Source organism: Microcaecilia unicolor, chromosome 14, assembly GCF_901765095.1.
Source record: "Microcaecilia unicolor chromosome 14, aMicUni1.1, whole genome shotgun sequence".
In the NCBI taxonomy this organism is placed as follows: Eukaryota; Metazoa; Chordata; class Amphibia; order Gymnophiona; family Siphonopidae; genus Microcaecilia; species Microcaecilia unicolor.
Genome location: NC_044044.1, coordinates 15,153,033 through 15,224,553, shown reverse-complemented (window position 1 = coordinate 15,224,553; position 71,521 = coordinate 15,153,033). Strand labels below are relative to the sequence as shown.

The following is a 71,521-nucleotide window of genomic DNA, read 5'->3' as shown; positions in this document are numbered from 1 at the left end:
GCACTTGTCGCCATTAGATCCATCACGGGCTTGCCCCATTTGGCACAGATCTGCAGGAATACTTCGTCTGCCAGATTCCATTCTGCTGGATCGATCTGATGCCTGCTCAGATAATCGGCCTGCACATAGCTCTGACCTGCAATAAGAGCTGCCGACAGACACTGAAGATGCAGCTCGGCCCAGTGGCAAATCAGTTCGGCCTGCGCGGCTAGTGCTCTGCACCTTGTTCCGCCTTATCGATTTATATAGGCCACCGTTGTCATGTTGTCCGACATCACTCTGACAGCCAATCCTTCCAGGGTCACTTGAAAGGCCAGAAGCACCTGAAACACCGCTTTCAACTCTAGGCGGTGATGGACCACTCCGACTCCTCGGGTGTCCATAGACCCTGGGCATGCTTCTCCTTGCAATGTGCACCCCAGCCCTTCAGGCTGGCATCCGTTACCACTAGGCACCAAACGGGGAGCGTCAGCGGCATTCCTCGCCGCAGCATTCTGTCCGAGAGCCACCACTCCATGCTGAGTCGGGCCGCAGGGAGCCAAGTAAGTCTGCATTGGTAATCCTGAGAAATAGGAGACCATCTCCGGAGTAGGGAATACTGTAGAGGTCTCAGGTGCGCTCTCGCCCAGGGTACCCATTCCATCGTGGCTGTCATTGATTCCCAGCAGCTGGACAATGTCCCAAGCTCGCGGACGGGGCATCCTCAGGAGCAGACGTACCTGATTCTTAAGCTTGCACCGCCTTAGCTCGGTAGGAACACATAGCCCGAGACTGTGTCGAACCTGGCCCCCCAAAATTCTAGAGATTGTGAAGGGGTCAGGGTGACTTTTGGCCATATTGACGACCCAGCCTAGAGATTGCAGTACTGAGACCACTCTGGCTGTAGCATGTAAGCTCTCTGTTGCAGAGTCTGCTCTGATGAGCCAGTCGTCTAGGTACGGGTGAACCCTGATACCCTCTCGCCTGAGAAAAGCAGCTACTACCACCATTACCTTCGAAAAGGTTCGGGGAGCTGTGGCGAGGCCAAAGGCAAGGCCCTGAACTGGAAATGCTTTCCCAGCACTGCAAACCTCAGAAACTTCTGGTGCGGGGGCCAAATCGGTATGTGCAAGTAAGCTTCTTTCAGGTCTAGAGACGTGAGAAACTCTCCTGGCTGTACCGCCGCAATAACGGAGCGCAGGGATTCCATGTGGAAATGCCGCACTCTCAAGGACTTGTTCACTTCTTTTAAGTCCAGAATAGGGCGAAAGGACCCACCTTTTCGCGGCACCACAAAGTAGATGGAGTATCGGCCGCAGCCTTGCTCGGCGGGAGGCACCGGGGTCACAGCCCCTAACTGAATCAGACCTTTAAGTCTCCTCCACCACCGCCCGTTTTGACGCAGAACTGCATCGGGACTCCACAAACACGTCTCTTACTGGGGCGTTGAATTCTATTCTGTATCCATCTCTGATCAGGTCCCAGAACCCACTGATCTGAGGAAATCTTGGCCCACTCCTCGACAAAGAGGGAAAGCCGTCCTCCGATGACAGGCATCGAGGAGAGGGCCGGCGCACCATCATTGAGAGGGTCGCCCCTGAACTCCTGGTCTTGAGCCACCGGCTGCGGAACGCTTGTCCGAGCGAAAGGAGTTCCTCTGCTGACCACGGGCACGTGAAGTGAACCAGCAGAACGCCCCGGGCGGTACCTTCTAGCTTCACGGAAGCGAAGTCTGTACGAGGAGTGGACCGCCTGGCCCTTAGAGGAAGGCCTCTGCCTATCTTCGGGCAAGCGCTGGGGTTTTGGATCACCCAGGCCTTTCACAATTTTCTCCAACTCCTCACCAAATAGGAGAAGTCCTTGAAAAGGCAACTTTCACCAACCTTTGCTTAGAGGCCATGTCCGCTGCCCAGTGTCGTAGCCACTGCTACTGCCATTTGTTTTAGCCGAAGCTCTGACAAGGTCATAAAGGGCATCAGCCAGAAAGGACAAGGCCACCTCCATCCGTGGAGCCACATCCAAGAAGGGCTCCGCTCCATCTCCGGGCTGAGCCACTGCCTGTTGCAGCCAAGCTAGGCAGGCTCGAACAGCATAACAGCTGCATGCAGACGCCCGAACAGTGAGACCTGCAATTTCAAAGGACCGTTTCAATGCTGTTTCCAGCCTACAGTCTTGAACATCCTTCAGGGCAACACCTCCTTCAACAGGGAGGGTAGTTCTCTTTGTCACCGCAGTGACTAGGGCATCCACTGTAGCATTTGAAAACGAGCCAAATGTCCCTCACGCAGAGGGTATAACTGCCCCATAGCCCTGGAAACTCTCAAAGGTCCCTCGGGGTCAGCCCACTGAGCCAAAACAAGCTCTAGGATGGAGTCATGCAAAGGGAAGGCCCGAGCAGCTTTCTTGGTACTAGCCATCCTGGGATTACCCGAGGAGGCCATGCCACTGTCAGGATCTTCAATCGAGAGGGCCTGCAGGGTATCTGAAATAAGCGCTGGCAGCTCATCACGGTGGAAAATCCTCACCCGCGGAGGATCATCCAGATCCTGTGGTAAATCCGCACCTGACCTCTGGTTCCTCAGACCAAGAACGTCTGTCAGAGTTCTCCGAATCCTCACACCCTGACCACGGGGGGGGGGGGGGGGGGGGGGGGGGGGGGGGGGGAGGTGCACCACAATCTGAAGGGGAATTAACCCTTCTGCGCTTATCTTTAGGCCAAGCATCCGGGAAAAAAACCTCACTGGGCAGTCCCAGGCTAGAATCCATCGGGGGGGGGGGGGGGGGAATCAGAGAAGCCTCAGGCGACCCTGAGGAAGGGCTCTTTTCATCATGTATGCTTTATGCAGCAAAAGCACAAAATCCGGGGAGAAAATCTCACCCTGGGCACCCAAATCCTGTCCGGTGCCAGCCACTCCTGAAATAACCTCATCTCGAGGTGCCCCACCCGGCTCAGGTCCTCTCCGTGTCCACGGAGGCCGCGCCATGCGGTGTAAGCAAAATGGCGCCCGCTGCCAGCTCAGAGCGGGAAGAAACATCGCTCGCCATGCTCGGGCCGGCTCCTACGCCAGTACAGCACGATTTACAGAGCCCTGCTGCTGATTTGCGCTTGCCACAAGTGGAACAGCGCTTTACATTGTCCGCAGCCATCGCCGAAAAACGGCGGTAAAATCCAAAATGGCGGTTTCGCGCCAAAATCGCCCCGATCGCGGGCCCACCCTGGAGGAGTTGGAAAACACTCTTACCTCAAAGGACCTAGTGTACAACTACGATCCTGCTGAAAATCAGGTCAAAAACCTCTGTTCCAGCGTCTCTGCGTTTAAAAACGCGACGCGACTTTCTTATTTTTTTTTTTTTTAAAGCTGTGAGGAAAGCAGAGGTATTGAAGACTCCGGAGGCTCAGATGAGTGGGAAAGGCAGGGAAAGGGCGAACCTATATGCCTGCATCCACTGTTGGTGAGTAAGGACAGGGAAAGCAAGGCAATATGTCCACATCCACAGAGGTATGGGTAAGGCAGGGAAAGGGCTAACCTATGTGCCTTTAAAGTGAAGCTGCTATAGCCTCCAACACCCCGGTTAACAACTGGCAAGCCAGGAACCACCTCCCGGCAGATGTTTCTGGAGCTCGAACAAGCTGCAGCCACCCTGCTAGGAGAGATAGAGAATACTGAAGAGGCAGTGGAGCTAGCTGGCCAAGAGGGCACTGTGAAAGTTTGAGTGCTCTCTATCTCCCCTGCTGATTGATGGACATAACCCATACGTAATGGCTTCATCTGCTTGATGACAAGGAAATGATCATTTCCATATCCTGATTATCAATAGAAATCAACAAAATAAAACATGGAAAAGAAAATAAGATGATACCTTTTTATTGGACATAACTTAATACATTTCTTGATTAGCTTTCGAAGGCTGCCCTTCTTCCTCAGATCGGAAATAAGCAAATGTGCTAGCTGACAGTGTATATAAGTGAAAACATTCAAGCATTACTATGACAGTCTGACAGGGTGGGAGGATGGGGGTGGGTCGGAGGTATGCATGGGGACATCAAAGCATATCATTGATATTCTAACAGGATGGGTGTGGATAGGTGAGGGGTGGGGTGATCAACAGAGACATACAGCTTTATGGTTTATAATGGGCTAGGAACCCCAGATCCTTGTTAAGTCCTTTCTGTTGGGTGTTAAAATATTCAATCATTCTGACTTCAAAGGTCTTACGTTCTTGTATGGTTTTAAAGTTACCTTTGAGGATTCTCACTGTGAAGTCACTGGTGCTGTCCCACCGGGGTGGGGGCCCTACTGCTGTATTGTTCATGTGATTTAAACCTAATGGGGATACAGAACTTAATTCATAGGTCAACCTCTGCTCCAACAGTAAGAGTGCTTTACTGAGGTCTCCATCTCTTCAATTGTTTTAGTATTAAACACAAAGAACTGAAGATTTTCAACACTATGTTGTTTTTCAGTGTTCAACTAACAGAGCTGCACACAATACTCAAGCTGTGGTAGCACCACGGAGCGATACAAGCACATTATAATATTCTTTGTCTTACTTTCTATCCCTTTCCTAATAATTCCTAGCATCCTGTTTTTGGGCCGCTGCCACCATACCCTGGGCAGATGTCAGCATGTTGTCCCATGATGACACCTAGATCATTTTCTGGGGTGCTGTTTTATAGTACCTTCATTTAGAATTATTCAATTGGACACCACTGTACGTACAAAATTAACATTACGAGCCCTTTACTATGGCATGCTCTCCCACTGCACCTCCTAGTTAGAGCATTCCTTCCAGAAATTCAAAACTGGGCTATGATATATTCCTATTTCAGCATGCATTTAGCCTATTAACTCTTCATTTACTTACACTGCACTCCTCTTGTCATCGTTTGGTAGGTGCGATGTGTTTGCCAGACTGGTTACAGAACACAAAGAAGAGAAAGAAAAAAATATCCTCCATGAATGGAACAAACCAAAGATGGAAGAGTGGCATCAACAACCTCATATAGGAACCGGATGATTCTTTATTGCCAGCGTCAACTATATTTGAAGAACCCGACACAGCTGTGTTTTGGCATAAAAATGTCTGTGTCAGGAGTCAAAAGAATATCTAATCGGACAGTGGAATCAATTATTGTTCTGAATGGATATTACAGTCCTGGAAGAGCGACATACAAGTAGACCTACAGGTGAAGGCGCTACACCGCTGAAACGGAATGCCGCGTTCACAGACTGGTCGCATAATTACTTTTTACCTTTCCCTGTCCTTTTATGCCGATTGTAATTTCTATTTCCTTTATTAGAATTTTTAGTTCCATGTATGTAAACTAATTAGAAGGGTATCCATTGGGCCATATATCAATGTTTATTGAAGGCACTGAGGGTTGAGGGGGATTGAGGGATGACTTAAAGGGATAAGAAGATGATGTTCATTTGCCTGAGAAGAATTAAAGCAGGTTCGATCTGTGTGCTCCTATTTTTATGAGGATCAATTTGTTCTGTAGACTCAAATGCTGATATGTGACTGCCTCTGGGAAAACATGACCATGGTGAGAACGGCTGATTTTCATTTCAGGGATCTAAAAGAAGTCACGTTTGAACTTCTATAACCTTTATTTTGTTCCCACATAGAAGGATGAGGTCTAGACTGTGTATTACAAATTATTTGTTATACTAGGATTTATCAATGCCTCATTTTGTTTTTGCTTCTGGTGACTTCAGTCATGTTTTCTCAAAAACTGTCACATATTGTCTCAGTTGGATTATTTTTTTTATTATTGATTTAATGAAGAACAAAAATCCATCCAATATTAGATAAATAAAGTAACAAATACTATCATCTCATTAGTCCCCAATTATGGGATTCCCCCCCAAGAAACAGTAGCAGAGAGAAATGGATTTGGGAATTTCTATAAATTTCACAAAAATAACTCAGCAGCTAGAATGATTTTTAGGTTAAAGAAACACAATAGATCACCCCTTTGATCTTCCTTCACTGGCTTCCTGTTCAAGCTCGTGTTATGTTGAAAGTGGCTTGCTTGATATTTAAGATCTTACAAGGACAAGATTCTGTACAGCTAATTAACTTGGTTGATCCATCGACATCGAACCACACCTGTCACCTCTCTCTGATCGCTACCTATTACCTTTCCCATCTGTTAAGCGTACATGATTTAAACACATTTTGGACAGTTTTTACTTTTCAATCAGCACAAATTTGGAAGTCTTCCTCTGAATATTAAATATCTTGCTTTTCCTAAAACAGCTATATAAATATTTAACTCAGATCACAATATGCCACCTTGTAATCAGTTGCTCTTTTTTTTGTTTTAAAGTACACACAGTCTTTTTCCTCTTTTAGTTATTTAATCTTTTAGACTTCAGATTTCACCGGTGTGTCTATTACATATCATAAACTACACCTCACCGCTAAGTTTAAAAATAAACTGCGGGAATCCTCATTAGTCTTAAATGTTCTTAATTTTTTTACTTCTTTTTTACATGTTTTATAACCCTTAAACGTAGCACTTATCTTGTTTTCCGGTTTTTTCTACTGGTTCCTAAGACGCTCTACAGTGCGCTTCTGTTTCGTCAATCCTTCATCTGGAGCGATAACTTTAGTGTGCCAGTTCTTATGCCAGTTAGGTCTTCAAGCTGCTTAGTTTTTCGGTCTTTTTTTATATATATAAATAAAAAATATATATATATAAAAAAAGACCGAAAAACTAAGCAGCTTGAAGACCTAACTGGCATAAGAACTGGCACACTAAAGTTATCGCTCCAGATGAAGGATTGACGAAACAGAAGCGCACTGTAGAGCGTCTTAGGAACCAGTAGAAAAAACCGGAAAACAAGATAAGTGCTACGTTTAAGGGTTATAAAACATGTAAAAAAGAAGTAAAAATATTAAGAACATTTAAGACTAATGAGGATTCCCGCAGTTTATTTTTAAACTTAGCGGTGAGGTGTAGTTTATGATATGTAATAGACACACCGGTGAAATCTGAAGTCTAAAAGATTAAATAACTAAAAGAGGAAAAAGACTGTGTGAACACGATTTACGTGCAGAGAATACATTTATTATTATTAATTATAGAGAGCACGAACGCAATAGTATTATTGTTTTAAAGTACAACAGTTTATTACCAGTGTTTTGACTGGTTAATCTTATTGTAAACCGCTTAGGAATGAACCGGTTACAACTCCTGTTTGAGGTTAGATTAGTTTAGAGCTCACATCATACACTAAGAAGTTTAAAAAGATAGCTGTATTGAGCTACCTATGAACAGGAAGGTTAAAGAGGATCCATATGAAGAAAGAATACCTGGAATGTTATGAGTACAACAGCTATCTTGTTTATTGAATTACTAGCCGTTGAGCCCGTTAAACGGGCTGGTGGGTCGCCGCCCCCCCCCCCCCCCGAGTTCGCAGCCCCCGCCGCCCCTCCACCCGGCCCGTCTCTTCGCTATTCAACTTACATCTCCGCAGCAGGAAGAGATCAGCTGAGCTCCCGTCGGCCTTCCTTCTCTGTGTCCCGCCCTCGTGTGACATAACGTCAGCGAGGGCAGGACACAGGCAGGGAAGGAAGGCCAACGGCAGCTCAGCTGATCTGCCTGCTGCGGAGATGTAAGTTGAATAACGAAGAGACGGCCAGGTGGAGGGGTGGCGGCAGCAGCGGCGACTCCGGGGGGGGGGTAGCGGTGGCAACCTCGGTGGTTCCCTCCCCTTCGCGCAGTTTCCCTCTCTGTCCCGCCCCCCCCCCCCCCGTCATCACGTATTGACGCGGGGGCAGGACAGACAGGGAAGTCTCTACTGCGCATTTGCGAGTGAGTACGGTCACTCGCCGTTTATATGTTTGATATGCAATGATTTTCTCTTTATTGCTACCCACTAGAACTAACATTTGGCCGTGTGGTTTACAGAATATACATTTAAAAAAGTCTCAATTAGTTAATAAAATACCTGATGCCGTTAAAGCAAGTGAAATGCAAAAGGACACAGGGAAGAGAGGCACCGTGGGCCATCTTGGAAAAACAAGATGGGTACGCTCATTTAGACCTCCTGCACAAGCCCAAGACAAAGTCAGAAAGGCGCACAGTTGTTTCATTACATTACTGCAATTCTTATAATCTGCTACATCCTTATCAGGTTCAGTGTGGATTACACACAAAGCAGCCAGGACAATACCAGGTACATAGGGATGCTATATGCACATATTAATCCCTTATCCCAATGCCAATTAAAATCCTTACTTGTACGCACTTACGAAATACAAAAAGTCTTTACAGCTTTTCTGGAACAGGGGAAAGCAATAAGTTCCAGATCCCGACCCCTCGGTATGATATAAAGAAAAAAAGGTTTATTGGATTTAATTTTTGACAAACTAGGATAACTTAACATCATTTGAATTTGAAGACTATTTATTGACTCCTGATCATACTTGCATCATGGACTTCATGTATTCTGAGACAACACCATACAAAACTTTTTAAATATAATCATGCTGATTTTAAATTCCAAAGGACTAATACTATCATACCTATGAGCTGAAAATATTAATCTGGCAGCCATATTTTGTATAGTTTGCAATTTCTTAAAAATGAACCTACAACATTCCAAATAAATTATATTACAATCAAATTTGTGAAAGCAAACGTGACCAAACTATAACCCTGAAGATATTAAATTCAAAATATTTTCTAATTAGTTTCCTTAACAATATGCATGCAGATTTCACTACTTTATTTACTTGCAGAATCATGGACATCTTATAGTGGACAGCATGAATGCTAAAAAATTGAGAATACCAAACATTTTCTGACAAATAAATTATGTTTTATCTAGATTTAATTTTAATTTATGTGATGTTGCCCAATTGTCTATTAAATCTAAATGTTCTTTTATCTTAGCCAGTGTATTTTCATAATCTCGAGGGAGGGAAAATATAATTTGAGATATCTGCACAGATATGAATATCAACCCCCTCTACTCAGAGAGTGCAATAAAATATTGAACATTATAGGAGACAGTGGGGATCCCTGAGGGACCCCACAATTAGTTTGTCATGGTGAAGAATAAATTCTTTGCATCCTTACCCTATAAGTTCTATATGAGAAAAAGCCAAAATGCAGAAAGTGTGTTGCCAGAATCAGAAGAGGAGAAATTGTGGACTAGAAAACAGATCTTGAAAGCTGTCCTCAGGGAGGGTCTAATACTGGGCCTGATATATGCAAATGAGAAAAAGGGTTCTGACATCCAGGCAGATGGTCACTTGAGCTCCAGCTTTAAGAGCAAAGAGAGAGAAAAACAAGCAATTACTGCAAAAGTGTAAAAAGACCAAGACCAGAACCAGCGGCTGAAAAAGGTAAAGATTATCATTCACAAACCACAAGAGTTCTCAACAAGGGATGGACAGGGAACAATATCTAGAAAAACTGAGGAGGAATGAAGGGCAACAAAGGCATAAGCAGAGAAAGTGACAGCTAACGACGTCAATAAGGTGATTGACTTTTTCAAGAAAAGAAGTACTAAATACTTTTCTTCAGTGTTCAATGGGACACCTGTAGGAAGACTGCTGGAATTTGGTAAGGGTACATTTTGGACTTAAATCTTTTTAGTAACAGTTAAAAGCATGTTACATTCAGGTACAGTAGGGGCAAGTACTTAATATGGTGTACCTGGAATTAGTTTTTACTGTGCTTAATGTTTTTTTTGATTCTTTTACATCTCAATAAGTTGCTAATATACATCTTAACTCCAGAAGGAAAGCACTGTTTGGCATACGAATACTGGCAATAAACTTGAGACCCAGACCATGGCTTAGGACTAAGATTTCATTATGGCCATGATAAGCACAAAACTAACTTACCTGGACACGCTACACAGAGAACGTCCTCAGACGATCATAATCTGATTTCAAAGTCGTAAAACAACATAACAAAGTGACCAGAGCTAGATGAATGCTAGAATATAGAGACCAAGAAGTATTGCATCCAATCAGATATTGTGGCAAATGGACCGCTAAGCAGCCTTGAGAAGCCCTAGGTACATATTTTACGCTTGCTTACATTGTGCTGCTCAGTAACTTTGCAATACTATCGAATGCCACAAGCTCACTGGTCAGATAAGTGGGTTGCTAAAAGTAGAGGGACTGATGTTTTTTCAACACAACGTAGTTGCTGCCCTTCTCATGGATGAGAGGATGATGCATGCGAACTTCTCAAAGAATTTGCTCGTATTTCTTCAATACTATTGAACGGCACAATCGAACTGGTTAGATAGGCAAGCTATTGCAGATTTGGGAGGTGGCGGCGTGATGTTAAAAAAAAAAAAAGTAGTTGCTGATCTCCTCCTGGATGAGAATGATCCATACAAAAATTTGCTCGCTGGATATGCTAAATTGAACCCAGATGCACAAAACCTAATGAGCCAGCAATGGTTCTAGCAAGTTTAGCAAGCACGGAGTTGTGAGCTCTTTTCCTGTCACAGTAGCAGCTAACGAAAATTTTATGCAAAGCTATCATAATGAGCTAATTATTATACAAATGTGTATGCAAAGCGATGCACAGCCAATTTCCCAATGATGCACAGAAGCAGCCCCTACATTTACCGTGGAAACTTTAACGGGAGGTCTGGAGCTGTCGGTCCTGACAGTTCTTGTCTTTACGTGCCAGATATGACTCCCAGAGCTGGCAACATGTCTCGAGCAATAGCGATGTATTAATTTCCTCCACTCCACGGAGCACAGCCGGTTCTCTCCCTTCACGGCAGAAGGACCCCCCCTCGAAGGCAGCGAAACTTAACTGCCAAAAAGAAGTCATCAGCTGTAGCAGAAACATTTGTTCACTCTCACCCTCTCCAGCAGAAGGAAAACTGAGAAAGTGCCACATATACATGTAAAAGAACCAGATGATGTCAGATATTGCTGGGTTCTGACAACAGGACACATTGTAGTGTAACTTATATAGAATGGTATGCATAAGTCCTTCATCACCTGTGTAAATTACAGCTTTTTGACATTTGTCATGTACATCTATAGCTTGAGGAAATGATAGTTATATATCACCCTGCCTACATTCTTTTAAAGGCACCATCTTCAACTGTTTGAATGGACTTGTAGATAACTGTATGATGTTAATGGCAAATATGGGATTGTGCCAAATATAAGGATTGAAATCAACCAATCAGTATTTAGTGTAGTAAATTTAAAACAAATCGGAGAAACATTTTCTTCACCCAACGCATAATTAAACTCTGGAATTCGTTGCCGGAGAACATGGTGAAGGCGGTTAGCTTAGCAGAGTTTAAAAAGGGGTTAGCCGGTTTCCTAAAGAACAAGTCCATAAACCACTACTAAATGGACTTGGGAAAAAGCCACAATTCCAGGAATAACATGTATAGAATGTTTGTACATTTGGGAAGCTTGCCAGGTGCCCTTGGGCCTGAATTGGCCTCTGTCGTGGACAGGATGCTGGGCGCGATGGACCCTTGGTCTTTTCCCAGTGTGGCATTACTTATGTAATGTATTTAACCAATCAGAATAATAGCCAATCGCTTTTAAACTTTAGCTTGACACCACAGCAACTATATATTTCCCGTGATATCAGACGCTGGCACACTTTCATACTTGGTAGCCAGCATAACTAAAAGTTATATATTTCCTGAAGAGGTAGGTCTTTAGGTCTTTTCTGAACTAGAGGTAGTTCATGATGCTTCTTATAACTATGGGAATTGAGTTCCACCATTTTGAGCCCAGGTAGCTAAATCCAGCCGTGTAGGTGCACTTGTATAGTACGTTTTTGCAGCTGGGAATGTGAAGTAGTAGATAACCTCAGGTTTCTGGGTTTGTATTTCTTGGTGATAGTTTGATCATGTCTAACATGGTAGTCTGGTGACATGGAAGACGGTTAGGGCTCTTCAGCTTGGAGAACAGGCGGCTGAGGGGTGATATGATAGAAGTCTACAAGATAATGAGTGGAATGGAGCGGACAGACACAAAGCGTTTGTTTACACTTTCTAACAATAATAGAACCAGGGGACATAAGATGAAGCTAGAATGTGGTAGATTTAAAACAAATAGGAGAAAGTTTTTCTTTACTCAGCGCGTAGTTAGACTCTGGAACTCGTTGCCAGAGAAAGTAGTGATAGCAGTTGGCCTTGCTGAGTTTAAAGGGGGTTTGGACAGATTCCTGAAGGAAAAGTCCATTGAACATTATTAATTTAAATTTTTGTTTTGTTTTTGGGCTTTTGCCGGGTTCTTGAGGCCTGGATTGGCCACTGTCGGAGACAGGATGCTGGGCTTGATGGACCCTTGGTCTTTTCCCAGTATGGCAGTGCTTATGTTCAAACAGTATTCTGAAAATGATTGTGCTGGTTTTCAAAAATACTCTGACCTTGATCGGGAGCCAATGTACCATTATGAGTAGTGGGGTTGCTCTATCATATTTCGACGTTTTGAATATCAATCTCGCTGCTGTGTTTTGGACGGTCTGCAATGATCGTAGTAGGTTTTCTTTGCAGCCTACATATGCTGCATTACAAAAGTTTAGTTGGGACAATATCAGCGTCTGTACTATAAGACGGAATGACTGTATGGGGATATAGTCTCCAATTCTTCTCAGTTTTCATAGTGTTTTGAAGCTTTGACATGATTGCAGCAACTTGGTCTTCAAGGGTCAGATGTTTGTAGAGAATAATTCCCAGTATTTTTATTTGTGTTTCGATTGTGTAAGATTGTTGATCTATATACTGATACAATATAAACCAGAAAGCAGACAGTACCTGCCAAAACAATGAAAAAAACACCATTATTCTACTGTACTTAAATCCAAAATGAATAATAAAGAAGGAAATAGGCCTCTGTGGGTCAACAGCATTTAGCCCAAGGTCAATAATGTGTGAATCCAGAACCTCATTTGTAATCACTGGTCAAAAAACCTCCTGTGTATGTGACTCATGCAAATGTCTTAATCCCAATTTACAAAATATTATTGGCCTTGGTCTAAATGCTGTTGACCCACTGAGGTCGTTTTTCCTCCTTTATTATACAACTTTGCATTTAAGTACAGTAGAATTAATAAGCTTTTTTTTTTTTTTCATTTTTTGGCAAGTATTGTCCACTTTTTGATTTATATTGTATTAATGCAACTTTTGGGATTACTGGACACTTTCTACTTAATTTTATTTCAACATGTAACCAAAAGCCATGAAATCCAAATTTTTAGTTCTTTTTTTCAGGAGTACAGAGAATAGCCATTTTGTTTCACACAAGAAAGGGAACTGGAGAAGAAAAAGGTATGTTGTGGCAGGAATTATTGTTTAAAGTTGAATTTAACTATATTGTAAGCATAAGGTGATAGTAACTCATGGATTGTTAATTTCAGTGAGCCTCTGTCCTGAAGAAGTTTCGAAACCTGGCCAAGTTAGCTGAGGTTCTCAATGGGGGAACTACACCTTCCATGACCAGCTGCCAGTTAAATAATAAAAGAGACATGTTGGAAATTGTAACAAATGGATACAAGATAGAATGAAGAAGTAAAAGATTGGAACGATGTGAAGAAATAGATGTTTAAAATAAAAGTAAAATAAGATCAAAACAAAAGTAAAAAATTGAAAAATATTGAAGAAAATATATTTATCTAAATGATGGAAGAACTTCAAGAGGATCAATGAGGATTTTTTTTAATTTTTATTACATTTGTAACCCGCGCTTTCCCACTCATGGCAGGCTCAATGCGGCAGGCAATGGAGGGTTAAGTGACTTGCCCAGAGTCACAAGGAGCTGCCTGTGCCAGGAATCGAACTCAGTTCCTCAGTTCCCCAGGACCAAAGTCCACCACCCTAACCACTCCTCCACTGCATCTAACTACATAAAAATCATACGATCTAGTAGTTGAGATATATTAGGTCTGAAGTTCCTCCACAATACACTTTGTTGTATAATGTCCCAGATCATTAAATTATAAATGTGCTTGGAACTGTTTTAAAAAAAAATTTGTATACATTGATCCCTGCACTACATTAAGTACAGTGCAGGTCAAGCAAGGTGTTTGACCTAAAGTGAAGCATCTGGAGTTGTAGAGCAACAACTGGTGTTAGAAGGCTACATATTATGGAAGATATGATGAATGCAAAAAAATATGTGGAATTCTTACAGAAATACAATTTCTAGAGAACAAATGCTCAGGTGATGGCAACATATCTTCCAGGACAACAGTGCTCCTTGTCATAGGTCCAAGACAATTGTTGTCACCTTTTTCTTCTTTTGTTCAACAACTGACTGGCCTGCTCAAGCCTTGGATCTTAATCCTGTTGAGGATCTATGGCACAAATGACAGCCAGTGACAAAGCATGAGCTGATAGTCACTGATTGCAGCCAGCTTCGTTAAGGATATAGACTTCCCTGAATCTATTTAAATTAAAATCTTATTTTATTTATTTATTTATTTACACAAGCCTGTGATAGTGTGGGCTATCCTGGGGGGGGGGGGGGGGGCACTGCAGATGACCTGAGGAACAGGTACTTAGTTTGTTGGAACAGATGTAGGTTGGAAATTTCTTCTTGTATGGATGATGTGAATTTTTTTATTGATTGGTGTTCTTTTCTATACTTTTTTTTTTTTTTAATTGTAAACCACTCTGGCCCTTTGAAGAGTGGTATATCAAGTGATGTAAACTATTAAACTATTCTTGACCATCTCTATCCTTCCAAAGAAGATTATAGCCTGTCTGAAGTTTTGTATATACTTGTGTATACCAGGGGTCCCAAGGGCATCATAGATCCATCATTACTTGTATGCAGTCCTGGAGAAAGCATAACCAGTACAATTCACTGAGACTTAGTCTAAGGTCAATTGGGTTTGCAATGTAAGCCATGGAGACAGCATTAACAGTTGTAGCCTTGAGGTCTAGCATTCTCAATATGGATTGAATCAGCTTCTGCTGACCCTGAATTCTCTCCCCTGCTGAGGCTACAACAACCCGGCATCTCATCAGAGAGAGAGAGAGGTCTTAGCCTGATTCACGCCTAGCAGAGCCTTAATTCTAACGAAGGTGTCAGTCTCAGGTGGAGTGGGGAACGTTGACGACAAACCTTGACAACTGGCAACTCATGTGTCATGATGAGGAAAATCTAAAGCAAATTATTATTATTTGTTGCATTTGTATCCCACATTTTCCCACCTCTTTGCAGGCTCAATGTGGCTTACAATACATCATGAGTAGTGGAAGAATGCTAGAAAATAAACATTTAGTATCACAGAAGGATCTTGGTCAACATGATGATAATAAGACATAGTAATAGTATACAAGCAGATATGATACAGTTCTGAATATAAATGGGCGACTTGTGCATATTCACATTGGTTGATCTTTGTGGTACGCTTTATTAAAGAGATGGGTCTTCAGTAGTATGCGGAAGTTCGTTCTTTCGTAGATCGATTTCAATAAGGGGGGGGGGACTGATTAAAGATTAAGCAATAAAAAAAAAAGGCTAGTGGGTTTCCAATAAATCAGGACTGCCGTGCTACCAGAGGCCCCAAGCCTACCTAAAGTTGGCAGGCTTTAGGGATCCCCTACTAAATTTCTATTCTGGGCCCCGGCATATTCAACAGTGGGAAAACTAACACATAGCAACTATGCACACTCAATGTGTCACAGAAATATCCTCCACAGCAACACAAGACAGTTATGCGATTCATACATGGTTCTGCTGCACCTGCTTGCCAAAGAAACTCTTCCAATACAATTAAAAATAGGTAGAACAGAGAAGTGTACAGAAACTTTTTCTTGTTTTCTTCTGTTATTCTGCCTGGTTCCTTTAGCCTATAAACAGAGAATCCCGAAATGGTGAGAGCACAGAAACCAACGAGTACTTCAGCTCAAACTAGCACGAAATTACTCTTTTCTGTGAAACCATTGTGGGACATAACTCTAACCATCACACAGAGCATTCTAGATGAACCATTTTGGTCTTTACTAATTGCTCTCATTTACCACATTACTATGTAATTAGAGCACTGTATTCTCATTCATTAAGAATACAGAATCACAAAAGCCTAGGACCACATATCACAACCAAGACACATTCATAATATGCATACCACCAGATGAAACAAAATTGGTAAACAGCCTGATTAGACTGTAAAAAATGCAAATATATCCCTGAATTGTAACAAGATAAAAACTATTCTCTCTCTTCTAAACACAATTACATGAATCCAAATGAAGAAAAACTGAAATGAAAGCAGATTGTTCGTAGAAGAGTAACAAAAGAGAAAGCATGTGCAAGGGAGGGGGGAGAGAGAGCAAGGCCAAGAGTCAGCAACTCTAGCCATCTATTTCTGGAAGAAACAGGAGAGCACTTGTAGATGGGATGAGGACAGGTTGGCAAAAAAAAAAAAAAAAAAAAAAAAGGCAAGCCTACACAGCACATGGTCGGCAGAGGACCATGGAGACTGCAGAGACAGCTGAGTTACTGCACACACCCACAAAGAGACCATTAAAATCAGAAACATTTAGTGGTAAAAAAGTTGGAAAGCAACAGGCAGTGAAGAAATGACCATGTAACAGCAGAGAAAGATAGACATCACATTTACTGTAAAGGGGGAAAACATGCTTAGACAGATACACAAAAAAAGTAAGACACTGGATAGCAGCAGGTGTACAAACTACAGAGGCTAGGGCAGACGGAACGAAACTGGATAGTGAACAAAAGGTTATGTTCTTATGTAGCACAGTAGGAACCGGGGCAATGGAAGGGCAAGAAACAACAACAGAATACCAATGGGATAGATTAAAGGAAAAATCTGTGATAGGACAAAAGAAGTCAAAACACTTACAGAGAAAAGGAAAAAGGCACAAACTATGAGGCAAAGAAAACGATGAGGTAGTGGAAAGAAAGAACAAACAGGGCAGTGGAATGGAGTCAGGTCAACACTAAAGTATAAAAAATAGGTGGGCAGTGTAGGAGAGCGAGTTACAAGAGAAAGCAGAAAAATGAGGCAGAATAGGACCAGAGAGTTAGGAAAGATGAAAAAAAGAAAAGAAGGGAAACAGATTACAGTAATGGAAATGATGATGCAAAGCATGAAGAACTAACAAACAGTGGATAGAAGTAAGAGAAAAGAATGAGGAGACTCTTGAGAGTCAGAGGAAATCAAAAAGATGAAGACAAAAACATCTAAATATTCCTAAGGTATAACAGAAGTTGTCCCTGGACAGCAGGATAAGTCAGCCACATATAGGTGACATCATCCAACTTGCTCCCAGATGATATCACCTGTATGTGGCTGAAGCATCTAACTTGTCCTAGGAGAAAAATGGGTTTCTTTCAATGAGCGATCATGAGTGCAAAAGGGTAAGTTTGGCCCAGTATTATGAGAGTGCAATCCAGGTAACAGCCCAGGGGCCTCCAAGCCCATCTAAAGCTTAACAAAATGCAGCTTGTGTGGTGAGCTTTGGGGACCCCCTACTAAATTTCTGCCCTGGGCCCCACCATATTTAACAGAGGATCAAGAATAATCTAAAGCAATATATCTCTACAAAAGACAGCAACAGATGCATGAACAGCCTCCTATGGGAGAAAGAGAAAAATGAAGACAGAGACCATATGGTCCATCCAGTCTGCCCATCCATGCCATCTACTATCCCTTCCTCTCCCTTAAAGATCCTATGTACTTGGGAGATGGAAGTGAGAACTATACTTGAATTCAAGACAGCATAAGGCAAACAGATTCTCTAAAGGAGAGAAAAGCACAGCACAGCTAAATAATGGAATGCTCAGATTGCATAAGCCCTGTTGTCTTTGATAACATTTTCTCTGTCTCAACGCAAAGAGGCATTAGCTGGGTACCAGAGAGGGACCTGACCTAAAGTTTATTATTATTATTTGTTACATTTGTACCCCACATTTTCCCACCTATTTGCAAGGCTCAATGTGGCTTACATAGTACCTTAGAGGCTGTTGCCAATTCGGTTACTAACAGATAGATACAGTTTAGAGGGTGCGGGGACTCGCATAGGAGCCAACTTTTCAAAATTATTGGGGGGGGGGGGGGGGGGTGCTAAGGCCAGTGAAAATAATCCTTCCTTGGTTGCATACAAGGAGTATTCTCAAGATTGGGGGTGCATTATTGGGGGGGGGGGGGGTGCTAAGGCCAGTGAAAATAATCCTTCCTTGGTTGCATACAAGGAGTATTCTCAAGATTGGGGGTGCATTATTGGGGGGGGGGGTGCTAAGGCCAGTGAAAATAATCCTTCCTTGGTTGCATACAAGGAGTATTCTCAAGATTGGGGGTGCATTATTGGGGGGGGGGGGTGCTAAGGCCAGTGAAAATAATCCTTCCTTGGTTGCATACAAGGAGTATTCTCAAGATTGGGGGTGCATTATTGGGGGGGTGCTAAGGCCAGTGGAAATAATCCTTCCTTGGTTGCATACAAGGAGTATTCTCAAGATTGGGAGTGCATTATTGGGGGGGGGGGGGGGGGTGCTAAGGCCAGTGAAAATAATCCTTCCTTGGTTGCATACAAGGAGTATTCTCAAGATTGGGGGTGCATTATTGGGGGGGGGGGGGTGCTAAGGCCAGTGAAAATAATCCTTCCTTGGTTGCATACAAGGAGTATTCTCAAGATTGGGGGTGCATTATTGGGGGGGGGGGGTGCTAAGGCCAGTGAAAATAATCCTTCCTTGGTTGCATACAAGGAGTATTCTCAAGATTGGGGGTGCATTATTGGGGGGGTGCTAAGGCCAGTGAAAATAATCCTTCCTTGGTTGCACACAAGGAGTATTCTCAAGATTGGGGGTGCATTATTGGGGTGGGGGGTGCTAAGGCCAGTGAAAATAATCCTTCTTTGGTTGCATACAAGGAGTATTCTCAAGATTGGGGGTGCATTATTGGGGGGGTGCTAAGGCCAGTGAAAATAATCCTTCCTTGGTTGCATACAAGGAGTATTCTCAAGATTGGGGGTGCATTATTGGGGTGGGGGGGTGCTAAGGCCAGTGAAAATAATCCTTCCTTGGTTGCATACAAGGAGTATTCTCAAGATTGGGGGTGCATTATTGGGGGGGGGGGTGCTAAGGCCAGTGAAAATAATCCTTCCTTGGTTGCATACAAGGAGTATTCTCAAGATTGGGGGTGCATTATTGGGGGGGGTGCTAAGGCCAGTGGAAATAATCCTTCCTTGGTTGCATACAAGGAGTATTCTCAAGATTGGGAGTGCATTATTGGGGGGGGGGGGGGGGGTGCTAAGGCCAGTGAAAATAATCCTTCCTTGGTTGCATACAAGGAGTATTCTCAAGATTGGGGGTGCATTATTGGGGGGGGGGGGGTGCTAAGGCCAGTGAAAATAATCCTTCCTTGGTTGCATACAAGGAGTATTCTCAAGATGGGGGTGCATTATTGGGGGGGGGGGGTGCTAAGGCCAGTGAAAATAATCCTTCCTTGGTTGCATACAAGGAGTATTCTCAAGATTGGGGGTGCATTATTGGGGGGGTGCTAAGGCCAGTGAAAATAATCCTTCCTTGGTTGCACACAAGGAGTATTCTCAAGATTGGGGGTGCATTATTGGGGTGGGGGGTGCTAAGGCCAGTGAAAATAATCCTTCTTTGGTTGCATACAAGGAGTATTCTCAAGATTGGGGGTGCATTATTGGGGGGGTGCTAAGGCCAGTGAAAATAATCCTTCCTTGGTTGCATACAAGGAGTATTCTCAAGATTGGGGGTGCATTATTGGGGTGGGGGGGTGCTAAGGCCAGTGAAAATAATCCTTCCTTGGTTGCATACAAGGAGTATTCTCAAGATTGGGGGTGCATTATTGGGGGGGTGCTAAGGCCAGTGAAAATAATCCTTCCTTGGTTGCATACAAGGAGTATTCTCAAGATTGGGGGTGCATTATTGGGGTGGGGGGGTGCTAAGGCCAGTGGAAATAATCCTTCCTTGGTTGCATACAAGGAGTATTCTCAAGATTGGGGGTGCATTATTGGGGGGGGGGGTGCTAAGGCCAGTGAAATAATCCTTCCTTGGTTACATACAAGGAGTATTCTCAAGATTGGGGGTGCATTATTGGGGGGGTGCTAAGGCCAGTGGAAATAATCCTTCCTTGGTTGCATACAAGGAGTATTCTCAAGATTGGGGGTGCATTATTGGGGTGGGGGGTGCTAAGGCCAGTGAAAATAATCCTTCCTTGGTTGCATACAAGGAGTATTCTCAAGAATGGGGGTGCATTATTGGGGGGGGGGGGTGCTAAGGCCAGTGAAAATAATCCTTCCTTGGTTGCATACAAGAAGTATTCTCAAGATTGGGGGTGCATTATTGGGGGGGGGGTGCTAAGGCCAGTGAAAATAATCCTTCCTTGGTTACATACAAGGAGTATTCTCAAGATTGGGGGTGCATTATTGGGGGGGGGGGGTGCTCAGGCCAGTGAAAATAATCCTTCCTTGGTTGCATACAAGGAGTATTCTCAAGATTGGGGGTGCTCAAGCACCCACAGAGTCGGCTCCTACATACACCCCCAATGTTGCAGGTGCTAATGCTATATTAGCCTCCTCCCCCCCCCCGTTAGCAACATAGTTTCTTATTCCACAACCCCCCAAAGGAGTAAGTAAGCTACACTGATGGTGGGAGGCAAAGGGGTGCAGTGAAATAGACAAAGAAGACAGAAGTAACCTACTGACACACAGTGAAGTCAAGAGAGTAATCAGCAAGGCCTGCCCCGTTATTCAGTCAGCACCATGTGGATCGCCGGGGCGGCAGCAGCAGCAGCGATGGCTGTCCTCCCCTCAAGTCCAGGTCAACAGACACCCCTCCCCCTCCAACCCCGGCCACAACGGAGAAAGCAACGCCCCGGGGCCCAGCTTTACCTTATAGAAGGCCCCGTTGGAGCCGCGCACCTCCACCGCCAACGAGTTCATGTTGGGCGGCAGCTCCTTTCCTGCTACCCCTTATCCCGGAAGAGACAAAGAAAGCGCCGCGGCCACGGAGGTGAAGAAAGACCGCCCGTCCGGCGGCGCCGCCGCAGCCGCCCGCTCCAAGCCTCGCAACCGCGGCTGCGCCTGCGCGGGGAGAGGCGGGGCTCGTGCCGCCGCGGCTCCACCCACTCCTCCTCCGCCTCGCTCTGTGCGGGAGCTGCCTTGGCGCCTGCGCAAAGCTCGCAACGCCCTCCTCACCAAGGAGGTCCTCAATCTAACCTCCTCGCGCCCCTCCCCGTCCCATACGCTGCAGAGCGCAGCAGACGTTATTAGGGCGTGCCTAGTCGTACGCGCTTAGCCAATCGACAAAAAGTCGCAGCCAGTTACGTCAGCCCTCCCCCCCCCCCGCCAAGAAAAGAATAGAAAAAAAAAGGGGTTTGGTTGAGGAAGGAAGGCTGTAATAAGATAAGAAAGAAGCGCTATTTCTCCCCTCTGGGTTTTGTTTTACCAGAGTTTTAGCTCACCTGCACTTCTATTAGTGTTGTAAAGTAAGTCAAGCCTACTTTCTCCCCAGCTCAGGTTACCTTCCTTCGGGTTCCGCCTACCAGCCAATCAGAGAGCCCTCTCCGGTACCTTCAACGAAGTTTTATTTTTCCGATTGGACCAAAGCGATACTTTTGATGTACTACGTCTCTGGCCCCCGCCTCCGCTTGCATTGGTTGGTGCAAAATGGTTGTCTATCATCGACCTTCCCGTGAGTGACAGGGGAATTGACGTCAAGGCTCTGGCAATTGAAGGGCGCGTTCTTTGACTCTTTATCCAAGGAGGTTAGATTGAGAACAGGAGACGGACGGTATGGTCCGTCTAGCCCGTTATATGGGTTGAAGCCAGTAGGTGGAACTTGGTGGTAGTAGGCGGAGTCACTGGTTCACCCCAAACAATAGCAAACCAAATGCTATTGAAAGCAATAGTAAAAGACTATTAGAAGTAATGGACTGCCTATGAGTGGTCAGGGCCATCTGTAAAAAGTCAAAAGCTGTTCCAGTTGGATAGGCAGTGCCTTAAAAGATGGAGACGAAGATTTTTAAAAACTTGACACCTTTTTAATTTATTTGAAAAGTTTCCATATGTAGATATATCATAAAATATTTATTTATTTATTTATTGCATTTGTATCCCACATTGTCCCACCTCTTTGCAGGCTCAATGTGGCTTACAATCAGTGGTGTACTGGAGCAGGCTCTCACAGGCTCGCAAGAGCCGGTTGTTAAGTTTTTAAGAATTTTGGGAGCCGGTTGTTAAAGTAGGGCCCTCTATGGCTACTTTAACAACTGACTCCCAAAATGTGGGCTGGGCCCCCTGCTGAATTCTCTTTTACTTTGGTGGTGGGGATGCTGAGCCCTGCCAGCCAAGTAAATAGACTACTGGTGCTCCCCGCTCCTTATTTCCAGCTCTGGGCAGCTGGCTGGGACTTCTCGAGCATGTGAGAACTTCCAGCATGGCTGCTCAGAGCAAGACGTTGGGAGTGGTGGCAGTCCATTTATTGGCTGCCAGCAAATGTATGCCTAGTGTGCCCGCACGAAGGGAGGGAGGAGAGAGAGGCAACTGTTGCTCCCCACCCCCACCCCCCGGCCACCCCTGGCCCTTCCAACTGCAGAGCTGGCTACGTCCGGAGAAAGAGCTTGTTAAAAATTTACCAGCACACCCCTGCTTACAATGCATCATGAATAGTGGAGACATATAAGAAAATATACATTTAGCATTACAGAAAGATCTTGGGTAACATGATAATGATGAAACATACTAGTAGTTAGCAAGCAAATAATGTAAGGCAGTTCTGGATGCTTGTAGAGGAGTTCATATTTGTTGGTCTTTGTTATAAGCCTTCTTAAAGAGATGGGTCTTTAGTAGTTTGCGGAAGTTAGTTCAATAAAAACTGACCATCACTAAAACAGCTTCAAAAATAATTGTAGCTGGTGGAAACAGCACACATAAAGGCTGTGTTTTGTGCTCATTTTTCTACACTATTCTATACAATACAGTAATACATGGCCAAATTTCAGTGAGGATATCCTGATATCTGGCTTGGGAAGCCTGGTGTTATAAAGACTGGAAGTAAAATTAGACTCTCCTTTCATTGGGGCACATGGAATCACATCACCTCATCTCTTTTGTACAAATGGATTATTCTGTTTTGAGCATGTTTCAGGGACAAGTGGTTTTCATAAATCAAAATTATAGAAATAAATATTTCTTTCAAGCAGATCTATCATTTGTCTAAATATAACTAAATGGGCTATAAGCCCCTAATGCAGTCCATTGGTTTTCTTATATTTTGTCCTTGTCACAACTTATACTGTGCCAAAACTGGAAATACGAGACTGAAAAACAGAAGTCAGTAACATGTAAAACTTATTAACATTATAATTGTGTTTACATTTGGGTAATAACTGAGAAAATACTGTTGAAAACGACTTGAAGAAGAAATATATATATATCACGGAACTGGAAAATGTTGGTACGTTTTGACTCTGGACTTCTGCATGAAGGTAGCTTTGCCCTCATTATTGAATATCTTTCTTTTAAATAGTAGTAGTAATAATATTAAATGCATTTTTACAATATACCACTTCATTCCACAAAACAAAAGGAGCAAGTTCCCAAAGACCATCTTTCTTCTTTGATCTAGGCACAGGTAAGATTTTAAATGCGCCCAGGTTTCAACCAAATTCATGTTTGATGTGGGATATAAATGTCATAAATAAGTAAATAAATAGAAACTCTAAATGTTGAGCACCTGATTTACATGATGTCTGTTTTAGTGGTGGTTTACCAGGACAAAAAACATGTCTGCATGAATACAACACGTGCTTGGGAATCTTTTTATTATTCGTTATGTTAAAGCTCAAGGCCCATTATTTGTATTTGGCCAAATATTTCTCATTATTCCTATTCGGCTAAATATTAAAATAGGCTATTAGGTTCAGCGCTAGAGTAAATACAACTAATGTCAAATACATTACTGCATTCATTAAGCTCCCCAATCTAAACGCCCATCTCAGTTCCAAGTAAACATCAAAATCCTGATGTGAATTAATATGTTGAGCTGTATGCTCCGTGTTCAAGGGAATTTAATCTATTGATATTTAATAACTATCAGCATTCAGGTTTCTGAATCGTTTGAGTCTGTCTCTAAATAATTGCTGCGCAGATGCTGGTGTCTAAAATTTAAAAACAAGAAAAGAATATGGCACCAATTAATAGTAATAAACCAATCAGAAACATTCAAAACCTATTCTTTATTCAGTCTTTTTGTTGTGTAACATTGGCTATTTCATCAGCCTTTGATACAGTAAATATTGAAATATTGTTGGAAAAGCTGGCATGAGACTGGTGGGGCTGTATATGATTAGTTTGCATCGTATTTAAGCAATAGAAGTATGCAAATTAGGATTGCTAGGGTACTTTTGCAGGTACCACAGATCAGCATTATTGGCCCTCTTCTTATTGAACAAATACAACAGCAAAAAATGAATCCGCTGTTTACAAATAGAACTGAGCAACAGAATAAACATCATTTTTATATAAACCTTACAAACATAATACCCATTCTACACCCCCCCCCCCTCCCGATCCCCTATACATCTACTCACAAAATACCAGCAAGACAGCCACAGAGGGTCTGTACTCTTATGACCCTGTGAGCCAAAATCACTAGAAAAAAAAGAGACACCTCACCCTCAGTGGGTGGTACAGAAGAACAAAACTGCAAACCCTTACAAGAGCTGGACAGAGCGTAGAATTATAGACTGTTAATGATCAACCCTCCACCCCTTGAGTGGAGAGTTTGCAAGTAAGGCTCCCAGATTGGCAAAAAGAGGGTTTTTTTTTTTTTTAAAGCTTGGGAGAGCCCTTTGCATGTCTAGCCTCCCAGGTGACCAATTAATGTAATTGATTTCTCCAGCACCAAAAATTCTGGGATTCAGAAGATATCCAATATTGTAGAATGCATTAATGCACCACCAAACATCTTATGAAATAACATGGTGTGACCCCTTTGCCAACCTCGATGGGCCTCCCACTTGTCTAATAAAAACTGTTTCACTGTGCCCGATACCCCCAATAAATTTTATGTACCTGGTAACGTTTGCCCAAAAAGCCTTGTACCTTGGGACAAAACCAAAATGAGTGATAAAGGAGTTGGCATCCCACCCACATTTTGGACATAGCAAGACCTGTGTTCTCCCTATATGAAATAGATGTAATTGAGCAAAATAAGCTCGGCTGAGAAATCTAAAACAACATTCTCTAAGTCTTGCATCAGTAGAGAGACCTGGGATACTGCATAAAGTTTAAGATCTCAGTGATGTTGCAGACCCTCTAAATTCTTGGGCGGGGGGGGGGGGCTCCCTTTGAATCAAATCCTGATGCAGGCTCAAAATTGATACCTCAGTTTCAAATAGGTCATTTAAAAATCCATGATTATTGTCATCTATAATTTAAGAGCCCGCTGTCCAAGAAGGTGAAGTAGTGTTTGATCTGACAATAGGCAAATCTAATCCCCCAGGTGCTCCTTTTTAAATTTATATTATATGTCTTCACTGGGTCAAGAGTTTCAAATGTTAGGAGTTATTGGATGTACAGCAATGAAGTACAATTTTTTTCCCCAATTGTGGATGATCTGGATAAGACGTCAGTAAAGTTGAAATGGGTTGGCATTGAATATGAGTAAAACCGAGGTGATAGTAGGGAGAGAGTTACAGTTGTTGCCCCTGTTGGTTTGTAAGGTAGATGGTATGATGTTGATTATTAACAGGTGCGATTTTAGATACACATTTGTCAATTCAGTTTCAAAATTGGACAGGTGGTAAGATCACCTTTTTTTTCCCCCCAATGAGATTACTTAGTAGGTTGAAACCATGTTGACCGAGTATGATTTTGAATAGTACAACAAAGTTTGACAAAGCATATCTCTAAGAATTGCTAAAACGCGAAGTGAGGCCTTGCAGGTTACACAGAATTCTGCAGCGAGACTGATCTTGGGTTGTGGAAAGTTTGAGCATTATCACGCCTGGATTGAAACAACTTCACTGGTTGCCAGTGGAATTTAGTATTTTTTTTTTAATTAAAGTTCTGAACTTGTGTACAAAGCGATGTGTTCAACTGTACCTTTTTCTTTATCAGAGGTAGTGCAGTTGTATAAATGAGCAAGATCATTAAGACCCAATAGTTTACAACAACTTACTCTACCATTTGTTAATAGAAGTTCACGATAGAGACAAGGGACACTGTTTTCAATCAGTGGACCAATGTTATGGAATAAACCAGTGGCGTAGCCAAGGGTAGGCCTAGGCGGGCCCAGGCCCACCTACTTTGGGCTCAGGCCTACCCAGTAGCAGCACACCTATGAAGTGTCTGGCAGGGATTCCCAAGCCCCACCAGCCAAAAATTCCTGTCCTTCCTGCATACCAGCCTTCCCTCTGATGTATTCCCGCCTATGTGGAAACAGGAAGTTGCATCAGAGGGAACGCTATGGAGCCAACATGACCAGTGTGCATTATTTGCTGCTTGCTGACAGTGAAAATCTGCTATTTAAAAGGTATGGGGGAGGGGGATGTTTGAGAGACCATATGGCATGCAGGCAAGAGAGGGAGAGACCAAATCACTTGTGGGACAGGGCGGAGTTCTTCTGCCCACCCATCTTGGGCCCAGGCCCACCCAAAATTGGGTGTCTGGCTACACCCCTGGAATAAACTACCTGCTTATTTATGTCAGAGTACAACATTGCAGCAATTTAAGAAAGCATTGAAAATGCACTTTGTACAGGCCTTCCTTAGTGGGGAGGGGTTATTTTTTTAATGGTTTGAAAAGATATGTAGAGTAAAAGTTGACACTCCTAGGTTATGTGATTGTTTATTTTTATGTCTGTTTTATATTGTGAACTGCTTAGGTGTAAGTAGGTATAAATCTTTTAAATAAAATAAATCAAAGCCATTCACTCTGGTTGATCTGTTTCTAATTTCCCCAATGATTAGGCCTGAATCTATTTGCATGCACCAACTCCATTGTATGCAAATTATGCAGAAGTCATTAGGAAAAGCCAACTGGATTGCAGCCCTACAAGACCAAAGTTGCCCATCCTTGTCCTACTGTCTGCTCACTCCACATTCATACCCTTCACTATTAAGCATCAATTACATCTTCTGAGTACAGTCAGCACCTAGCTTCTTGCTATATTCAAATCTAGTCTTTATTAAATACCTCAAGGCTTTAAGAAACCTGCCCATGGCCTTTCCTTGTCCCTCAAATGGGTTCTAGTTGCAACACAAGCCCTTCTGCCATTTAAGGCTTTGCATCAGGCAGCTTCAAACACAGGAACCAAGTTATGTAAAACCCTAGGGCAGGGGTTCCTAAACCTGGAAGCAGGCCTAGTCAGTCAGGTTTTCAGGATACACACGCAGTGGAGGCAGTGCATGCAAATCTAATTTTGAATATTTAGTGTGGATTATCCTGAAAACCTGACTGGCTGAGCTGCCTCCAGGACCAGTTTTGGAAAATCTCTGCCCTATGAGCACACAGTATTTATAAAAGAGCAGCCAGCTCTTAGTACAAGCTCAGCTGTTCAGTGAGCTAACTAAGCCAGGTTTGCTCTCGGTCTGTAAGATTTATTAAACTGTAGTGCAGTCAAGCATTGGGACTAGCTCTGAGTTTAGATCCAAGCTAACCCTACTTTTCTACTAGAGGGATTGATCCGAACATGAAAAAGGTTCATCTCTGCCTACCACATTACATTTATTCCGCACAAGGTCTCTCCATTGCTGTCTAGACAGGCTCTGCTTTCAACTTCACCATCCTTAAGGGTGCTAGCTGTCCTTCCATCTATATCAATAGTGGCAGGCAGGGTAGCTATGACCTACCTAATCAACTTAAGGATGAAGTCTATTCTAGCAAAAGATTTTGCCTATGTTAGCTAATGTACAGGTGGAAGACAGTGCTATTGGAGGAAGATCAGACTGTTGGCTTGTTTTAAGTATCCTACAAGTTTAATGCTGTTGAATAAGATTATTATTGTTGTTGTTGTTGTTGAGTGGGCATCAACAGGCAACATCGATGGGGAGGGAGGGCAGCTGGACACTTGTTCAGGAAATGCCAGTTACTGTTAGAGACCCAAAATTAGTTTGGTTTCATACCTCAATGTTGTATTATGACATAAGAACAGATTGCCTAAAAACCTTGTTTTAACTCCGGCTAAAGAAAATTCATCCTGTAACCATTACTTCTCATAACCCTTAATTCCTTTCACACAAGGCTCAGTTACCAAGAGATGAATGTGAGATTTTATTGTAAAACTTAGCATCCAGACATGACTATCCTGTGCTACTGGACCTCTATCAAGGTTATAAAATATACATATTTAAGCAAAGCATTCTAGAATTCTCCCTTTGTGGCCAATTTCATCCAGGTATGAATAATTGTAGATGAGGCTTTTGCTTTGAGTAATTTTATTCTCTATACCTCCTTGAAGAATGCATATGGAGCATTGGGTTTTTTTTTTTTGCAGGCTTCAACCTCATTCTTGGTAATCATACCTCATGCACAAGACTTCACTAGTGTAAGGATGAGTTAAGTGAATAAATATTTCCTCCTATTTGTTTTAAAAGCATTTCCATGTAACTTCGAGTGTCCCCTAGTCTTTGTACTTTTGGAACAAAAAAAATATATATATACTTCTACTCATTCTACACCACTCAGGATTTTGTAGACCTCAATCATGTCTCCCCTCGGCTGTCTGTTTTCTAGGCTGAAGGGCCCTGGCCTCTTTAGCCTTTCCTCATATGAGAGGAGTTCCATCCCCATTTTAGTCTCTTCTAATTCCACTATCTCGTTTTGAGATACGGAGACCAGAGCTGAATGCAATACTGAAGGGTCTAGCAGAGGATAAGGGAGAAATGAAAAGTCTGTATCAGTCAAATGAAGGAAGTTTGATTTTCTAAGGCTGAAAACAATGGCCTTGAAGATTATGGACCTGATTTTCAAAACACGGGAGGCAGCCACATAAGTGCCAATTGGCGCTGACCCCTAGATATTGTCTCTTTCCAACGTTTCAATGTTGATGTCCCATTGTTATATTCTTAATGATACTTCGATGGTTTCACAAAACTTGTACAATGTAACCTATAACCAAGTTGTAACAAATGTATTTCCATTATTCATATCTTATTGTAAGCCACACTGAGCCCACAAAGAGGTGGGAAAATGTGGGATACAAATGCAATAGAGTGTACAGATGAATTTACCCAAAATGGTTCCAAACTGTAAAAGGAAGGAGCACCGCAAAAGCAGAGGACTATATTTCCACTACAATCAACAAAAACCAGAGAAAGGCGTAGTGTGACTAGCAGGGCTTTATACTTCAGGACAATAAGTGTACCCCCCCCCTCAAAAAAAGAAAAGAAAAGTTAAAATCTAGGGGAAACAGAAGTAAAGTGGCCATATTTTTCTGGCCCAATGGTACTATGCAGCTAATCAGAAGCAGCGTTTTTCATCTTCTTACCCTATAAACAGGGGCGTAGCCAGACAACAGATTTTGGGTGGGCACCAAGTGTTCTCCCCCCCCCCCCTCCAAAAAAAAATCTCAGCTGGTGGGAAAACGCTTCTTTCCACCTTGGCAGCAGGCATGCACTGAAAACTGAGCGTGCGCAGGCGCCGGTGTTGTGGCGAGTAGCGTTTTCGGTACCATCAGGGGAAAATCTTCAGCTGGCGGAGCTTGGGATTCCCACCAGTTACCACTAAACGTGTGCTACTGTTGGGTGGGCCTGAGCCATAAATGGGTGGGCCCTGGCCCACCCGTGGCTACTCCACTGCCTATAAATAATCCAAATGCAAGAAGAGTATTACCTTATATTAAGACTGCTTGAAAAATCAGTTTTCCACTTTGAGACTACTACACACAGGTATTCCAATTGCTGGCTGGCTGCTTTTACAATAATAGAACAGGATTTCAGACCCACAACTGTTCTTTGCAGTGTATGCGCAATAGCTACCCTGTTTAAAGGCATCTTCCTCAAGAGAAAGATTTCAAATGAGATGTGTTGGATGTTTTTTTTTTTACCTAGCATGGGGAAAAAAGTTGTACTTTCACCTATGCCAGTACGAGGGCTCAAGATGCGACTGAAAAGGTTCCTTTAAGGTCAACACATCAGTATGTTATTTCTTCAAGTTTTACACTTCTCATTTTGTCTTTAGAAGTCTGTATATCATTGAGACTTACTGTCTTGTAAGAGAAAGACCCAAGGTTTGGCTATACTATAGTCTCATTATCCAGCCTTTATTGATCTGGCATATCCAACATCACCCCTGAGGTATCATATTGCCATTAAGGTTTGTTCTGTTCTCCTCCTGTTTTCTGGCTTCACACACTGCTGGTTAGCATTAAACCAATACTGTATTTTAAAGAGAATAGAGAATAGGCAAGGCATGAGGATTTTTTTGTAAGGGGGGTTACCATTGTTTTCCATATTCACTTATGAGAAAACAAAAACTAGTTATGGGGCAGACAGGGATTCTGCTCTGTCTTGTCGTCCAATCTGGAGGGACTATTTGCACTAAACTGAACACTAGACATAGTCCTAGCTCTAGGCCTACCTAGTGGTCCAGCTTATGTAGTCTAGGTAATTACACTTGGATTAAGGCGAAATAGAGACAGTACATGAAGTTTGACATTTATTCTTTTGAAGATCACATCATGTAGAGGCCGAGACCACCTTCCTTCTTTGGCACAGAAATAAAGATCCCACAAAAGCCATACAAGATAATACGCCAACCACGGCCATTAGCACCAGCTCTGCTACCCCTCCAGCACCTGAAGCTTGGTCTTTACTCATAGCTGGAGGTCTGGCCCCATCCAGGATAAGGAGCGGTCCCATCACAACATCTTCCAGCTGGGCTTCAAAAGGCAAATTCAAATCTGCAAATATGACCAGTGAGATATTTAGACTAGGAGGCACCTCAAACTTATGCACTTTGACTGCTGGAGCATGCCAGCGAGACATCACATGCTTCGAGTTGGTGGGGTGAGACTATCACCCTTTGTCTAGCGATAGAGTGCTAGCCTTTGTGCCCCTTGCAGTAGGGCCAGATATCTAAGGAGCCATTGCTGGCATGCCTCCAGATCTCTTACTGTGAGTTAAGCAGTGGTGGGTAATATGCCTAAAGGTTTGGTATTTATTTTTTTGTTACATTTGTACCCCGCGCTTTCCCACTCATGGCAGGCTCAATGCGGCTTACATGGGGCAATGGAGGGTTAAGTGACTTGCCCAGAGTCACAAGGAGCTGCCTGTGCCTGAAGTGGGAATCAAACTCAGTTCCTCAGCACCAACCACCACCCTAACCACTAGGCCACTCCTCCACTGTTGCTACTATTTGAGATTCTATTCCACTAGAAGTCGGCCCTTGCAGATCACCAATGTGGCCGCGCAGGCTTCTGCTTCTGTGAGTCTGACGTCCTGCACATACGTGCAGGACGTCAGACTCACAGAAACAGAAGCCTGCGCAGCCTTCTACATGGAATGTTGCTAGAGGAATAGCAACATTCCATGTAGAATCTCAATAGTAGCAACATTCCATGCAGAATCTCCAATAGTATCTATTTTATTTTTGTTACATTTGTACCCTGCGCTTTCCCACTCATGGCAGGCTCAATGCGGCTTACATGGGGCAATGGAGGGTTAAGTGACTTGACCCAGAGTCACAAGGAGCTGCCTGTGCCTGAAGTGGGAATCGAACTCAGTTCGTCAGGACCAAAGTCCACCACAGCTGTGTACTTTTAACTTTACCACTCAAAAATAAAAGTACCATACTAAAAACCACCACATTAAAGCATAAATTTTGTACTGTTTTACATGAAATACCTAAAAGAGGATAGTTAATTTCTAGAAGCTATAGAATCTGCTACATTGCAGGTTTAGAATAAAAGGTTATCCAGGTCAGTGAACTAGCTGTCTGGATCCTGTTGTGGTGACTGCAGTCAGTTTACACCTTTGAGCCTGTCTGTCCTATTGTGGGTCTTGACCTGTGGTCTTCCTAACCTGTTGAGTGTATGCATAATTTGCATTGTCTGTGCTGTTACAGCCTCCATTGATAGCTATTTTAAGCCCCGCCACAACCTCCCTCGTCTTGTCCAGCTTTAAGCTTGCACACTGCCAAATTAAAATAAAACAATTTCAGATCCAACAGCACCAAAGTTGTAACATTGTTAGGCCTTTTACTCAAACCAGGATACAGAGGTACCAGATCTTCCACCCAGGTCATTTGCACTTTGTATTTGTTAGGTGAAGGCAGCTAAGGAGGTGAATGTTGCTTAAACCAGGCTCCAAGGGCAAGAAGTCTCCAACTTAGTGGACTGCATGAGCATGTAATGTTTCTATGCCAGGGCCGATAGTCCATGCTATCAAGATAAGTTAGTGCTTGTTAAAGCACAGACAAGGGGGTACTTAGGTTATGACACCTACCAGAGGCCGATGGTGCTGCTCTTCCAACCCTTCTAGGAACTGGAAAGAAAGGTCTTAGCCTCCTGGTTAGATCTTCAGGATTACCACAGTTCTCAATATCACAGCAGCTGCAGATATTACGAGGACCTTCTACTGGAAACCAGCTAGAAAGAGACGAGAATGGCATTGACTATTTTAAAAAGCTCTGGCCACCTGCTTAGGGCTTAACTTTTAGTTACTCACACGCTGTTGACTTTGCTGAACGAGCAAGCCTTGTGTAATGGATCTGGGGCCTGATCAATTGCAACAGCCCTCAAGCTACAGGTAATGTAGATCTGAAAAAGAATGTGAAGTTAAAGTCCTTAACAGTACTGCAGATATTCAGAGCTTTTTTTTTTTTTGGGGGGGGGGGGGGGGGGGGGGGGGGAGAGATCATAGCAATACCTAGGTTACAGATAGAGGAGATGCTGAATGGCAATGTGAGAGGAAAAAGCTAGTGAAAGACTGGGGAATAAGAGAAAGGAGAATGTGAGGGCCAGAGTGAGGAAAAGAGATGAAAAGCTGTAGGTAGATGCAGAAAAAACCAGAACCGGTGGTGGGAGGTGGAGATAGTGCTGGGCAGACTTATACGGTCTGTGCCCTGAAAAGGACAGGTAAAAATCAAGGTAAGGTATACACAAAAAGTAGCACATATGAGTTTATCTTGTTGGGCAGACTGGATGGACAGTGCAGGTCTTTCTGCAGTCATCTACTATGTTACAGATATGACTAGCAAGATGTCTATTCTATGGCAATACTGCTCCCACCTTTTCAGTTTAAGCACCAAACAAGTGGAGAAAGCTATAAGTTGTGTGGATGAACCAAGCAGATACCTAGATTTCAAAGCCTTTTTTGTGGGCACTAATGCCTGTTCAGGTTGTTAGTTGCCAGGTGTGGGGCTATTGTAGGTAGAGGTAGTGTTTACAGCAGTCTTTGCATAGGCAAGGGAGGGTCTATACCATAGAGTTTGAAAGGGGCCAGTATACATTGTCTAGCATGTCACTTTAATGACCACACTTCTGCAAGTATCAAAGTCCAACTTGGAAACCAGGACTTTTGATAGATGCAACTTTTGCAGTTTTTGTACCTTTTCTAATGGGCCAGTTAAAGAGGTTATGCCCTCTGCTCTTAGTATGTCCTCCAAGCCCCTGATACTTTGCTGCTGTTCCTATAACCCATTGTAGCCAGTTCAGGATATCCAGTATTGATGTTCTGGAAGCATGACGAGTCTAGACCTGTTTATGAAGCCTTGGTATTTAAGATGGAGGGATCCCTTCCAACTTGCCCAAGTAGTCAGTCCAGTGTTTTTTCAACTGGCTGGTTCTGTGAAGTTATATAGTTGGGCTTACTCCTTGGAAGGATCCTGTATTGTGTAGTGTGTATAGGTCCCTTAGACTGGGTGACCAGAACTAGTTGCATTGGCCATGCTACCTTGTAGCTAGATAGGCCTCGAAATCTACTCCATTGCAGGGGATTCAAGTAAAGGAATATCAATATGTTCAGGTAACAGCCAAGATATTGCTCTTGTAGCAGTCCAGTTGGCAAATCCAGAGCAGCTGTATTCTGATGGAGTAAGCCAAGGTCTCATTTGGGGAGAGGGTGCTTGGGGAATTCTGTATCTGAGGTCACAGTTTGTTTTGCCCTTATCCCAGTTGCATTAAGGACAATAGACTTTCTCCAGGAGTAATATGCATACCCAATTTAAATCCCCTGCTGCTAGTGAATGTCTAACTTTGTTGCTTTTTACTTAATGCAAATTAAAGTTTTCCATATGGATGAATTTACTACAGTCTTACCAAAGACTTTGTATCTCCAGCAAATCTGAAGGCATCAACCGTGAACTGGATCTTCTCAGACTGCATCCGTGGGGACCTGAAGGCAGAGAAAGAGTCCTCCTGCTTTCCATCCACCAGGCATCTAAGAACATAATAGCCATTGCTAACTGGTATATAGTTGGGAGCATTTTTACAAACGTTCATGACATGGTGCAGGGTCTTACCCATAGAAGTCAACAATGTTGTATCTGGGGTTGGAATCCTTGTCTGGAGATACTGTAGCCACACAGTTGTCAACAAGGATGGTCATAGGTATGTGGTCTCCAGCATTGACTGAAGCCTCAATGTGGAGTTCTTCACCCAGGTAGAACACAGTGGAAGTTCTCTCAGCACTCCAGTCATCTACAAGTTCAGATCTGAAGATGAGCACGAGCAGGAAACTGCCTGCAAAAAAAAAAATCAGTATCTACTTCCTTACTAACCGTTCATCAGACGCAAGGTGAAGGCCAGCCTTTCTTCTGTAGAGATTGTAGAGCTGAAAGGTGCCCATGTAGGCTTGATGGCCTTACTGCTGACATTGCCAGTTCTACAAAAGGAAGAAAACCCAGGGTTGAAGTCAGTCATGTGTTTAGTAGCCATGACAAGAGGATGGAACATTAATGGCTCGTTTCCTCACCTTGGATAAGTACAGTGAATAGGAACCACAGCTGGATTGCTCCTGACAATAACTTGGCTATCTGAAGGCTTTGGCTTGTAGGACAGGTGTGTACTGTATGTCAACAAGTCCTGTGTCATCTGGAAAGATTAAGAGAAACTTGTTTTATCATCACCTCCCCTACAGCACAAGGGTATTGTTAACAGTTCACCATTTGTAGCTATCCTGCCCATACATAAAGGATGTTAGTGGCACTAAAGGCTAGCCAGGTACTTATGGCAGATCAGTTAAAGCTTAACTCCTCTATTCCTGAGACCATCTACCCCCTGAAAGTAAGCTCTAGTTTAAGGAAACCCGTGCAAATGGAGACATGTTAGCCGTGTGTACACATTTTGTAGTTATAACAAAGACTCAGTTCATTCCCAGCACTTCAAGCGCTCCCAGATTAGTAGGCCCTGGGATGCTGCATTTCTAGCTTGAAGGGTCCTATAATAATATTTAGCTCAGAACAGGCTTATCCAGGTTCAAGTGCTGGAGACAGACCAGGTTTTCAGGATATCCCTAATAGGCCCAAGATCCGCATACAATGGATGTAGTTGGCAAGCATTTTTCATTAGGGATATCCTGAAAACCTGGTCCGTTTGCAGCCCTCAATGACTGAGCAAGGACTTTCTAGAGACCAATGCTTCCCTCAAGTCCAGTCCTGAATATCCCTTGCCAGTCAGGTTTTCAAGATGGCCACAAGCCACAATGAATATGCGCAAACTTGGTTTACATACTCTTCCTCCATTATATGCAAGTCTTTCATGCATATTCATTGTGGATATCCTGAAAACCTGACTGGCAAGGGGTATTCAGGACTGGACTTGGGAAACACCATTGTAGACCAGGCTTGGCCATCCATTGTCTTTGAAGTTGCTTCCTATTTAGTGGATGTTTTTGTATCCACAGGCTTGAAACACTAGAAATGTTATGCCCAAGTGTTGAAGAGAAACTACCTTAGGTGCAGCATAGAACTGCAAAAATAGAGATAGCACCAACATTACCATCGTGGACATAGTATTCGATTATGCTGCAAAATCTTAGAAATTTTAAGAACTGTCAGCATCTGTTCATCAGCAGCAGGTTTAAGTGATTCTTGACCATCTACCCAAAATACCTTTGCTTGTTCCTGGTACAGAATGTGCCGTTTCACTTATTTCTGCTGAAATCTACCAAAAATTTGACAGTTTCCTCTGCTCAACCAGGTTGGAGGACATCTAGTACCATGAGCTTCCCTCATCCTTGGATTTATTCTGTAACTGCTTCCTTCTCGTGTTCAGCCTGTTATCAAGAGCATCCCAACACTAACGCCATGTTTCACCAAGCCCATTAGCAAATGAGCAGCATGAAGACCCAATGCATGGTCAGAACCAGATTATTAGCTATATGTGGTAGTCAACTAGAGTGACCAACAGCAGCTGCAGTGAAAACAATGAATCGCAAGTCATCAAGGTACCATCAAGCACATTAAGTAAATGGTGTATTGTATGCATAGATCTGTTAAGTTAGATGCCATGTGAAGACACACAAGTCATACCTACATGACTTAAGTCCATGCATTTTGTACCTTTGCTAGTACATGTAAGCACTTGCATCTTGTACACACTTGGAGTGCATGTTAAGTACACAATCCATGCTTTACTCAAACTCATGATACACATGGCTTCATAAGAGCAAGTGTTTTTAGATCTTACCACCAAGTGGCTACTAATTCCTTCTACATGCCTAAAAAAAGTAAAAAGTTGTGTTTACATGACAATAAGTCATGATCAACCTTAAGAACATGAGTAGCCATACTGGGTCAGACCAATGGGCCATCTAGCCCATTATCCTGTTCCCAACGGTGGCTAACCTGGCAGAAACCCAAATCCCTGGGCAAGCAGTTGCTTCCCCTTGTCTGTCTCAATAGCAGACTATGGACTTTTCCTCCAGGAACCGTCCCAAACTTTTTAAAACCAGATATGCTTAACTGCCATTACTACATCCTCTGGCAAGTTCCAGAGCTTAAGTATTCTCATACTGGGGCAGACCAAAGGTCCATCAAGCCTGGCATCCCGTTTCCAAAGTGGCCAATCCAGGTCACAACTACCTGGCAAAATCCCAAAACAGTACAATTAATTGCATGCTGCTTATCTTAGAAATAAGCAGTGGATTTCTCCCCCCCCCCCCCCCCCCAAGTCATTTTAATAATGTCTTATGGACTTTAGGAAACTATTGAAACCTTTTTAAACTAACTGCTTTTACCACATTCTCTGGCAACAAATCCCAGAGTTTAATTACACATTGAGTGAAGAATTTTCTCCAATTTGTTTTCAAATTTACTACTGTGCTTTTGTTACATGGTATACCATAGTGATGCCATTGTAAGTGTTAAGTCTTAAAGATCCTCCCTTCCTCCACAAGTCATGATACATGAGAGATACTGGGTGCTTTGAACCCTTAAGCTGCAAGGAGCAGTCTTACCCAGTTCTGAACACTACAAGATCCAGCACAATCAAGAATGCTGCCATCTAGTGCTCAGCTCTGCACTATGGACTTCATAGTTCCCGGTAGCAGGGGACCCATGCCTGTGAAGGGTGCACATCGTGGCCAGAGACGGCTACCCCTGTTCATCCTAAATAGCCTGGTGAAGAGACTACTGGCTTGATTCTGTGTTCATAATTGGAAGGAATCCCAGAAGGTCTAAACCAAAGGGGGAAATCCCTTTGTAGATGGGTGCTCATGGTGCCAGTTCCAGTTTGGAGAGCTAACTGGAATGAGCATGCAATATGTAACATCACCACTAGGTGTCACTATATGCCACTATTAAGAGCAACCACCAACTTGAAAGCAGATTAATTCTTCCTACTCTTCAATCAGCACCTTTCTTCATAAAAGATCAATCTACAGTCTTGAGAGAAACTGGTCCTTGCAGAATATAAACACCATAGTGTTGATTTATTTTAACCCCCTGGCTAGAATCAGGTATACTAAGCAGTTCTGCTGTCTAAATTAGTGGACCAACACACTGAAATCTGTTATCGGAGCCAGAATTTCAAAATGCTTGGGGGATATTAAACTCAAGGTTACTCCTCCTGGGACAAAAATGAAGACCTTAATGTTAGGTGTGCTGATGGCTACCAGGAGCATGAACTTGGAGAGAGATGTTGCAGATTTGTTTTGAATTTCTCACACACACACACACACGAGTCATTCATGTGCAGTAGGTCAGGGGCGTAGCCAGACACCCAATTTTGGGTGGGCAGAAGAACTCTGCCTTGTCCCACAAGTGATTTGGTCTTTCCCTCTCTTGTCTGCATACCATATGGTCTCTCAAACACCCCCCCCCCCCCCCGCATACCTTTTAAATAGCAGATTTTCACCGGCAGCAAGCAGCAACTAATACACACTGCTCATGTTGGCCCCACAACACGTATCAGTCACTGCTTGCTGCAGGCGAAGATCTGCTATTTACAAGATATGAAGGAGGGACAGTTGTTGGGAGTTTTCGGCTGGTGGGACTTGGGAAGAATTCCTGCCAGCCACATCATAGGTGTGCTGCTACTGGGTGGGCCTGGGCCCACCCTTGGCTACACAACTGCAGTAGGTATTTCCCCATTCCTTAGGTTTGTACCCGAGGCAACACAGGGTTGAGCAACTTGACCACGAAGCAGCAGTGGTATTTTGAACTGTTTTCCTAATTGTGGGTCTGGTGCTCTGTGCTGGACAACTCAACAGCAGCCTCTGCCAGACCAAAGGCTACATTTGACGAGCAGATCTTAAGATTTGCTCCAACCTAATCTGGGGTCTCCTGCAGCAATTAGCAGGGGCATTCATAAGTATTGCCATACTGGGAAAGACCAAAGGTCCATCAAACCCAGCATCCTGTTTCCAACAGTGGAAAATCCAGGTCACAATATAACTGGCAAGACCCCCCCCCCCCCCCAAAAAAAAAAAAAAAAAGTACAAAACATTTTATACTGCTTATCCCAGAAATAGTGGATTTTCCCCAAGCCCATTCAATAATGGTCTATAAGTACATAAAAGTATTGCCATACTGGGAAAGACCAAAGGTTCCTAAAGACAGACATTCATATGAAAAGTTCAGCCTGACAGAAGTGGGATTTGAACCCACACCACCACTTGGAGACCAGAAGACCCCATGCTTAACTGGCACCTTAGACCACTGGGCCAAACACATTCAATCATTTTGATTACTTCACCCAACTCATTAAGTAGCACAAATGCAGTACTTCCAGCTGTATTGCTTTAAACATTGGTCAGGTGTGGGGCAACAGGAGGAAAAAAAAATACAGATAAAGAGTGCTGCACTTTAGGAATGGGTGGGAAAGAAATTCAACAACAGGGACTAAAGTTGTTCAGATTACTGCTGGGCCAGAGTTAAGACTGCATGAGGAGGTCAAATGCGCTGCAGAATACAGGGAAAGCTACACAGGAAACTGGGGTTCACTCCTATAGATAGGGGAGATGTGGCCTTAAAAGCCAGTCTCGGGACACCAGGTAGATGAACTTATTTGCAATATTCCATTACAGCTCCAGAGCTCCAGCCAGAAACCCATATCAGATGAAAAAGCAGTTACACACAACCACCCCCAACTTTTATTGGCACTTAAACCTGCCAGCAATGTAACTAGGAGGGCAAGACAGTAGCAAGATTTATTCCCTCAATCCATTTCAAGCTCACTATAGCCCCATACACTTAAGTTCACCACTTAATATTTCTACATAAGCCAATAAGAAGATCTTACCTGTAAGATGCTGCCACACTCATGGAGTCCAACCTCAAAGGTGACGGTTTCTCCTGCCCCAGAACTTGTGGGCTTACAGGAAGCTGGACCCAGGCTGAGATCTGTAGCTTTGATCAAGCGCCCTGTACCAAACAGATCCCTCCTTACTGTCACTAATATCTTAGCCTCTTTACACTGAACTGTGATGGGGTGCATCGTCACATCCCGGGGCCCACTAAGACGGATCCAAGGAACGTGCACATGAGATCTGGGTTCAGAGAGATCACTGCCGGATAGGGTTCCTGCTAACGAGTCCCTCTGTAGAGAGCCCAAGGAACTAGCGCTGATCAGGTCAGCAACCAACCACACCAGCAGCCCAAATCCCAGCCTCACTCTCTGCCCCATCCTGATTCTATACCCCCCCAGCACATAGAGAATGAACCCTTCTCAGGATCCTTTATACTCCCCTCCCCCTTCCCAACACCTGGAACCAATTCCCACTTGGCTCGGGTAATGAAACACTCCCTCTAGAACCTGCCTGCAAGACACTGGGGTGATTTCCAGTCCCCTGAGCTCTGAAAAGTAGCAAATCAAACAGTTGTGCATCCGAATTTCTGAAAAAAATATCTTTTTCCTGCTGCCAAAAGCTTATTTAAGTCCTGCTAAATCTGACTGAAAGCCATTATTGGTGTTCTCTTTTGACAGCTATAGGCAACAACATGACATAATTTACTACTACTACTACTTAGCATTTCTATAGCGCTGCCAGGGTTACGCAGCGCTGTACAAGTTTAAACATGGGGAAGGACAGTCCCTGCTCAAGAGAGCTTACATTGTTATGTAGGTTGCATCAAAAATGTAAGGTGTATACCCTAGGCTTAAAAAAAAAAACCACCACTAGTATCTATATGAAAAGCTACATAAAACTTATTAAAAGTGTGGTTGAAATCATCAAATATCTGACTCTTTTTTGGCTCACTCTTAAAAAAAAAAAAAACATAATACATTTCCTGGCAGAGATTTCAAGTTACCCAGTTCTGGGCTGGAGACTTTTTGGACTGTTCTGGTTTCAGTGGCGTAGTAAGGGCGGTGGGGGCGGTCCGGCCCGGGTGCACGCTGCTGGAGGGGTGCAGAGAGCAGCCGCGCGCCTGTCGGCTCCGCTGGTTCCCTGCTCCCTCTGCCCCGGAACAGGTTACTTCCTGTTCCGGGGCAGAGGGAGCCAGTGGAGCCGACAGTCGTGCGGCTGCTCTCTGCAGCTAAGAATGCACCCGGTGGGGGGGGGTCATTGCGCCAGAGGGGGTGTCATTGCACTGGGGGGGGGGGGTGTCGTGCTGCACCCTGGGGGGATGGATGCCGCTGCACCGGGGGGGGGGGGGGGTGCGCAGCGGCAATCCGCCCTGGGTGGCAGCCGACCTAGGAACACCACTGTCTGGTTTTGAACTTACATCCTAAATCAGTGTGGGATGTGGGATTTGTAGTGCCTGATCCTGCCCACTGAAATCAGTGCTGCGAGTCCCATCATGCACCTGGATGGGGTGGTCAGAAATCCAGGACCGAAAAAAATCTCCTGCCTGGAACTGGGTAAGTTGGCATCTCTGTACTGATAACTTACTAAGTTGCAATACGGACATTTTTGGCCAGTCCTGGATTTCTGACACCCCGAATGTGGTACATGATAGGACCTGGGTAGAATCAGGATCTACAGATCCCACACTGCTCTGGGATGTAAACCAGTGCTGGTAAGTTGGTAGGACTATTTATTCCAAAGGAATTGGTGGAGACAAAAAAAAAACAGTATTCAAAAAGGCATGGGACAAATACAGATGATCCCTACAGGCTTGGTGTGCAAATCTCTCTCATGAATATTCATTGTGGATATCCTGAAAACCTGACTGGCTAGGGTGCCTCCAGGACCAGGTTTGGGAACCCTAGGGCAAGAGCAGAGCTGCCAGCGGGTCCTGGTTTTAAAGTTCCCTCCCAAAGCAGTGTAGCATTCGTAGTCCATGGTTCTATCCACTGGAATCAGTGCTGCAGGTCCCATAATGCACCAGAATGAGGTTGGCAGGAATCCAGGACTGGCCAACAAGTCTCCCTCCTGAAATGGGTAATTTGGCAGCTCTGTAAGAGGATGGAATAAAAGGGCAGAGAGTATGTCCCCTCAAAGCACAAGTAGAGTGGAGGAGTAGAGCACCAGTCTAACAACCAGGGAAGCTTAATTCAAATCACACTACTGTTCCTTGTGATCATGAGCTGGTCACTCCTCCTTTGCCTTAGTACAAAGTGTAACTCACCTTCATCTACCTCTGAAAAAGGTATGGACTAAATCGAAATGAATGACACACAAAATTTTAAAAAATATATATGGGAGAGGGAGCAGCAAGCACAATCCTTACAAAAAATAAGGGAGGGAGAGCAGGTAACATGCACAGTGGCAGGTGCAACCTTAGCTACCCTACAGGATAAAGTGATTTCTTTATTTGTCTGATTAATAAACTGAGTGCCCTCGCGATGGGACCTAAAGTGACTGACTGGGTTAGAAACTGGTTAGGACTAGGGGGCACGCAATGAAGCTACAAAGCAGTAAATTTAATACGAATCAGAGAAAATGTTTCTTCACTCAAACTCTGGAATTTGTTGCCAGAGAATGTGGTAAAGGCGGTTAGCTTAGCGGGGTTTAAAAAAAAGGTCTGGATGGCTTCCTAAAGGAAAAGTCCATAGACTGTTACTAAAATGGACTTGGGGAAAATTCACTGCTTATTTCTGGGATAAGCAGCATAAAATGTATTGAACTTTTTCGGGATCTTGCCAGGTATTTGTGACCTGGATTGGCCACTGTTGGAAACAGGATGCTGGGCTTGATGGACCTTATGTAAATGGGAGGAGACAGAGGGTAGTAGTAAACGGAGATTGCGCTGAGGAAAAGGATGCTATCAGTGGTGTACTGCAGGGGCCGGTCCTTGGGCCGGCTCTTTTTAACATCTTTGCAAGCGATATTGCAGAAGGGCTGTCTGGTAAGGTTTGTCTCTTTGTGGATGATACCAAACTCTGTAATAGGGCGGACAGCGCAGAGGTTGTGGACAACATGAGGAAAGATCTGGCAAAACTTGAAGAATGGTCCGATAACTGGCAATGAAAATTTAACGCTAAGAAGGCCATGCACTTGGGTTATAAGAATCTAAGGGCAAGGTACAATATCTGGGGAGAAGTGCTTCTGTGTAACATAGTAAATGATGGCAGAAAAAGACCTGTATGGTCCATCCAGTCTGCCCTACAAGATAAACTCATATGTGCTACTTTTTGTGTATACCTTACCTTGATTTGTACCTGTCCTTTTCAGGGCACAGACCGTGTAAGTCTGCCCAGCACTATCCCTGCCTCCCGCCACTGGCTCTACCACCCAATCTCGGCTAAGCTCCTTAGGATCCATTCCTTCTGAACAGGATTCCTTTATGTTTATCCCACGCATGTTTGAATTCTGTTACCGTTTTCATTTCCACCACCTCAAACAGCGGGACTTGGGGGTGATTGTGTCTGATGCCCTTAAGGAGGCCAAACAGGTAGAAAAGATGGTCAAAGCCAGAAGGATGCTTGGCTGCATAAGAATGACCAAAAGGTGATACTGCGTACAATTCTGGGGACCGCACTTATGGAGAAGATATAAACAGGATGGAGCCAGTCCAGAGGGTGACTACAAAATTGGTAAGCGGATTCTGTCATAAATCATATGGGGACAGGCTTATGAACCTCAACATAAGTAATGCCACACTGGGAAAAGACAAAGGGTCCATCGAGCCCAGCATCCTGTCCACGACAGCGGCCAATCCAGGTCAAGGGCACCAGGCGAGCTTCCCAAATGTACAAACATTCTATACATGTTATTCCTGGAATTGTGGATTTTTCCCAAGTCCATTTAGTAGTGGTTTATGGACTTGTCCTTTAGGAAACCGTCTAATCCCTTTTTAAACTCTGCTAAGCTAACCACCTTCACCACGTTCTCCAGCAACGAATTCCAGAGTTTAATTATGTGTTGGGTGAAGAAAAATTTTCTCTGATTTGTTTTAAATTTACTACACTGTAGTTTCATCGCATGCCCCCTAGTCCTAGTATTTTTGGAAAGTGTGAACAGACACTTCACATCCATCTGTTCCACTCCACTTGTTATTTTATATACCTCTATCATGTCTCCCCTCAGCCGTCTCTTCTCATGTATAGGCTGGAAGAGAGAAAGGAGAGAGGGGATATGATAGAGCTGTTTAAATACCGCAGAGGCATCAATGTACAGGAGATGAGCCTTTTTCAAATGGAGGAAAACCCTGGAATGACAGGGCAAAGGAAGAAGTTGAGAGAAAACATGCTTAGGAGGAACTTAGGAAAACACTTTCACGGAAAGGGTGGTGGATGCGTGGAATGGCCTCCCAGTGGAGATCGTGGAGACGAAGACTGTGTCAGAATTTAAGGAAGCGTGGGACAGGCATGTGGGGTCCCTTAGGAAAAGGAGGAGCTAGTGGTTACTGAGGGACTGGATGGGCTATTTGGCCCTTATCTGCCATCATGTTTCTAAGTCATCATTTAACATGTTACAGAATCCAAAGGAGTTGTTTCATGTAGAGCCATATAGTTTTCAACCTTTGCAAAAGGTCCCTTAGAAGAAAGTATACACCTTTTATCTTGTCACAGCACTCCACAGAAACAAGAATATTGGAACAAAGCTTTTTTTTTTTTTTAAGGAGATCTAGGGAGTCAGACCAAAATAGGAAAAAAAAAGACCTGGAAGCAACAAGCTTATTGAGAACAAGGCTGCCAAGAGGGAGGTGGGAAGGAGGGCAAAATTCAGTACAAACTGTGTCCCGTGGGAACTATTAGCAGAGCAGAGGATTAGAACTGAGGTACAGCAGTACAAAGTGTGTCCCCTGGAAGCTAGTAACAGAGCAGGGGATTGGAACTGAGGTACAGCAGTACAAAGTGTGTCCCCTGGGGGCTGGTAACAGAGCAGGGGACTAGAACTGAGGTACAGCAGTACAAAGTGTGTCCCCTGGAAGCTAGTAACAGAGCAGGGGATTGGAACTGAGGTACAGCAGAACAAAGTGTGTCCCCTGGGGGCTGGTAACAGAGCAGGGGACTAGAACTGAGGTACAGCAGAACAAAGTGTGTCCCCTGGGGCTGGTAACAGAGCAGGGGATTAGAACTGAGGTACAGCAGTACAAAATGTGTCCCCTGGGGGCTGGTAACAGAGCAGGGGATTAGAACTGAGGTACAGCAGAACAAAGTGTGTCCCCTGGGGGCTGGTAACAGAGCAGGGGACTAGAACTGAGGTACAGCAGTACAAAGTGTGTCCCCTGGAAGCTAGTAACAGAGCAGAGGATTAGAACTGAGGTACAGCAGTACAAAATGTGTCCCCTGGGGGCTGGTACCAGAGCAGGGGATTAGAACTGAGGTACAGCAGAACAAAGTGTGTCCCCTGGGGGCTGGTAACAGAGCAGGGGACTAGAACTGAGGTACAGCAGTACAAAGTGTGTCCCCTGGAAGCTAGTAACAGAGCAGGGGATTAGAACCGAGGTAGAGCAGAACAAAATGTATCCCCTGGGAGCTAGTAACAGCAGGGGATTAGAACTGAAGAGACCAATTGACTCTCAGTTCATCTCTAATTCTATTGCCACACCATATCCACATGCTTTCAAATCTCTAAGAAAAGAGGAATAATATTTCATTGAACAGGGAGGGGAGAAAGGGAGGCAGCCCGTCTTGTTCTGGAAGTGTTGGATATTACAGTTTAACAGGAAAAACTCAAACAACCTATGATTAAACTTGTTCCTTTCTCTTCCCTCCCTGCTCTTGAACACAGTACAGTAGGGAGGGAGGTTTGGGCAAGTAGACTCAGGGAGAGGTACAGATGCAGTCCGAGGGGGACAGAGCTGGACAGGTGAGTCCCTGGCACTTTTGGGTCTCTTTATTACTAAGAGACTGCACTGGCTATCACCACTGGTCAGCATTGGAGGAGGAGAAAGAGAGAGCAAGGGGGGGGGGGGAGACAGAGACGTGGAGAGTGGCGGGGAGAGGAGCAGAAAAAGTGGGAGAATCGGAGCAGGAGAAAGAATTGACTGTTAAGGGAGATGAAGAAAACGGGGACATGAGAGGAAAATGTGGAAAGGAGAGAAGGATTCATTCCTTCTCTTTCTGACAAGTTTGTTACGTTGGACTACATATAATGTGGAAGTAGACAGAATTGGACAGACATCGTTCCCCAAACATTGTACTTGCAGTTTTCCAGTTCTCTCTCTCTCTCTCTCTCCACCCCCCCCCCCAAAAAAAAAAAAACAAACCCAAAACCGAGGACAGAGCCAGACCAAGACCACTTTTTTTTCCACTTCCCCATACTAAAAAGAATATCCAGATCCCAGTATCAACTCAACAGTGACCGGAGAGGTTGTAGCAGAGCCAGAGCACGGTCATGGGGAGTAAAGACGAGCAGAGAGAGAGAGAGAAGGGGAGGGAAGGGGATGTGAGACCGGGAGGTGGGAAGGAAAGGAGGATGGGGGCAGAAAGATTGGAAAAGGGAGGTGAGGGAAGGGGAAATGGGATGGGGGAGATGGAAAACAAGGTAGGATAGGGGCAGAGAGATTGGAAAAGGGAGGTGAGGGAAGGGGAAGTGGGATAGGGAGATGGAAGGGAAAGGAGGAAAGGGGCACAGAGATGGGACTCAGGCGAAATTCCTTCTTTCCGGAAACTCACAGGTGTCCACACTGGTTCCGAATCTCTAGCCTATGCTGAGGCACTGTTGGTGGGAGCTCAGAGGACATTGGGTCAGTTCTGATTTGGGGGAGCAGTGGATCACAGCATGGCTTTGGAGCTAGCTTCTGCATTTGACCTGACGGACCACTGGTTAATTTTGTAGCGTTTCTTCAATGGCTTGGTACATTCTTGTTGTTTCTGTCGTAAGGGAAGGTGTGAGGTGCCTCAAGGGTCTTGTTCAATGCTTTTATTAACCCATTGAGGAGTATTTTCATCAAGACTAAAATACGATTGTGGAGATGCCGGGGATTGAACCCGGGACCTCGTACATGCGAAGCACGCGCTCTACCCCTGAGCTACATCCCCAACTGCATGTCTATACCCTAACCCTTCGACCTTTGTAAGTCTCAGTTCTTTGAAAATAAGCAGACAACATTTTGTTGGTTCTTTGTACTTCTTCATCATCAGACCCTAGTCTATCGCCATTGCAACATTGCTTGCCAAAGATAATTGATTGGTTGAAGCAGTACCGATTGGTGTTGACTGGCCATCTTTGGTCTCTTGCAATTGTACCAGTTCTGTGAGATTCTCCAGTGCTTGTAAAGATCTGGATGTTAGTTTTGATTCAGATTTGTTTTAAACTTATGTTTCAGTGGTTAACACAAGCAGGTTTTTTTGATCCTTGGCTGGTTTCAGTGTGTGAGGAAGTCAGATAAACACAAATGAATCCTGTTTAGAAGGAATGGATCTACGGAATCTTAGCGGAGATTGGGTGGCAAGTGGCAACACCAGTAATTGGAGAGTAAAACCAGTGCTGGGCGGACTTCTACGGTCTGCGCCCTGATCATGGCTGAATAGATATGGATGGACTGGAGTGTAAATTTTAAGGGGGTTCGAGTGAGCTTCAGAACTTTTAGTACAGGAACAGTGCTGGGCGGACTTTTACGATCTATGCCCTGAGAAAGGCAGGGACAAATCAAACTCGGGTACACATATAAAGTATTAATTACATACCATGTAAAATGAGTTTATCTTGGTGGGCAGACTGGATGGACCATTCATGTCTTTATCTGCCGTCATTTACCATGTTCTGACCTTACATGTGTTGCTTATGACTTGGTTGGATTACTGTAAGGTGTGTTTGCGGGTTTTGTGCGCTGTCAGCTCAAGTCGTTACGATTGCTGCAGAATACAGCAGCCGGGGTGCTTTGTAAGGCCAGTAAATTTGACCATGCAATGCCTCTTCTTATTCGTGTGCATTGGTGGCCTGTCTGTTTTCGGTATCATCCACCTGTTCCACTCCACTGATTATTTTATATACCTCTATCATGTCTCCCCTCAGCCGTCTCTTCTCATGTATACGCTGGAAGAGAGAAAGGAGAGAGGGGATATGATAGAGATGTTTAAATACCGCAGAGGCATCAATGTACAGGAGATGAGCCTTTTTCAAATGGAGGAAAACCCTGGAATGAGAGGGCATAGGAAGACGTTGAGAGAAAATATGCTTAGGAGGAACACAATGGCGTAGCTAGACACCCAATTTTGGGTGGGCCTGGGCCCAAGATGGGTGGGCAGAAGAATCCCGCCCCATCCCACAAGTGATTGGGTCTCTCCTTCTCTCACCTGCATGCTATATGGTCTCTCAAAACATCCCCCCTCTCCTGCATATCTTTTAAATAGCAGATTTTCACCAGCAGTGAGCAGCAACTAATACACTCATTTTGGCCCCATAGCCTTCCATTGACACAACTTCCTGTTTCCGCATAGGCAGGAATACGTCAGAGGGAAGGCTGTGGGGCTGGTGTGAGTAGTATGTATCAGCTGCTGCTCACTGCAGGCGAAGATCTGCTATTTACAAGGTATGCAGGAGGGACAGTTGTTGGGAGTTTTCAACTGGTGGGACTTGGGAATCCCTGCAAGCCACATCATAGGTGTGCTGCTACTGGGTGGGCCTGAGCCCAAAGTGGGTGGGCCTGGGCCCATCCAAGCCCACCCTTGGCTACGCCACTGGAGGAACCTATGAAAACACTTTCACGGAAAGGGTGGTGGATGCGTGGAATGGCCTCCCAGTGGAGGTCATGGAGACGAAGACTGTGTCAGAATTTAAGGAAGCGTGGGACAGGCATGTGGGGTCCCTTAGGAAAAGGAGGAGCTAGTGGTTACTGAGGAAGGGCAGACTGAATGGGCTATTTGGCCCTTATCAGCCATCATGTTTCTAAGTCATCATTTAACATGTTACAGAATCCAAAGGAGTTGTTTCATGTAGAGCCATATAGTTTTCAACCTTTGCAAAAGGTCCCTTAGAAGAAAGTATACACCTTTTATCTTGTCACAGCACTCCACAGAAACAAGAATATTGGAACAAAGCTTTTTTTTTTTTTAAGGAGATCTAGGGAGTCAGACCAAAATAGGAAAAAAAAAGACCTGGAAGCAACAAGCTTATTGAGAACAAGGCTGCCAAGAGGGAGGTGGGAAGGAGGGCAAAATTCAGTACAAACTGTGTCCCGTGGGAACTATTAGCAGAGCAGGGGATTAGAACTGAGGTACAGCAGTACAAAGTGTGTCCCCTGGAAGCTAGTAACAGAGCAGAGGATTAGAACTGAGGTACAGCAGTACAAAATGTGTCCCCTGGGGGCTGGTAACAGAGCAGGGGACTAGAACTGAGGTACAGCAGTACAAAGTGTGTCCCCTGGAAGCTAGTAACAGAACAGAGGATTAGAACTGAGGAACAGCAGTACAAAATGTGTCCCCTGGGGGCTGGTAACAGAGCAGGGGATTAGAACTGAGGTACAGCAGAACAAAGTGTGTCCCCTGGGGGCTGGTAACAGAGCAGGGGACTAGAACTGAGTTACAGCTGTGCAAAGTGTGTCCCCTGGGGGCTGGTACCAGAGCAGGGGATTAGAACTGAGGTACAGCAGAACAAATTGTGTCCCCTGGGGGCTGGTAACAGAGCAGGGGACTAGAACTGAGGTACAGCAGTACAAAGTGTGTCCCCTGGAAGCTAGTAACAGAGCAGGGGATTAGAACCAAGGTACAGCAGAACAAAATGTATCCCCTGGGAGCTAGTAACAGCAGGGGATTAGAACTGAAGAGACCAATTGACTCTCAGTTCATCTCTAATTCTATTGCCACACCATATCCACATGCTTTCAAATCTCTAAGAAAAGAGGAATAATATTTCATTGAACAGGGAGGGGAGAAAGGGAGGCAGCCCGTCTTGTTCTGGAAGTGTTGGATATTACAGTTTAACAGGAAAAACTCAAACAACCTATGATTAAACTTGTTCCTTTCTCTTCCCTCCCTGCTCTTGAACACAGTACAGTAGGGAGGGAGGTTTGGGCAAGTAGACTCAGGGAGAGGTACAGATGCAGTCCGAGGGGGACAGAGCTGGACAGGTGAGTCCCTGGCACTTTTGGGTCTCTTTATTACTAAGAGACTGCACTGGCTATCACCACTGGTCAGCATTGGAGGAGGAGAAAGAGAGAGCAAGGGGGGGGGGGGGGGAGACAGAGACGTGGAGAGTGGCGGGGAGAGGAGCAGAAAAAGTGGGAGAATCGGAGCAGGAGAAAGAATTGACTGTTAAGGGAGATGAAGAAAACGGGGACATGAGAGGAAAAAGTGGAAAGGAGAGAAGGGTTCATTCCTTCTCTTTCTGACAAGTTTGTTACGTTGGACTACATATCATGTGGAAGTAGACAGACTTGGACAGACATCTCTCCCCAAAAATTGTATTTGCAGTTTTCCAGTTCTATCTCTCTCTCTCTCCACCCCCCCCCCCCAAAAAAAAAAACCCAAAACAAAACCGAGGACAGAGCCAGACCAAGACCACTTTTTTTTCCACATCCCCATACTAAAAAGAATATCCAGATCCCAGTATCAACTCAACAGTGACCGGAGAGGTTGTAGCAGAGCCAGAGCACGGTCATGGGGAGTAAAGACGGGCAGAGAGAAGGGGAGGGAAGGGGATGTGAGACAGGGACGTGGGAAGGAAAGGAGGATGGGGCAGAAAGATTGGAAAAGGGAGGTGAGGGAAGGGGAAGTGGGATAGGGAGATGGAAGGGAAAGGGGCACAAAGATGGGACTCAGGAGAAATTCCTTCTTTCCAGAAACTCACAGGTGTCCACACTGGTTCCGAATCTCTAGCCTATGCTGAGGCACTGTTGGTGGGAGCTCAGAGGACATTGGGTCAGTTCTGGATTGGGGGGGGGGGGGGGAGCAGTGGATCACAGCATTGCCTTTGACCTGACAGACCATTGGTTAATTTTGTAGCGTTTCTTCAATGGCTTGGTACATTCTTGTTAAATCATTCATTTTTGTCGCAAGGGAAGGTGTGAGATGTGAGGTGCCTCAATACTTTTATTAACCCATTGAGGAGTATTTTCATCAAGACTAAAATTTGTGGAGATGCCGGGGATTGAACCCGGGACCTCGTACATGCGAAGCACGCGCTCTACCACTGAGCTACATCCCCAACTGCATGTCTATACCCTAACCCTTCGACCTTTGTAAGTCTCAAGTTCTTTGAAAATAAGCAGACAACATTTTGTTGGTTCTTTGTACTTCTTCATCATCAGACCCTAGTCTATCGCCATTGCAACATTGCTTGCCAAAGATAATTGATTGGTTGAAGCAGTACCGATTGGTGTTGACTGGCCATCTTTGGTCTCTTGCAATTGTACCAGTTCTGTGAGATTCTCCAGTGCTTGTAAAAATCTGGATGTTAGTTTTGATTCAGATTTGTTTTAAACTTATGTTTCAGTGGTTAACACAAGCAGGTTTTTTTGATCCTTGGCTGGTTTCAGTGTGTGAGGAAGTCAGATAAACACGAATGAATCCTGTTTAGAAGGAATGGATCTACGGAATCTTAGCGGAGATTGAGAGTAAAACCAGTGCTGGGTGGACTTCTACGGTCTGCGCCCTGATCATGGCTGAATAGATATGGATGGACTGGAGTGTAAATTTTAAGGGGGTTCGAGTGAGCTTCAGAACTTTTAGTACAGGAACAGTGCTGGGCGGATTTTTACGATCTATGCCCTGAGAAAGGCAGGGACAAATCAAACTCGGGTATACATATAAAGTATCACATACCATATAAAATGAGTTTATCTTGTTGGGCAGACTGGATGGACCGTTCAGGTCTTTATCTGCCGTCATTTACTATGTTACTATGTTCTGACCTTACATGTGTTGCTTATGACTTGGTTGGATTACTGTAAGGTGTGTTTGCAGGTTTTGTGCGCTGTCAGCTCAAGTCGTTACGATTGCTGCAGAATACAGCAGCCGGGGTGCTTTGTAAGGCCAGTAAATTTGACCATGCAATGCCTCTTCTTATTCGTGTGCATTGGTGGCCTGTCTGTTTTCGGTATCAGTTTAAGATCTTGACGTTATCCCGTAGGGGTTATATGAAGGCTTGCCTCATTATTTGTCTACCCTGACTCTGTTGCATGTTCCTGGCCATGCACTTTGATCCTCAAATGAAGATCGTACATAAATACATAAGTAGTGCCATACTGGGACACACCAAAGGTCCATCAAGCCCAGCATCCTGTTTCCAACCATGGCCAATCCAGGTCACAAATACCTGGCAATATCCAAAAAAATTACAAAACATTTAAGCTGCTTATCCCAGAAATAAGCAGTGGATTTTCCCCAGTCCATTTTAATAATGGTCTATGGACTTTTCCTTTAGGAAGCCGTCTAGACCTTTTTAAAACCCCGCAAAGCTAACCGCCTTTACCACATTCTCTAGCAACGACTTCCCTCTCCAGCTTAAGCTCAGCTTCAGACAGCTTTTTATCTTCTCGCTCCCAGCCTATGGAAATTTTCTTCCAGTTTCTTTGGAAAAGAATATTCACTTAAAACTGCTTTGAAAGCACAGTTTTTGGCTTGGCTTTTTGTTGGTAGTGTTCCTGGACTGGGTTTGAGACCATGCACAGTGTGTGTATGAATCTTCTTGAACGTTTCTGTTCTCTCGTTTTATGGAGTTTATTATTGTTATTTATTATTTACAAACTGCTTTGCCCTGCTCGTCAGAAAAGATGGTATAGAAAAGTTCTGATTAAACATGAAACAGAGGGCAACTAAAACGTGTTTCTTTGGTTATGGTCGAAACTGAATCTGCAGCCAAAACCTGCTGTTCGGTTCCGGCCGAAGCCGAAACCAAAACTGGCTGCTAAGGCATGGCTCAGGGGTCGGTGCTGGGGCCGATTCCGTTTAATATATTTGCGAGAGACCTTGCTGAAGGGTTACAAGGAAAAGTCTGCGAAGATAGCCAATAGAATGGATACCCTTGGAGGGAGTAGAAACTAAGAGAAGAGCTCTCCAAATGTTGGAAGAATGGTCAAGGGTCTGGCAATTAAAATTTAGTAAATAATAATTCTGGCCTTATAAATAATTTCTTCAGGTATTCATTAATATTCAATCATACATAGAACACCCCAAATTCATATCAAAACAATTGCATACAATCTATTTTTTTTAATAGTTTTTATGCAACAGGTTTGTATTGTTATGAATTTGGGGTGTTCAATGTATGAATAATTAAAATGCAATGCCAAGAAGTGTAGAGTGATGCACTTGGGGGTGCAGAAATCCAAAGGAGGTGTACCGGATAGGAGGGGAAAGATTGGTGAACTCGGCTCAGGAGAGGGACCTGGGGGTGATGGTGTCCGAGGAGCTCAAGGTGACGAAACAGTGCGACAAGGCAGTGGCCATGGCCAGAAGGATGCTAGGAGTATAACCAGGAGAAGAAATGAGGTGTTGATGCCCCTGTACAAGTCATTGGTGAGGCCTCACTTTTTTTTTGTTACATTTGTACCCCACACTTTTGGCTAAATGCAGCTTACATGGGACAGTGGAGGGTTAAATGACTTGCCCAGAGTCACAAGGAGCTGCCTGTGCTTGAAGTGGGAATTGAACTCAGCTCCCCAGGGCCAAAATCCACCATCCTAACCACTAGGCTACACCTCCACTGTTGCTACTATTTGAGATTCTACATGGAATGTTGCTATTCCACTAGAAGTCGGGCCCTTGCCGATCGTGCAGGACGTCAAACTCACAGAAACAGAAGCCTGCGCAGCCTTCTACATGGAATATTGCTAGTGGAATAGCAATATTCCATGTAGAATCTCCAATAGTATCTATTTTATTTTTGTTACATTTGTACCCTGCGCTTTTCCCACTCATGGCAGGCTCAATGCGGCTTACATGGGGCAATGGAGGGTTAAGTGACTTGCCCAGAGACACAAGGAGCTGCCTGTGCCTGAAGTGGGAATCAAACTCAGTTCCCCAGGACCAAAGTCCACCACCCTAACCACTAGGATACTCCTCCACTTGGACTACTGTGTTCAGTTTTGGAGGCTGTATCTTGCTAAGGATATAAAAAGACTTGAAGCAGTTCAAAGAAAAGCAACAAAAATGGCATGGACAAATCAAAATCAGGTACACATATGAAATATCACATACCATATGTAATGAGTTTATCTTGTTGGGCATACTGGATGGACTGTACATATCTTTATTTGCCATCATCTACTACCTTATTATGCCTGGCCCCTGCATGGAATGAGTCTCCATTCCCTCCCTCCCCGTGCACAGAACAAACTCCCCCCCACCAGGCCTACTGTCCATCTCCTGGTGGTCTAGTGAGTAATCAGGACAGGAGTGATCCCCAGCCACTCCTGCCTTTGTCCTCTCTGCTGGGAACATGGCTGCTGCAATCTCTAGAGGCAGTTTCATGAGACTACCACTGGAGGTCACCGCAGCCATTTTGAGATTGGAGCTGGCATGGGCATTCACTTTGATCGGCCATCCACTTTGTGCGGCATTGAATGCTATCTTCAGGTATCCTGTTTGAGAGCTTGTAAGATATCTCTCACTGTAGAAGGCAGATTCGGACTGGTTCCTCACCTGATTGCAGGCTTCTTATGTTCTTTACTCCAGGTACCACAGAAAGGAAAATGGCCAAATACTTGAAGGCCACCCTGGTTGTGCTCTGCAGCTTCCTCTGTGGCTTTATCTTTAAAGAGATTTCTCAGTTGATAAGGGTGCCCAAGACCTTCTACTCAGAGACTCATACCCTACCTACAAACAAGTCACTGTCTTCAGCACCAACCACTGCTGAGCCATACCTTACTTTCCGGGAGACGGTGACCCTACGTGACAAGGCCTACACGTACACTCTCAACCTGAGCCAGTACGAGAAGGACTACTTCTATCTGCAGAGCTACACCTGTCAGCTGCTGATCGATATGGAGGAGTTCTGTCGGATAGGCCATGAGGAGCCCTTGTTTGTTATCGCCATAAAGTCACATGCTACATTTGCTGACCGCCGGGAAGTCCATCGCAACAACTGGGCCTATGAGCGCCTCATGTACACTTACAAAGTGAAACCACTGTACCTGCTGGGGACGGTGACCAATAATGATACCATGAGAGCGGTGATGAAGGAAGCCAAAGATTTTCAGGATATCCTGATGTGGGATTTCACCGAGAACCACCACAATCTTGCTCTGAAGGAACGGTGTTTCCTGGAGTGGCTGCACCACCACTGCAAGGAGGCAGAGTTTATTTTTAAAGGTACGTTGACCCTTTTTGTTTGTCAGTGTCGCTTTATGTTTAGAAAATTACCTAAACTTGGGCACACAAGTACATTACATAAGAATATAAGAATAGCCATACTGGGTCAGACCAATGGTCCATCTAGCCCAGTATCCTGTTTTCCAAACAGTGACCAAGCCAGGTCATAAGTACCTGGCAGAAACCCAAGTTGTGGCAACATTCCATGTAGAACCCCAATGAATAACAAGATTCTGGAATCCTAAAGAGTGACAAGATTCCATGCAGAATCTCAAAGAGTAGCAACATTCCATGTAGAACCGCAAAGAATAGCAAGATTCTGGAATCCTAAAGAGTGATAAGATTCCATGCAGAATCTCAGAGTAGCAACATTCCATACTACAAATCCCAGGGCAAGCAGTGGCTTCCCCAATGTCCATCTCAATAACAGACTCTAGACTTTTCCTCCAGGAACTTGTCCAAACCTTTTTTTAAACCCAGATATGCTAACTACATCCTCCGGCAACGAGTTCCAGAGCTTAATTATTCGTTGAGTGAAAAAATATTTCCTCCTATTTGTTTTAAAAGAAGTTCGATGTCATTTCATTGAGTGTCCCCCTGGTCTTTGTACTCCTTGAATGAGTGAAAAATCAATTCACTTTCACTCGTTCTACACCACTCAGGATTTTACAGACCTTAATCATATCCCCTCCCCCTCAGCCATCTCTTTTCCAAGCTGAAGAGCCCTAACCTCGTTATCCTTTCCTCATTCTGGCAGTAATTTCATAAAGCATTTTCGGCATCTAAAGCATGTTTTGTGCACAGAAAATGGTTTTTATAAAATTGCACAATTAAATGTGCGTCTACATCTTTTAGGTGATCTGCATGTAGGTGTTCCTGGTGGCACAATTTAGGTGTAGATGGGGTTTCGTTCTGATATATGCACCTATTAGACTTGAAGCTTGGCTTTGCATGTGGAATTGTTCTTGCATAATTTTCATATTTTATAAAATCCACGTGTGCATTTAATTGAAGTCAATTTTCAGTGGGGCATCAAGGGAATAATTTGAAACTTCTAATCTAGATGTTTTAAATGATTTGTGTATTCAGCAGCACTATACATTCATTAAGTTCTACTGACTGTACTGGTACATGTGGAAGGGCATAATCGAAAGGGACGCCAAGTTTTGCTGAGGACGTCCTCGCAAAATGTCCCGGCGAAGGGACGGGGAAACCCGTGTTATCGAAACAAGATGGACATCCATCTTTCGTTTCGATAATATGATCGGGGATGCCCAAATCTGAAAATTTAGGTCGTCCTTAGAGATGGTTGTCCCTAGACTTGGTCGTTTCTGATTTTCGGCGATAATGGAAACCAAGGACGCCCATCTCAGAAACGACCAAATGCAAGCCCTTTGGTCATGGGAGGAGCCAGCATTCGTAGTGCACTGGTCTCCCTGACATGTCAGGACACCAACCGGGCACCCTAGGGGGCACTGAAGTGGACTTCAGAAATTGCTCCCAGGTACATAGCTCCCTTACCCTGTGTGCTGAGCCCCCCAAAACCCACTACCCACAACTGTACACCACTACCATAGCCCTTACTGGTGAAGGGGGGCACTTGGATGTGGGTACAGTGGGTTTCGGGTGGGTTTTGGAGGGCTCACATTTACCACCACCAGTGTAACAGTTATGGGGGGGATGGGCCTGGGTTCGCCTGCCTGAAGTGCACTGCACCCACTAAAACTGCTCCAGGGACCTGCATACTGCTGTGATGGACCTGAGTATGACATTTGAGGCTGGCATAGAGGCTGGCACAAAATATTTTAAAAAAATTTTTTTGAGGGTGGGAGGGGGTTAGTGACCACTGGGGGACTAAAGGGAGGTCATCCCCGATTCTCTCCGGTGGTCATCTGGTCAGTTCAGGCACCTTTTTGTGGCTTGGCCGTAACAAAAACAGGACCAGGTAAAGTCATCCAAGTGCTCGTCAGGGACGCCCTTTTTTTCCATTATGGGTCGAGGATGCCCATGTGTTTGGCACGCCCAAGTCCCGCCTTTGCTATGCCTCCGACATGCCCTTGGTGGTCCCCGCGATGGAAAGCAGTTGGGGATGCCCAAAATCAGCTTTCGATTATGCCGATTTGGGCGACCCTGTGAGAAGGACGCCTATCTGCCGACTTGTGTCGAAAGTTGAGTGTCCTTCTCTTTTGAAAATGAGCCTGATAGATGTCTCACTATATTTAATTAAAACAATTTATATTCTGCCTATCTAAATATACTAGACAGGTTACACATGGGATGCATGTGCAAGAAGACTTCCATTTTGCAAAAGGGAGGTCCCTTCATTGTTGGACTTGGATTCATTGTGTACATATATTGCTACACGTTACGATTACTGTAACATTATTTATGCTGGTGTTACAAAGGCCAATTTAAAAAGAATACAAACAATACAGAATGCTACAGCTCGTACAATTTGTCGTGTATCTAAGTACGATAGGGTCACTCTTCTTCTTCAGCGCCTACACTTGATTCCCATTGAATTCAGGATTGAGCTTAAAGTCTTAACCTTGATACATAAGGCTCTCCTTAATCTAACTCCGTCTTATATTGCTGCCTTAACCATTCCTTGTACACCCGCTCGCACTCTGCACTCACTTGTTGATAATAGACTGGTATTACCATCACCTTCTAGAGATGGGAATCTACACGAGCGTCGGCTTTCTATTTCCCGTCACCAGCATTCTGGAACTCATTGCCGCAACCAAGACTGGAAAAGTCTTACCTTCTTTTCCGTACTGCTTTAAAGACACATTTCTTTCAATTAGCATTTGGTCCGTAACGACAACTCAGGTTTTTTTGGCACTAAACCTTGCAACTGGAATTGCAACTGTATTACCTGTCTGATTTGGTGTGTTTGATATATATGAATATTGGGATGTTGCTTACTGCTTCTCTTGTAGAAAAGGCATATTAGTTTTCTTTCCTATTTTAAATGGAGTTCTTTTAGTAACTGTTTTGATTGAATATTATATTTTTGTAGTGCAAAAAGCTACAGTACAGTAAAATACTAAATGATAAAGGAATGGATCCTCAGAAGCTTAGTTGAGATTGGGAGGCGGGGCTAGTGCTGGGCAAGACTTCTACGGTCTGTGCCCTGAAAATGGCAGATACAAATCAAGGTAAGGTATACACAAGAAGTAGTACATATGAGTTTATCTTGGGCAGACTAGATGGACCTTGCAGGTCTTTTTCTGCCGTCATCTACTATGTTACTATCCAGCTTATTTTCGAAAGAGAAAGACGGCCATATTTCGACCCAAATCGGGAGATGGGCGTCTTTCTCCCGTGAGCACCCAAATCGGTATAATCGAAAGTCGATTTTGGGCGTCTTCAACTGCACTCCATCGCGGAAATGGCCAAAGTTGATGGGGGCGTGTCGGAGGCGTGGTGAAGGCGGGATTGGGGCGTGGTTATCGGCTGAACAGAAATGGGCAGCTTTCACCGATAATGGAACAAAAATAGCCGTTTTTAGCGAGAATTTAGGGCACTTTTTTTTAACCCTTTTTTTTCACAAACAAGTCCCCAAAGAGTGCCCTAAATGACCAGATGACTACCGGAGGGAATCAGGGATGACCTCCCCTGACTCCCCCAGTGGTCACTAACCCCCTCCCACCAAAACAAAACAACTTTAAAAACTTTTTTTCCCAGCCTATATGCCAGCCTCAAATGTCATACCCAGCTCCATCACAGCAGTATGCAGGTCCCTGGAGCAGTTGATAGTTGGTGCAGTGGGTTTCAGGCAGGTGGACCCAGGCCCATCCCCCCCACCTGTTACACTTGTGCTAGTTAATGCTGAGCCCTCCAACCCCCCCCAAAACCCACTGTACCCACATGTAGGTGCTCCCCTTCACCCCTTAGGGCTATGGTAATGGTGTAGACTTGTGGGCAGTGGGTTTTGGGGGGGATTTGGGGGGATCAGCACACAAGGGAAGGGTGCTATGCACCTGGGAGCTCTTTTACTGTTTTTTGTTAATTTGTAAAAGTGCCCCTAGGGTGCCTGATTGGTGTCCTGGCATGTGAGGGGGACCAGTGCACTACGAATCCTGGCCCCTCCCACGACCCAATGCCTTGGAGTTGTTCGTTTTTGAGCTGGGCGCCTTCGTTTTCCATTATCGCTGAAAAATGAAACCCCTCCAGCTCAAATCCGCACAAATCCGATGCATTTAGCTGGCACAAACCGTATTATCGGAAACAAGATGGACGCCCATTTTTTTTCAAAAATATGGTTTGACCCGCCCCTTCACATACCCGTTCTCAGAGATAGACGCCCATGGAGATGGGCGTTCGCGTTCAATTATGCCCCTCCACGTATGTTACTATAAACGATATTGGCCTGTATCATATTGAACCACAAGGTCAGCACTGGCGTCACAGAACCCCAGCACTGGGGCTTCCCTTAGTAAGGCCTTCAGCTCATCTAGCAATGTGATATGTCACCTTCCCTTGAGTCTAGTATACTATTAGATTTAGATTTATTATTTATAACCTTATCCAGGGTGCGGTACGAAATATACAGACATAAAATACATAAATCACACAGACCTAAAAATACAACAAAACATTACAAACTCAAGGAGGAGTGGCCTAGTGGTTAGAGCACCGGTCTTGACATCCAGAGGTGGCCAGTTCCAATCTCACCGCTGCTCCTTGTGATCTTAGGCAAGTCACTTAACCCTCCGTTGCCTCAGGTACAAACTTAGATTGTGAGCCCTCCTGGGACAGAGAAATATCCAGAGTACCTGAATGTAACTCACCTTGAGCTACTACTGAAAAAGGTGTGAGCAAAATCTAAATAGATAAGATTCTGGAATCTTAAAGAGTGACAAGATTCCATGCAGAATCTCAAAGAGTAGTAAGATTCCGGAGTGGAGGAGTGGCCTAGTGGTTAGAGAACTGGTCTTGCAATCCAGAGGTGGCCGGTTCAAATCCCACTGCTACTCCTTGTGATCTTGGGGAAGTCTCACTTAACCCTCCATTGCCTCAGGTACAAACTTAAATTGTGAGCCCTCCTGGGACAGAGAAATATCCAGAGTACCTGAATGTAACTCACCTTGAGCTACTACTGAAAAAGGTGTGAGCAAAATCCAAATAAATAAATAGTCCATGAGCAGGCAGAAGGAAGATCTCAAGCACAACCTTAAACTTAACCAGCAGTAACATAAAAAGCCAGACACATCAAATGTGCCTTCAATTGACACTTAAATGGGTTTGATGTTTCTGTCCAGATGGCAATTTATTTCATTCAAGAGGCCCAGCATTAAAAAAAAAAAAGTTCCTTTTCTGGTCACATCCAATCAAAAGCAGTTCAAGGAAGGCACAACCGAATTTCTTCGTCTGTCTCTGTAGTGCATACTGCTCAATAGCATTCTTCAAATACACAGTAGTGTCATGAAACAAAACTTGGTAAACTAACACCAACAATTTGAATTCCACCCTCAATGCAACTGGCAGCTATCTCAATCGCTTTAAGTTAGTTGAAATATGGTCATATTTCAACAAACCCCAAACTACCATTCATTCTGTTGCTGGAGCAGGAAAAAACAGTTCATTCAGTGATCTTCCTGCTCGATCAGTTCATGGGTGAACATATTTCAGAGGATCCAAATACAAAGTTTGCTAGATATGTCACCATTTCAAGTAATTTTGAGACCCCGTGTTTATCTGTGGCTACATCCAATGAAACGGACAAATTATTTTCTATCATGCAGGGACATACAAAATGAAATAAAGTCAGTCCCAGGCACCCAATTATTTAACTGCAATATACTAGCAGAGTGAAAAACATGTCGAGACATCTGTCATCAGTATTTTATCACACTCTCCAAATAATTTTCTTTCTTTTTTTCAGTTTCAGTATTTATATGTGAACTTCGTAGGTGATGGCAGAAAAAGACCTGTATGGTCCATCCAGTCTGCGCAACAAGATAAACTCATATGCGCTACTTTATATGTAGAAGGAAACTGTACAAAGCAGATCGTAGATAAACCAAAAAATATATTTATTGATATAGTAAAAATCAAAATAAAATATGCATACAGTGGATAGCCCGACACAGGCCGTGTTTCGCCCAACTGGGCTGCTTCAGGGGCTAGAAAAATGTTTCCTCACTACCAAGCACGGGATATGCTTTGGAAAGAGCAAGTGTATGAACAGAATCTTTAAAAAAACGGCTCATTCAGAGATACAAAAGCAAAGGATAGATAAACTTAAATAAAAGGAGTTAAATCCCAAGCCGTGAACCTCCGTGGTAGTATCACAGCGTCACGGCTTGGGATTTAACTCCTTTTATTTAAGTTTATCTATCCTTTGCTTTTGTATCTCTGAATGAGCCGTTTTTTTAAAGATTCTGTTCATACACTTGCTCTTTCCAAAGCATATCCCGTGCTTGGTAGTGAGGAAACATTTTTCTAGCCCCTGAAGCAGCCCAGTTGGGCGAAACACGGCCTGTGTCGGGCTATCCACTGTATGCATATTTTATTTTGATTTTTACTATATCAATAAATATATTTTTTGGTTTATCTACGATCTGCTTTGTACAGTTTCCATCTTGGAGTTTGCAGATCGTCTGCCCCTTTGTTTTCTTGGACCCTACTTTATATGTATACCTGACCTTGATTTGTCCCTGCCATTTTCAGGGCACAGACCGTATAAGTCTGCCCAGTACTAGCCCCGCCTCCCAACCACTAGCCCCGCCTCCCAACCACCAGCGCTGTCACACAATCTCCGCTAAGCTTCTGAGGATCCATTCCTTCTGAACAGGATTCCTTTATGTTTATCCCACGCATTTTTTAATTCCGTTACCTTTTTCATCTCCACCACCTCCCGTGGGAGGGCATTCCAAGCATCCACCACTCTCTTCATGAAAAAATACTTCCTGACATTTTTCTTGAGTCTGCCTCCCTTCAACCTCATTTCATGTCCTCTAGTTCTACCGCCTTCCTGTCTCCAAAAAAGGTTCGTTTGCGGATTAATACCTTTCAAATATTTGAACGTCTGTATCATGTCACCCCTGTTCCTCCTTTCCTCCAGGGTATACATATTCAGGTCAGCAAGTCTCTCCTCATACATTTTGTAATGCAAATCCCATACCATTTTTGTAGCTTTTCTTTGCACCGCTTTGATTTTTTTTACATCCTTTGCAAGATACGGCCTCCAAAACTGAACACAAAACTCCAGGTGGGGCCTCACCACTGACCTGTACAGGGGCATCAACACCTCCTTTCTTCTGCTGGTCACACCTCTCTCTATACAGCCTAGCAACCTTCTAGCTACGCCCACCGCCTTGTCACACTGTTTCATCACCTTCAGATCCTCAGATACTATCACCCCAAGATCCCTCTCCCCGTCTGTACATACCAGACTCTCCCCGCCTAACACATAGGTCTCTCATGGATTTCTACTCCCTAAGTGCATCACTTTGCATTTCTTTGCCTTGAATTTTAATTGCCAAACATTGGACCATTCTTCTAGCTTCTGCAGATCTTTTTTCATGTTGTCCACTCTCTCCGGGGTGTCCACTCTGTTACAAATCTTGGAAGGATCATCAGAATTGACAGTACCAACGCTGCTTCTACAGCTTTCAGAAAGCAGTGATGTGCAAATCTTTATCGATCCATATTTTTTTCAATTTTTCTAAGAAAACTCCACTTGATTCAAAAACTTTTATGATTATGGCTTTTAAGAACAGTCCAACAAAATGTTCAAAATATAGCTGATCGCACGCTGAGAGAACCTCCACCGACAGGGCCAGGTGTCGTATGTACCTCAGGGAAGAGGTTCACTAGAAATGAACGCAACATATTCAAAGTCTACTCAAGTGGACTATATTTATTTATATTTAGGATTTATTTACCGCCTTTTTGAAGGAATTCACTCAAGGCGGTGTACAGTAAGAATAGACCAAACCTGAGCAATAGGCAATTACAGCAGTAAATATAGTCAACTAACAGTACAAAGTATGGCATGGTATACTACTTACAATGTCAACACATTATGTAATAGAACATTATAATTGATAGTGAAGGGTAAAGCAAAGATGGAACATATACGCCTATGTTTACTAAGCGGCGCTATGGGTGTGTTAGCGTTTTTAACACACGTAAATGGCTTACATGCGTTAAACGCTAACATGCCCATAGAAATATATAGGAGCGTTAGTGTTTAACGCGCCTTAAATTTACAGGTGCATTAAAAATGCTAACATGCCTTAGTAAACATACCCCATAGATAGGTAAGACAGAAGAGTTCAAAAGTTAGGTGACTGATTGAAGAAAGTTGCACATGAGGTCAGAGAGATGGTTAAATATTATCTCAGCTAGGGTAGGAGTGGATAAACATGTCCCGCTGCAGTATGAGCAGCCCGAGTCAATCCTTGTGTTTGTGTGTGTGTGTGTGTGTGAGAGACTATATTTTATAATCAAAAATAACTGACTAATATAACACTCTGTCTAACAATAATTCACATTTCCAGCAAGTGGATACTTCTCCCATACAGAGAAAATGGCCGCAGCATTTCTTTGAGACTCCAACATTTAAATGCCACTCAGCTGACTAACATATTGCCCAATCCGATTGGTTGTGGAACACATCACATTGGCCAATCAAATCAGAGACCACCATTCCAGTTCTGAATTCAACTCCATTGGATAAAGAGTTTTGAGGGAAAAAAATCCAACCTTGGTCTTTATCATTCAATAGTTGTTCAGTATCTACGGCTACAGGCATTATACCGACCAATTCTCAACGCTATTTAACCGGCCAGGAACGGCTCCTGGCCGGTTAAATAGCACTTGACCAGCTCTCTGCGAATATTCAGTCTGTTGACTTATGTCATATGTTTCCAGAGACGGTCACATATAAGTGTTTCCTGGGAGGGTGAGGAGGGGGGGAGGGGAGAGGAACTGTTATTCTCAGGTCACTTGATCTAAACTGAGCTGGAAGTAGGCGGCCCCTCAAGTGCTCTGTACCCTGATTAGGAATTGATTTTTTTTAAAGCTCTTGTCAAATCTGAGCTCTGTCCAGAAGGGTGGCAGGTTATTTACTCAAGCAGAGTTAGTGGCCCAGTTAAATTTTGATTCATTTTGAGGACAGAAGATTCGTACCTTGGGTTATCTGGGGCTAGAATGCAGAACAGGTAGAAATTACAGCCCCATCTCTCTCTCCCCCCCCCCCCCCCCTCTTCCCCCAGCAGAAAATGGGTGATAGCAGAAGATGGATTTATGGTCATCATTTAGGGCGGCATCTGGATTTATAACCCTTGATAGAAGGTTCTAGAAGGAACCTTTGTGTATGGTTTTCTCACCCCGGGAGAGTTGCTGTAATGACCAGACTAGGAACACTGGTAGAGTCCATTAAAAGAGGGGGGAAATCCCATGGTAATTGTGAATGAAAACTCATTAAATAAAAAGGAGAAAGATGGAGAATCTACCAGGTACAGTAGGCATTTTTCTGTCCCTGGAGGGTTCACATTAAAAAAAAAAAAAAAAAAATCACAAACAGCTGCAGTGTGATTTAAACTCATATTCCCTATTTCTCAGCCCACTGCACTAACCATTAGGCTATTCCTCCACTCCACATGGAGATCACTGTAGTCATTTAGTAACAAGAACCTCCATAGTTCCTCAAACTGTCCCAGAACTCGATATCCCTTTCCAGTTTTGCCTTTGGGGTGGACAGCAACCCATGGGGGATTTGGGGCATGATTTCCCTTAATCCCTTCAGCGGACAGCTGCTCAATCAGTGCAACGTTCTGTAGCCTGGATGTGCCAGGTACCAGTCTAAATACAAACATCCATCTTTTTGGACATAGACGCCCCTTCCCTTTGTGAAATCAGATTTGGATGTTTACGTTTTGGCCCCTCCCTAGTCCCACCCAAAACACACCCAGACCACACACCCTTACCATAAGGACAAACTGTAGTTTTAAGATGTCCACACCAGCTTTATGAAATTGGGATTCAGATGTCCATGCGATATGAATGGACTTTCAGAAGTCCAAAACATAAATAGAGCTTCTAAAGTAGACTCTTAAATCTAAGCAAATGAATGGCAGGCCTAAATTTATGCACACAACTTTAATGCTCCTAAAGTTAAGTGCATTTCCATCTGAAAATGGGAGGGGGGGGGGAACTGTATTGCTCTAAAAGTACAGCCTGCTTACCTGATCACTGTAGACCAGGGGCATAGCCAGACTTCGGTGGGAGGGGGGTCCAGAGCCAGAGGTGAGGGGGCACATTTTAGCCCCCCGCGGCGCCGCCGACCCCCCTGCCATTGCCGACCCCCCCCGCCACTGCCGCCACCACCACCAACAACAACTTTGACACCCCCCTGCCGAGAGTCTCGAACCCTCCCTCCCGCCGCCAACCTGCCGCCAACCCGCCGCCACCGTCGCCTACCTTTGCTGGCGGGGGACCCCAACCCCTGCCAGCCGAGGTCCTCTTCTTCCGGCGCAAGGCTTCGTTGTATGTGCAGGACGTCAGACTCACCGAAACAGAATGAAGCCTTGCACCGGAAGAAGAGGGCCTCGGCTGGCGGGGGTTTGGGTCCACTGCCAGCAAAGGTAGCGGCGGCGGTGGGGGAGGGTTGGCAGCGGGAGGGAGGGTTTGAGACTCTCGGCAGGGTCATTGCCAGGGGGGGGGTCAAAGTTGTGGGTGGTGGTGGTGGCGGCAGCGGCGGGGGGGGTCGGCAATGGCAGGGAGGTCGGCGGCGCCGCGGGGGGTCGAGAGGGTCGTCGGCAGGGGGGTCCAGGGACAAATCTACGGGGGCCCAGGCCCCCCGTAGCTACGCCACTGCTACAGACTGCTCAGAGAATAAATTACTGCAGGTTCTTTGGGATTCATATTGGGTAAATGAGACTTTTTATTAGAGGTAGATTCACTTCAAAACGGAGAGCGTATAAGTCATTATTGTCTGAGATGCACAATGATTAAGCTATATACCTAAAAAGAAACAATACCCATCTATAGTTAAAAAGAAACAATCATTACATCACTTGTCACCAGTTACTACATCCAGGCTTCCTCCTTATCAGCGAAGCTAGGAGTCTCTTGATCAGGAGAATAAAGAAAGATAACATACAGTACATGCATCACTGATCATCCAGGATTTTTACATCAGCTGAGAGAAGCCCCTTTTTCAGCAAAGCCGGAGTCTCCTGACCAGGGAAAGGTCCTTCTATGCGATACGTCTATCCATAGATGAGTTTCTGGCTTCACTGTTCGAAGCTCTCCTTTTTATTAGGTTTTTTTTTTTTCAGAGCCATGGAAAATTACAAAGATGTGCAAGATAATGTAGTCACATGCTCTTGGTTTCAAGTAAACAAGCCACTGGCCAGATGGCTTATCTCTTGAGCCTTAAACATGCTCCACTTCCCTTTTGCACCAAATAAATCAGAGACAGGACTTCATCTTGCTTTGCAAGAAAAAAAATTAGTTTCGGTCAGAAAACAGGAACTTTAAAGCAGACTGTCGGTTAGAGAAAAGTTGAAAAACAGTCTTGCAAATCTTCCATTACAGGGCCATGAATACATTCTCTTCTGAACTCTCATCCCCCGTAATTTTATCACATTTATACCTTTACTCACAGAAAATGGTATACCAAATGTTCTTTTGCTAATGTTCTATTACCCTATCAATTTCCCGTTGTCTCTTTCTACTGTTCCATTGTTCTTTTCCTTGTCCTATTCCCTAACAATACTCTTTGACTTTGTCTTCGCTTAACTTCTCACAATGTAACCCATAACTGATTTGTAACAAATCGTATTTCCATTATTTACAATGTATTGTAAGCCACACTGAGCCCGCAAATAGGTGGGAAAATGTGGGATACAAATGCAATAAAATAAAATAAATAAATAAATAAATAATGATTAAAACAGGACATTTAGGGAATCCCAATAGAGAAGTTTCAACAATGGTGAAAGAAAGCCAGGAGTGTTTAAGGGGGGAGCAGAGTAAAGGATGTACATTATCCCCCATCAACTTCTAAGCAGCTTGTAGATGCAAGGAAAACACACAGTTTGAAGTATCTGTATACAAATGCTAGAAGCCTAAAAAATAAGATGGGAGAGTTACAGTATAAAGCACTAAATGATGAGGTAGATGTAATAGGCATCTCAGAAAGAGGACAATCTCTGGGACACTGTGTTATTGGGGTACAAATTATATTGAAATGATAGAATGGATCAAATTGGAGGGGGGAGGTTCAGTGGCGTTCCTAGGGGGGGCGGTGGGGGCGGTCCACCCCGGGTGCATGCCGCTGGGGGGGTTCCGTGTGTGCCTGTCCTCCATTATCGTTGAAAACCGAGGTCACCGATCTCTAAGGTCGACCATCTCAACATTTAGATTGACCATCTCTTAGGTCAACCTAAATGTTGAGATTTGGGCGTCTCCGACTGTATTATCGAAATGAAAGATGGACGCCCTTAGAGATAGTCGTCTCTGTTCGATTATGCCCCTCCACATGTTAAAGAGGGAATTGAGTCAAACAAAATAAACATTCTACATTCTACATGAAACAGACGGCAGTGTGGAACCTTTATAGATAGAAATTCCAGGTGTGAAGGGAAGGAGTATACTGGTAGGGGTCTACTACCATCTGCAAGGACAGAACAAAGAGATGAAAATATGTTTACAGAAACTAGGAAAGCTGGCAAATCAGGCAACAATATAATAATGGGTGATTTCAATTACCGGATGTAAACCACACTATAGCAGGAACGGATAGAATACTAAACTCAATATATACAAAACAATTTAACTAGAAATATGTACTAACAAGGATAGAAAATTACATCTAGATATGAACAAACTTAGAGGGTCTTTTACTAAGGTGCACTCACATTTTTGGCGTGCACTAAACTTGTGGGCGAGCTAAACGTTAGAGACGCCAATGCATTCCTATGGGCGTCTCTAAAGTTTAGCGCACGCTAAAAACGTGAGCACACCTTAGTAAAAGACACCCCAAATGAGGAGTCAAAGTCATCACAACCACAAGTCCAAAGATACCAAATTCCAAGGACACACAATTTTAAGGTTCCAAAATATTTATTTGTCAATGGCACATACAGGCAAAAACCCAGAACGGGCCACGTTTCGGCACAATGGCCTTCATCAGGGGTCCTGTATGGAGCCAATGCATGCACAGCTGCGTCTATGAACACACACCACTGTTATAAAACAGATGCAGGAAACGCAGTCCTAAAGTGCTCCGAATGTGGTGCTCACAACGCAAACAGTGTCCCACTAAAAATGGGTAAGGTGCATATCTGTGAAGCATGACTTTTGGGTGCTGGCGATTTGGTACCACCGTTTGGGCAGTGCTGTTAGGGTGCCAGGCTTTTGGCCGCTGGAATTTTGGGCAGCCAAATAGCAGCATCTAGAAGTCCTCTCTCTGCTTCTTCCCTGAACAGGTCCCATGGCTGCTTGCTGCTTTGGCTGGGGGTTCTTGGAGCAGAAGAGAGATGCAGGCTGCCCCGGGTGGTGCCTGTGAGGGAGGATGGTTCTTCATCAAGCCTGTTTCATCCTCCCTCGCCGGCACTGCTTAGGGCAGCCTACATCTCCCTTCTAAAGCAGTGAACATTTACAGGGCCTGCTCTCCGTCAACCAGTACCAGAGGTCAGTGTGGGGGAGAAGTAGAGAGAGGACTTTTAGATGCCGCTGTTTGGGTGCCGAAAATTCAGTGGCCAAAAGTCTATCAGCCACAAGTCACGAGTGTCCAAACAATGGCATACCCATATATCTAATACAGTAGGCAGAAAAGATGTATGTAAGCAGGGCCGGTCTTAGGCAGAGGCGACCGAGGCGACCGCATAGGGCCCCGCACCTAAGGGGGCCCCACACAGCACGCCTAAGGGGGCCCCTCGCAGCGCCTCAACTCTGCCTCGCTCGTGCCTCCGCTCCGACCTCTGCCGCTGCTCGCCTTAGTCGCCTGAGATGATCCCCATTCCCGCGGCTCGGCCACTCCGCTCCCGCCACCACCGGCGCGGCATCCACCCCCGGCTTGTGCCCGCTACTAATTGTAGTGGACTTGAACTGAATAATTTCTGGGGAGGGGAGGTTTCATGATAGCATTGTGCTTATTATTTCAATCAGTTTTTTTTTTGTACAAGTTTAGCTTCATTTGTCTTTATTTGAAATTTTGTAAATAAAAAAATGTTCTAAAAATGGAATAATCTTATCAATGGGGTGGAGCTAGGGTGGGGGCGGGGCTAGGGTAGGCAGGGCTAGGATGGGGCCCCACCAAATTGGTCTGCATAGGGCCCCGCACTTGTTAAGACCGGCCCTGTATGTAAGAAAAGGTGTCCACCAATGCCAGTTGTAACGTTATTATATAACACCCTTTCTTGAAAACAACTAATCACGCCTCATCCTTTGCTTTTCTCTCTCTGGGGAAAGGTGATGATGACGAGTTCCTGAATCCAGATGCTATGGTGCGTTACGTCCAGAGGACCCCCAATGTGACCGAAGCCATCCATGGAAATATCCTGATGCACCTCACCGTGGACCGGAAGGGTAGGAACCAGGTATCTATGGAGCTCCTCTCCTCTCCCCGCCTACCATTCTTCCCTGCGGGTGGTGGCTACATAATGCCAGGACGGTCTATACCTGCACTCTATCACGCCTCTCTGAGATTACCGGTCTTTCCTTTGGATGATGTCTACTTGGGGTTCCTGGCACTGGCTGCAGGGATTCCTTTCAAGCACGACAAACGGTTCTATTCATTTGGACTCCGACTGGACATCTGCTTGTTCCGGGAAGCAATAATTGTGCACCGATTTCTGCCACAGGACCTGAAGAAGCTGTGGGTTCGCCTGAGGGAGCCAGTACGGTGTGACACAAAGAGCTGAGGGGCTGGGGAGGAAAAGGATTCTCCTCTCTGACATTTTGTTCATTGGACATGACTCTACATTAACAATATTTGGAATCTGTAGAATTCAATATCAATATTAGAGCGTTAATTCTACAATTATAGACCAGCTATTTGAAGGTGTATCTTGTAAGTTTCAATGATGAGTTGGTGGAGGGAAAAAAAGACTTCAACTTAAAGGACACACCTTTCTGAGTAAAGAGGACTCCTCATTAATCATAAGTCTTCAAAAAAAATTTCCTATTCACGAAACAGCTACATAACCACCTTTCCACAATACCTATGGGGTGAGACTCAATTTTATAGTGAAAGCGTATAACCAGATATTACTTATCTTGGATGACAAAATGTTCTCCTTCCCTAATATCCTCTTCGCCAACGTTGGTAAAGAATTCCAAATTTGAGAGGTCTGATATGAGAATAAAACTGTAATATATTTCTTTCAACATAAAGCCTCTATAAGAAGGAACAGATAGATTTAAATTATTACGAGTATGACACATAGAGGTCGATACATTGATCGTTGAATGCATACAGCATGGAGCCTCTCCCTTCAAAATCCTACAGACAAAACAGCGAAGTTTAAAAAGAACCCTGGCCTCTACTGGTAACCAGTGAAGTTTTTCGTTACATGAAGAAATTCTATTGACTCTACCTAACCGGCAAATAAGATGAATTGCTGTATTTTGAATAGTCCTAAGTCTCCTCAACAAAAATTTAGGGCATCCTTAGTAAGGCGCGCTCACGTTTTTGGCACGCGCTAAAATCGTGGGCGTGCTAAACGTTAGAGACGCCCAAAGGAATGCATTGGCGTCTCTAACGTTTAGCGCACCCAGAATTTTAGAGCGCATTAAAAACGTGAGTGCGCCTTAGTAAAAGGGGGCCTTAACTTTCTGACCCCACTTGTGATTTTCTAAAATCCTCTCTGTTTTGTAAAGAATCAGGGACTTGATATACTGCCTTTCTGTGGTACAACCAAAGAGCTTTGCTTATTATATACAGGTACAGTCTAAGGACCCTGTTTACTAAGGTGCGCTAGTATTTTTAATGCATGCTAAAAAATTAGCGTGCGCTAACCGTGTAGACGCCCATAGGAATATTATAGGTGTCTACACAGTTAGCGTTCGCTAATGCTTAGCCTCCACGTCAACTCTCGGCGGCCATTTTGAATCGACTCCGAGGATCAGGAACACGAAGGATGCATGCAGGGCAGCGCTCCGGGCAGGAAAGAGGGGGCTCTTTCCTGTTCCGAAGGCGGAAGAGGGCACTAGACCACCAGGGCACTAGTAAGTAAGGGGAGGGGAGGCTAGCAATCTTCCCGTTTGTCTGGATTTCTGAACCAGTTTAGTTTGGGATTAAATGTTTGTCAGGGAGAACATTTTATTTGGGACATTACAATCTTGCCTGAAGTATTTCCTTCAACTAGTACTAGTACATAAGTACATAAGTAGTGCCATACTGGGAAAGACCAAAGGTCCATCTAGCCCAGCATCCTGTCACCGACAGTGGCCAATCCAGGTCAAGGGCACCTGGCACGCTCCCCAAACGTAAAAACATTCCAGACAAGTTATACCTAAAAATGCGGAATTTTTCCAAGTCCATTTAATAGCGGTCTATGGACTTGTCCTTTAGGAATCTATCTAACCCCTTTTTAAACTCCGTCAAGCTAACCGCCCGTACCACGTTCTCCGGCAACGA

At 44.3% G+C, this 71,521-nt stretch overlaps 3 protein-coding genes and 2 non-coding genes across 5 annotated transcripts in view; 1 reads left to right on the top strand and 4 right to left on the bottom strand.

The window, feature by feature from the left end:
* The window catches only part of LOC115456993 (fragile X mental retardation syndrome-related protein 2-like), a 95,084-nt gene extending 74,040 nt beyond the window's left edge, over positions 1-21,044 (bottom strand). Inside the window, 1 exon segment of the mRNA XM_030186421.1 lies at positions 20,835-21,044. Within this exon segment, the coding sequence (XP_030042281.1) occupies positions 20,835-20,885 (51 nt within the window). The 5' untranslated portion in view covers positions 20,886-21,044.
* A 9,548-nt stretch (positions 21,045-30,592) lies between these two features.
* Positions 30,593-40,027, bottom strand: LOC115457476 (zona pellucida sperm-binding protein 3-like). The gene is made up of 8 exons (XM_030186894.1): positions 39,631-40,027; positions 34,862-34,980; positions 34,668-34,771; positions 34,410-34,587; positions 34,207-34,327; positions 32,615-32,706; positions 32,393-32,535; positions 30,593-30,849 (listed from the first exon to the last, which is right to left on the bottom strand). Exons 1-8 carry the CDS (start codon positions 40,012-40,014, stop codon positions 30,626-30,628), a joined length of 1,365 nt encoding a protein of 454 aa, XP_030042754.1. The 5' UTR covers positions 40,015-40,027; the 3' UTR covers positions 30,593-30,625.
* Positions 40,028-46,632: 6,605 nt separating this feature from the next.
* On the bottom strand, positions 46,633-46,704 carry TRNAA-CGC. The gene has a single exon. It is a non-coding gene; the product is annotated as a tRNA-Ala (tRNA).
* Positions 46,705-50,737: 4,033 nt separating this feature from the next.
* Positions 50,738-50,809, bottom strand: TRNAA-CGC. The gene has a single exon. It is a non-coding gene; the product is annotated as a tRNA-Ala (tRNA).
* Positions 50,810-54,291: 3,482 nt separating this feature from the next.
* LOC115458313 (UDP-GlcNAc:betaGal beta-1,3-N-acetylglucosaminyltransferase 7-like) lies at positions 54,292-69,812 on the top strand. The gene is made up of 2 exons (XM_030188194.1): positions 54,292-54,915; positions 69,352-69,812. Exons 1-2 carry the CDS (start codon positions 54,297-54,299, stop codon positions 69,801-69,803), a joined length of 1,071 nt encoding a protein of 356 aa, XP_030044054.1. The 5' UTR covers positions 54,292-54,296; the 3' UTR covers positions 69,804-69,812.
* The last annotated feature ends 1,709 nt before the right edge of the window (positions 69,813-71,521 follow it).

What these genes read in the sequence shown, in the direction of transcription:
- LOC115457476 (XM_030186894.1), bottom strand. Translation starts at nt 40,014, where the DNA reads ATGGGGCAGAGAGTGAGGCTGGGATTTGGGCTGCTGGTGTGGTTGGTT. An exon ending in CTGGAGATACAAAGTCTTTG is followed by an intron (nt 32,707 to 34,206) that starts GTAAGACTGTAG and finishes ATTCTTTTTCAG; the next exon opens with ATCTACATTACCTGTAGCTT. An exon ending in TTCAGCAAAGTCAACAGCGT is followed by an intron (nt 32,536 to 32,614) that starts GTGAGTAACTAA and finishes GTCTCTTTCTAG; the next exon opens with CTGGTTTCCAGTAGAAGGTC.
- LOC115458313 (XM_030188194.1), top strand. Translation starts at nt 54,297, where the DNA reads ATGGCCAAATACTTGAAGGCCACCCTGGTTGTGCTCTGCAGCTTCCTC. An exon ending in GGCAGAGTTTATTTTTAAAG is followed by an intron (nt 54,916 to 69,351) that starts GTACGTTGACCC and finishes CTCTGGGGAAAG; the next exon opens with GTGATGATGACGAGTTCCTG.